The 72,089-nt window shown below is 40.1% G+C and overlaps 2 protein-coding genes and 1 long non-coding RNA gene across 3 annotated transcripts in view; all 3 read left to right on the top strand.

Annotated features, from left to right (window-relative positions):
• LOC118119117 overlaps positions 1 to 11,573 on the top strand; it is an 18,351-nt gene extending 6,778 nt beyond the window's left edge. The window contains exons 3-14 of the mRNA XM_047342381.1: positions 3,718 to 3,859; positions 4,146 to 4,297; positions 5,072 to 5,209; positions 6,312 to 6,434; positions 7,464 to 7,631; positions 7,728 to 7,868; positions 8,147 to 8,254; positions 8,737 to 8,892; positions 9,069 to 9,224; positions 9,332 to 9,401; positions 9,927 to 9,999; positions 11,167 to 11,573. Of these exons, the coding sequence (XP_047198337.1) occupies positions 3,718 to 3,859; positions 4,146 to 4,297; positions 5,072 to 5,209; positions 6,312 to 6,434; positions 7,464 to 7,631; positions 7,728 to 7,868; positions 8,147 to 8,254; positions 8,737 to 8,892; positions 9,069 to 9,224; positions 9,332 to 9,401; positions 9,927 to 9,999; positions 11,167 to 11,493 (1,754 nt within the window). The 3' untranslated portion in view covers positions 11,494 to 11,573. The remainder of the gene's footprint in view (positions 1 to 3,717; positions 3,860 to 4,145; positions 4,298 to 5,071; positions 5,210 to 6,311; positions 6,435 to 7,463; positions 7,632 to 7,727; positions 7,869 to 8,146; positions 8,255 to 8,736; positions 8,893 to 9,068; positions 9,225 to 9,331; positions 9,402 to 9,926; positions 10,000 to 11,166) is intronic.
• A 26,732-nt stretch (positions 11,574 to 38,305) lies between these two features.
• LOC118119242 lies at positions 38,306 to 40,532 on the top strand. The gene is made up of 2 exons (XM_047342192.1): positions 38,306 to 38,469; positions 38,804 to 40,532. The coding sequence occupies exon 2, from the start codon at positions 39,552 to 39,554 to the stop codon at positions 40,299 to 40,301; it is 750 nt and encodes a 249-aa protein (XP_047198148.1). The 5' UTR covers positions 38,306 to 38,469; positions 38,804 to 39,551; the 3' UTR covers positions 40,302 to 40,532.
• Positions 40,533 to 43,460: 2,928 nt separating this feature from the next.
• Positions 43,461 to 44,473, top strand: LOC118118618. The gene is made up of 2 exons (XR_004697981.2): positions 43,461 to 44,076; positions 44,401 to 44,473. It is a non-coding gene; the product is annotated as an uncharacterized LOC118118618 (long non-coding RNA).
• The last annotated feature ends 27,616 nt before the right edge of the window (positions 44,474 to 72,089 follow it).

The raw sequence follows: 72,089 nt of genomic DNA, 5'->3' as shown, positions 1-72,089 counted from the left end.
TTGTTATAATGCAATCCTTCCATTCAGGTGAGAGTGGTGAGTCACCAAAATTAAAACAAGTCTTTGTGGTTTCAAAGTCTGATGCAGAGGCTGGAACTGAAGGAGTAACACTTGGTTCCTTTGAGATGATAGTTTGAATTAAATTCAACTCTGCAACAGCAGATCTAGCGGGAATGACAATATCATGTGTTGATTCATTGGTTATAATAACAGGTAACTGGCATGGCTGAATTTTTGGTATGTTAATGAGACATGCTTTGACAGTCAAGCCACCAGGCAATGGAAAAGAGGATGGATGCTCGACGATGACTGATTTCTCTGACTGTAAAGAGTGATTAATGGCAATTCCTTCCAAGACAACAGTTTTCCCTGCTGGAATCGTTTGTGGGTTTACTTCATGCATTCTGACAATGCCATAAGCAGGTGCGGCGAAGGTTCATCCTTCGCCAAAGGACACGATGTTGTCATAACTCCAGTGTGCATAGTCCTATCACTACCAAACTTCTGTCTCATGATCAGAGACCAAGCCTGAACAGCTCTATGTGTCAATATTTCCTCAGTGTCATAGCACCACCTACTGATTCGCCATGAAACAGGAAGTACTTTGTAAATCCACTCTGCATTATCCAACCGGCTCCGAACTACTGACCTATGATCACAATCCTGACCTGAACACATCCATATATTAATATTAGTTCAGGGTCATAGCGCCACGTACTGATCAGTGTGAAAATTAAGTTGTTGTAACATTGTCCAATTGACACAAAATTGCTCACGCTACATCAGAGCCCCTACTTGAAGAGATATATTAGTCTGTAGGTAATAATAGTGATGGCGCCACCTACTGGCAACAGGAAGTAAGCTTTTTTTACAACTATCATTCGATTTACATAAAATTTTCACAGTGTGATGTGCAATTGACGGCGTGGATCGCAATGAGCAATTAGCAGGCAAGGATCGACGTCGCTCGACGGACGCAGGAAGTGAAGCGTTTGTCCTTGCCGCAGTGCGCAAAACGCGTGCAACGCGGAGACGTGCGCTTGGTCGTTGATCGCTCTCTCCACCGACCGCAACAGGCTTCAACGTGCGGGTGCTCGGGCCCGTCAGTGCTACAACGTAGCCCTAGTTATTATTATTATTGTATTATTTATTGTTTCCTTTATATTATTTATCATTTCCTTTACAGAGAGAGCTCACTTAGACACTTCAAGAGACACACACACACACACACGCACACACGCACACGCACACGCACATGCACGCACACACACACACACACACACACACACACACACACACAGACATCCTGCATTAATATCAATACAACATTCAGCCAAAAAAAGCTGTACTGCACTTTTCTCTGTGCTGATGCAGTAAATATGATGGAACCAAATGAAAGAGCGCCATCTCGAGGCCTCCAAGTGAAGCGTCAAGGAATAGACATGTGCTTATGTAACTTAAAGGCTTGAGTCAGAAAAAATGAGGAGCTGACTTTTACAAAAGATAAAAGTAATTGTAATAACATGAAACCAAGGCCATCAGTCACAGTAATATTTTATTCAGCACAGTATTACTATAATACAAATATAGTATTTCGACAGTGGAGTCTTTCCACAGCCTGTGTATATCCCTGGCTGACGATGCTGGGTCCAAATGACCTGGATCAGTTGAAAACATTTAATCCTATTAGATAGCTGCACCAACCAACAGGTAACACGATGAAATTAAATACTTTGTTAGATTTTATTATCGTGATGACATTATTTGAATTATGAATTATACAAGCGGACACCTGTATGAAGACGGCCACTTGTTAATGTCCATCAGAAACATGAGTATATTTCTAAAAGACTCGTTTTTCTAAGCTCTAGTTTTCTAGAAGCTGCGATGTGATAATTCTGAGTCAGAAACTCTGAAGTCAAGATTCCCAGTGGCTCTGTACTGCCATCTGTTGGACAAACTGTGGTACAATATCTAACAGAGTGAACCACAGAAACATTACAGGCTTTTAAATTAAAGACCAAAAAATAGATTTAGAAAAGTGGAAAAACAAGATGCTGTTCCTATTTATTTACCTGCACAGCTATAACATACATTAAAGGCGACATTGACCACCTTGCTATTGAGAAGTGAAGATAAAATCAAATTAATAGCTTCATAAAAGTTCACAAAATATATCTTTCTGTTTGTTTTCCATTTTACTTTTATATTTTGTACTTCTACAATATACTGCTTAGAAAAACTGCCCTCTACTTTCATTTGATGATGAGGAGTTGCACCACGACAAGAAGCTCGTGAATAATTATGTTGAGAAATGAAATAGCTTAAAGTGTGGAAAGTGTACCGATAACAAAAATCAGTTTTTGAATTATTTTTAAATAACCAATGAAAATCAGTTCTTGAACAAATTCAAGTAAGTCTAGGCTTAAAAAATGCAGATGTAAGAGCATCTTACTGGGTCAGTTTTGTTATACGTAAATTCTAGTAAGTGTGAACAGGAGCCACCTTTACAAAATGAAAGTGCAAGTGATTTTAGTATGAAACTGTCACTTGCATAAATGGGAATTGGGGTACAATAAATGAGGATGTAAGATGAAGTTGATGAAGACCACAGCACACGCCGGGGCGGTGGGTGGCTTTTAGACATCACAGTTCAGTAGTGTTGTTGAATAGTTTGACATCACGATATGCAACAGATTAAAAGCATTTATCGTACATTTGTATAGAGCAACACAAAATGTGAGATTATGGGATCATCGCATGCAGAAATACCCGAATTAACAGTTCCATGAAAATCTCTAATCTATCTGTTACATCCGTTGTTATCCATGGTACAGGATGGTTTGTTTCGACATTATTCTTTAGGCTGGAATACACGACAGTAATGCTACAATCAAATAAGAATCTGGATCGAGTGGATTTAAAGGTGGTTTCTTAGGACTTTTTACCGACTGCTTTTCTGGTCTTGATGACCACTCAAAGCAATTGTAGGGGGGAAAAAAACATTAAAAATAAATGAGAGAGGGACTTCAAAGCTCAGTCACTTTCAGAACGGTTGTTGTGTCTGTGCCGAAAGCATCCCCCATCCCCCACTTTTTCACTACTTATGTGTTATTAATCTGGTTTATAATTCACTTTTAATATCAAACACATGTTAAACATATGTCAATAGATGATGCATGAAATTAGGCTTCCGCAGTTAAACTAGTACATCAGCCACAAAATGTTGGCCTATCGACATCATGTAGTTTGGTTTGGTGCAGCTTTTCTCAGGTGTCTGCCTGTAGTTTCCACTAACTGCTACTTTACACATTGTCAAATTATTCCTTTATAGATGCATTTGTATTTCACTATGTAACTTTACCCTCTTCAGAATGGCAAGACTGATTGAATATATAATGCATTTTTAAGTGCTTTGCAGTAAAACAACAAATTGAAAAGGAGAGGTAAATTTAAAAGCAGAATAACAATAAAACAAAAAGTTATATAAAATGAGAACCATGCTGCTGCTGGTTGGTTATTTGTGCTTGTTTAGCTCTAAAGAAAACACTTCTTTATTTATTCAGTAAAAATAGGTAAAAAAGTAGTTAGGGCCCGAGCACCGACGGTGGGAGGCCCTATTGAAATTGTAAGGATTATTCTTATTCTTATTATTGTAACCCAAATGAATTGGCTTTTTGAGGGCTTTCATTTTATATGAATTTGATCATTTTAAAGACACGTGTTTCTCTGAAGGGTCTGCATGTGAAGCTCCTACAAGTCCTGAGTGCTTCAAGAAAAATGCTAGCGAATCGGTTTACACGTGTGAATGGAGCATGAGCCCGACTGATGGCAATGTGACGTTCGACCTTTACTTTAAGTGAGTATTCTTTAAGTGTAAAAATGAACTCAACTAACAATGAACTCATGGTGATTTCCCCTTTAAGTCTTACTTTAAAATCTAACTTGACCTTAAAATCTTTATCGCAAAGTTTCCAAAGACACTGCATATGTCTGACTAGATTTTAGGTTAATGTGTCAAATATATAAATTTAGAAATAGAAGTGTAGGAGTGTCAAGTCTGCTAATTATAAACCTCCAGTCTAATGATGATGTCTTTCAGTTGCTGCCACTTTTACAACTCAAACCTAAATATGTATCCGTAGTAAAACAAAGTTTAAGGGCATTTACCAGACCTGGCGCACGATCTGTGGGAAAGCGTTGATCCAACGCCGAGAGGTTTACATTTGGGTGGAAGCTCATGTAGGAAACTCCAGCTGCTCATCGCCCAGGAGGTCTGTGGTGCTCAAAGACATAGGTAATTGATGATTCTCTGATTTCAGCTTGCAGAATGGGAGAGTTATACCTTTGGCCTCATTCTCCAATATCCTCTGAAACTGTAAATTTCTACATCAGATCCGTGACATGTTCTCAAACTGCAGAATTGTTGACATGTGTTAAGATGGAAGTCATTGTTCTTGTAAATTGAAAGTTCCTAGTTCCCAGCATTGGTAGACGGCCTGCCAGTCCCCATAAAATGGCAGGCGACTGCAGGAGACGTGCAACCACAGACATCACACACACAGAAAAGAGAAGTCCTAACAAACAATCTACAGCCAGAGGAAGACCAGACTCCGAATGAAGGAAAAGCTTCAGGAGTTCTGACATTTAATCGCATCAGCAGCGGACATAAAATAACAAGATGCATCGGATACTATTGCTCATTCAGTGAAAACTGTATCCAGAAAAAAGATGTCATCTCAAATTTGTGGTTTGGCCAAACAGAAAAAAACTTGCTGAACACTAGAAGGGGGTTAGGCTTCCCCTAAATTATCTGATCTGGACCAGAACATTGGACCTGGAATAGACCTTTATTTTGGATTTATTAGTAGCGTGATCAATCAATGATTATAGGATGTTATGGCTTCCAAATAATGGATATGAATTGATGTGTTAAGGTAGTGCTCATTTATTTTGAGATTTCATAATACTTTGTACAATAAGGAGGAAAAAATTGTAAATAATACAAAATATATTGTGTTTTAAATCCTATGACATATAAAACGTTTTTTTTTGTGCTTATCCTCAACAGTTAAGTATGATGCACCACAAAATATTTCACTGGTCAAAAAACAGCCTCAGCTTAATGTGGGAGGCTCCAGAGAAGCATCCAGCTTTAGCCGAGGTCTGGTTTCGACGAGATGGACACCCCGCAGAATCGTGGGAAAAAGTAAGGCACATTTGTGTTTAGTCACCAAATTTATCGTGTCTGAAGCTCATTTAGATTTTTACTTTTCTACACAACCATTTTTCCTTCAATGTTGTTACAGATATTTACCAAAACCAACACGGGTAAGTGCCCTCATGTCCTTTTAATCAACATCTTCTGAATGAAATGTTAGATCAGTGTTATTTCATGTTTTCTGTGGGTGATATATTTATTTACCAGATGTGGATAAACCTCTAGAAATACACTGAAGTGCCACGCTGCTGTTTTTGTCCATTTTATCCCACTAACTGAAATTTTGTTCAATTTGATTTCTCCTTTCCTCAGTGACTGCACACAGTTTGGGAAAGATCCCAACTTCACACTGTACAACTCGGAAAAAAACGGGAACTTCTGAATGTACGTTCTGTTTTCAAACTATCCAAGAACACACAAAATTTGGAACTCCCTGGAATCACATTTCTCCTGTTTTGGTTGAGGCGACCATCTACTACTAAAGACCCCTGGCTGAAAGTATTTGAAGCAACTCTATGTAACTTTTACTGAGTAATAACAGCGTCAGACTCCTATCACATGACCACCCTCTGGAAGAAAGCAACTAGAAAACGACATGGATGATCAATTAAAAGCACAAAGTTGTTTTCATGTTGAAAAAACAAGCCTAGAACAACTGCAATGGTGGATATTACCATTATCCCTGGCTTCCCAAACCAGAACGGCTGCCGCTGTAACAAATACAACAATTGGAGATAAAAAGTATTGAAGAATGAAGTCTTTACAGTTCAACATTCCTCTTGAACTTGCTGAGCCTCATTCTGGCAATTGAAGCTGCGACTCTGTCAGTTCCACACTTCTCACAGGAGATCGTACCCACTCGCCAAAGTAACATAGAGCGAGAACAGACGCTCAGGGTGAAAAGTGGGAATAGAAGAGGAAACATTCTCCTTATTCCAAGTCAATCTAATTTTGAAGGTTCTATTTTGAAGTAAAAAAATTGCATAGTGTTGCTTTAACACACGCAGATCAGAGTCGTTTTGTCATTTATTAGATATGAGGACTTTATATTAGGAAACTTAAATGCCTCCTTTGTTTTTTATCTGCACAGACCAGGTGACGGTGGAGAATCTCTCGCAGCATTCAGCTCACTGGGTTCAGATCAGACAACGGTCCACTCAGGTCAAAGACCCGCTGTGGAGCCACTGGTCTCCAGTGGTGATTGTTCCTGCAGGTGAACCCATGTTATCTCCTCACATTAGTGCATGGATCTCAGGTTTTTATAGTTGTCGCACATTGGTCATGTTTTGGATTGAAATGCATTATCCTGCTTTGAAATTATTTGTTGGCGATAGTTCGACACAAAAAAACAACTGATCAGTCATCATGAAGCGGAGTCAAATCAATTCACATACATGAATCACAAAGGGACACAGTGGGGAGCATGAAAATCTCCAGACTGTTTGAGGTGCGATTAAATGTGTCACCACCCCAACACCTTCCATCATTTTACATCTCTTCGGGTTTAATTCCTTGAAGTTCACGCAGGGGCCTCTTCTCTACCTGTGGAGATTGAAAACTATGAACTGATGGATTGCTGAGATGTTTAAACATATAAGATGTAACACTTCTTCAGTAAAATGTCTGAAAATGACTCAACCTCATTTTGTTGACTTGTGCATTTATATTGTCCAAAATGTTTCCTCAATTTTTTCATTCAAGGTAGTGGGATGTTTAGTTTTGATCACCTTTCAAACGACGTGAGACGAAGGAGAAACACACTGCTGGCCAGTCCGCTTTTTTTCCTTCCACTGTTTGTTTTTCTCACAATTATTTAGCGTTTTGTTGCGTAACATTATTACAACTTCAATACATTGGAGTCGGGTCAGGTAGATTTTCATCCGCAATTCCCATAATCCCACGCTGCTTCACATCACCATCAAACTGGGTCTTTTATTATGTTTTGATTCCGAGACCCTCGTGGCTGAAGTTATATTGCACGTTTAAAACAGTTTTTAGTTGTAAAAATGAAACTGAATTTCTGGTTTCTTTTTTTCTTTTTATTGCAGAGCTTGCACACCAGCCTGAAGTCAACGTGACAACCAAACGTTTGAATGGCACTAGAGAGGTGACGCTGACTTGGAAGGTGAACCAGTTACAGAAAACCGACACCAGAGCATCCACTTATCCGACCATTTTAAAATGACTACTTGCAGTGTCGGCCATTCGGGGGTTTTGTCTTCACTTTGGGTTTCACCTTAAGACATTTCATTTGACTCATTGACCTGTTGCCCCCACCTCAAAACAAATAACTTCACCATTTATGTGTCATACTCTCCCGTCGACATCTCTGTCATCGCCAGAAATGCAGCAGGGTGTTCTCCTTCAGCCACCGTTCATGTGCCAGCCGATCCTACTGCGGATTTAAAAAGTAGGCCCAAGTGTGTGTGTTTCAAATATCAAAAGTATTAATCATTAAGCAGAATTTCACTGAAGGATGTTCTTTCTGTCATTCTTTCCCCGACAGCTTGTGACAAAACGGTGGATAATAAATCGAATAAGAAAACTTGCAAGCAATGGTACGAGCTTCAAGATGGAGGTTTGAAGCCAGAACGTGTGATAACTTTAGAAAGTAAGAAAAAACAAGTAAGGGAGCAAGAAAGAAAGAGTGAGTACTTTAAATCACACAACTTTGACACACAAATGCAGAGGGTTCTGTTTAGTTTTTATTGTCAAATCCTCCAACTAATGAAAATTTAAAAACACACATTTTAAAGAACATTTCACTGACAAATAGGTCACAATGCAAAAACATTTTTTTAAACTCAGGGGACTTTCCACTGTGTAGAAATACCACTTTAACTTTTCTCTTGTTGTGTCACACTTTCACTGGAAACATTTTCTGTACCTTACACCTGATCCACACACTTCCTGTTTCACTTCCAGGCGTAGCTCTGTTACAGGATTACGTTGGCTACCTTTACTTTGAACACATGTGTGACGTTGGGAAGCTGCGGACAGTTAAGACGTGCCTCTACTACCAAAAAGAGGGAGGTATGTGTCTTTGAATTAGATTTCCCTGCATGATGTGTGCACTGGATGCACACTCCAGACCGGAATGCGTCCGTCTAAAACGCTTGTGCCAGGCGTGGGAACCCAGATGTAATCTTGATTGCCCTCTAGGCTGGCTGCAGTGTCAGTCATAAGCCACGCCTCCTGCATGTTAGTAGATGGGACATGGACCAAACAAAAAAAGTCAAAGTGCACAAAATAACATTCTGATGCCAATTCTCAGGTAAATTAGGTTTTAATTAGTTAGTTGATGCTATGAAAAAGGTAAATGCTATAAAAGCACACTTATAAAAATGTGTCTTTTAGAGAGATTCGAAAAAGGTTTAAGATGAGAAAGATTTCCTGTGGAACCCAGTAACGAGATGATTGTTGAGGAGATGGCACTAATCGGTGCATCTCAGTGAGAGATGCCGCAAGACGAAAGAGAAGTCATTTAACCCTACTTTCTTTCTTTTCCCCATCAGCACCGCGCAGAGAACCTCAGGATATCACTGTTTTTGGTCAAACGCACAATTCTGCTAACCTCTCCTGGAAAGCGATCACCTCTGAGGACCAGCGAGGTTTCCTCACACACTACAGCCTGTGCAGTGTGAAAATGGGTTCGCGGGATGAGATGAGAGGTGTGAAAGCCACTTTTCTACATCATCTGTAGCAGTTTGTTTGAAGGGTTTTTCACAGATGAATTATTTGTGTACATCTTTTGAACTTTTAAATGACAAAGTTTCACCGAAATTCTCCAATGACACCAGCTATATGAATTTAACTGTGATATTTTTCAACATCTTGTGTTCATCAGAGTGCCATAACATATCAGCCTCATTGAGAAAATACAGTCTGGAAAACTTGACACTGGGAACAAAATACAATATCAGCCTGGCCGTAGTGACCCGAGCGGGAGCAGGACCCGCAGCCCGAGTCACTATCAACACGCTGCAGGAGAAACATGTGAATGGTATCAGACCTATAGAGCCAGCTCTCATGTTGAAGCAGCTTTGCAGTTTTTCCACATGCGGACGCAAACTCATTGTCCCTGTCTTCCTTTTTCTCCACCCAAATTAGTGTGGTTGAGTTTGGGCCTGCTGATTGGGTTCTTCTTCACCTCGACAATGTGCACCGTCGTCTTGAAGAGGTAGGTGACCTCCATACTTTAAAGCCTCCACACTTTGGTGTGTAATATGAACAATCACATAAACTACAGTATGAACTCGCTTTGTAGGGAAGGCGTGGAGAATTTATGTTTTTTTTTTTATCAAACCACGTGACTTTTATTAACGGCTAAATCATCAGCAACAGGATAAAGTGAAAATGTCTGGGATTATCTAAGACGTTCTCCATTTCTTAGTTTTTAACTTTTGTGGTGAAACTGTTGAAACTCTTCAGATTCACATCACAGTAACATTAACAATAAATACAGGATTTTGTTTTCCCCTTTATTAAAAATTGTGATAGTTCAACATTTTTTTGTTGTTTTCCCAGGGAACAATTCATGGATGTTGATATATTTAGGGGGCTGATGAGTGTGTGAAATTTGGTGCAGCTCGAATGACTTTAATAGAACTGTTGGGCCTTGGAGGAGGTAGATGCTCTACTGACTGTTCTAGTTCCCCCTGGATTGATCTATTTTTAACAGTTTCTACTCTGTTCTGATGCTCAGAATCCAAAACAAAATCTTTCCTCCTGTGCCGACGCCTGTTATTCCAGATTTCTCACCCAATCAACATGGTCAGGTAAATCCCACACACAGGCTGCAGAACTGTTTATATCAAAGTTTTTGCTCTTTCTAAAGACATGACAGCTTAGTTTTCTCATTTAAAAACTATAACTTAATCAAACAGCAGAACTAATTCCCTCAGACATAGTTAACAGTGTGTACAGTAAATCAGTGCAGTCTATATACAGTACACTGTATAACTACTGTAATGGCAGATTTGCATTTGTGTAATGTTTAATAGAAGAACAGATATGTATTTAGAAGAAGTAGATAACAAATGTGTTTCTGTGACTTACAAAAGTTGCAGAGGGGACTATAAGTGTTTATGGCCCCCACATGTGTGTCTTAGCAAATGCTTCACTGCAGGGGTTACTTAGTGTGTCTGATAGAGATGGGTGAGGGGAACTCTGCATTGTATACAGGACTGGGGTCTTTTGATGTTGTAGATCTAGATAGGGGATCTCGGAGACAGATTGTCTCACACCAGAAAGGCACACCAGGGGTCTGAGACGGAGATGTGAGACAGGAACTCTGCCCAACCTGGTCAGACATCAAGAGGCTGAAGAATACCTTTTGGCTCCTCGCGGGGAGGGGCTTCTGATTGTATAAGTGAAGTGATTCTCCTGTGCTCTGTGCTCATTCTATACACGTCACACTAGGTGGCTGTGTGGGGTGAGCCCACCTGCAGGTGTTAGAATTGAACTTTCCTAGAGACAATGTTATGTGTGTATTATTATACAATAGAGTATCATTATTAAACAGAAACTGCCACCACACTACTCAAAGGAAGTGTCAGCAGAGATTGTAACAAAAAAAAAACTCACCTCATTGAAGACAATGTAATTCCACTTTTCTATGATACGGCTGATGAAAACCTAACTCAAGCGTATCTTGATCTTTAAATGTTGATATGTTACAATCAATCACAGGCACAAGTTGAGTAAAGTGAACTTTTAAGTGGCTCCATATGTTAACTTTAAATTTACTGAAATACTTTCCCTCCTGCATTCTGCTTCTTCTATGCTTTATTTGATTTTCTGAGACATTAACGTGATTCCTGAGCAAGAAACCAAAACAGTGACCTGTTCCATTGATTACAAGTTTAGAATTCAATAGCACAGCAAAGTATGTTGAGTTTTCACCACTGAGTCTCACTCTCATGTTTTTACGTGACCTACATCAGGAGATGCTGGAGGGGAAAGAGGAGGTGGACGAGCTGATACTGCTGCAGCTGCACCCAGAGCGGAAGACTGTCCCTCAGGAAGCAGAGGAAACCACCACCCTCCGAGGAGAGTGGGACGCTGGGAGCGACGAGGACGTGGAGAATGAGAGTGAGGGGGATTCGAGGATGTCAGAGGGGAGCGGTGATGAGAGTCCTGGCTCCACAGATCAGGAGCAGAAGAGCTCCAGAGTCAAAAAACTAACAGATCTGGAGCAGGTGGAAAGTGAGATCGCCATGCTGATATACAGGAATGGTTTGGTCTTTGATCTAAAGACAGATTCACCTTAAAGACAAAATCTTTTACATATTTGTTCACCTATACTGGATTAATGAATTCTGTTTTGAAAGTTGTATCTTTTTAAGCAACAATATTTAAAATATTTAATCTTTTCCTGGAGCAAGTATTGGTTTTCCTGTTTCACGTTTGTGTATTTTTGAATAGTATTTTGTCAGTGATATTTTTCATAAGGAGATCAGCACAATGATATAAGCAGAGTTGACCACACACAGACTTTGTCACTGCAGGTTGTCAATAAACAATTTTTGTGGGAAGGTCTTGTTCAGACCTTAGACTGTATTTACAGATGGCCGACACATCTCACCTTCATCCCACTATCCAGAAGCCAAAGCGTCTTGGATACGAATGCTATCATCTTGTGCCAATGACATTATTTGGAGCCAGAGACCAGTCATGAGCGAGTCTCAGCTGTCAAACATAAGATTTCACTCTGTTGTTTTGTAGGATCAAATAACTAATTAAAACCAAACAAAAATGCACATTTGAGCATACATCAGCTACAATGACTCTTTGTTTGTTCTGTTTTCATCTCTGCCCTGTAAGGTGACCATGAGTGGTGTGAAAGGCGCATATAAACAAAATGTTTTATTATTATTATATACTGTAAAGACTGTGTCCCATTGTCAGTGTAAAACGAAACAAAAGGTGAAGAAGCACTGCGTGTGAAGGCTGAGCAACGCAAAAAGTGATTCTGTGAAGAGGTAATCCTGTGACAGGAAGTGGTCAGGACAGAGAGACCATGGCCTTTCCAAAAAGTGTCTTATGCAAGGTGAATAAACTTAGATTAGTCATAACCAGTGAGAGCTCTGTGGGTTTCAAACTAGAGCATGTCAGGCTGATTTATTATAAGTGACGACCGACTTACATGTTCACAGCAGAAAAACTGGTTCCTGTGTTTGGTTAAGAGTTAAATCAGCAAGTATGTATCTTTGTAGTGTCACACACTTTATCTCTCACCACAGGGAGATCAATATCATGTGTCCCGACCACAGACAGCAGATTAACATCTGATGAATGCAATTTTTGGTTAGAATACTATCTAGCGACACCACATTGCTTTGTCTGTGTGTATAAATACAGTACACACATGTTCCTTCCGCACATTTGGACTAGAGCTTATTTTGACAACAGTGCTAGAACTCATGGGTGTGTAGGTCTGGTTTGGATGGGACATTTTTGTAAGATCACACACATAAACACTCAGTTGCATCTGCAGACGAAAGACAATGAATTAGGGCAATTATGACATCTTTCAATATACAATGTGCACAACTGCAGATGAATTGTACTTCATGCACATACCGATCTGCCCCCTGATCTTGATCTGCACCAATATTTAATGGGTTGTTCCCTGACCCATATAACATGCAGGTTTTGTGGAAATCCTGCCCACAAACAAAACGGATTGTGCAGAGAATTTGGGTCCGGACTTTCTGCAGAAGTTGCCTTTCAGACGCGTTCACGACACAGAAAGTGTTCAGGTGAGGGTGCTGCAGCAGCCACAGTCAGGACGTCACATATGAATTCTGCTGCGGAGATCCAATGTTTTTGTTTTTATCCTGGGGAGTATCTCCTGCTGTGTTCAAAAAGTCAGGAGACTCTCACTCGGACATTTGCATTTGCACATACAGCCCCTCTGGAGAAAGTCAGGAGATTATCCATAGTTCAGCGCATGACTGAAAACCAGTGTTGACAGATGTACGATAATTATCGTATTTGTATGATTATTTTGGCCTCTATACGATTAATAATGCATGATGTATGATAACTTGATCATTTTGTGACACTTAGTATTATCAATTGTAATCTGGATAGTAAAATATGGACCAGGTCTCTGTTAACGCATCTCTTCTCAAGTGACATCTTTTCAGCCATTCATGCTTGAGATGATGATCGTGACCATCACGTAGTGACGCCGTTACTCGCAAGCTTAACACAAGTCCTTCCTGTCTCATATTTCATCATACGAGCCTTGTGCCTTGAAAAGGTGTCTGGTTTCTGTACATTAAATCGCATCGGAATCTCGACACAGCTTACAAACATCCCACTCCTGTGGATACTGTGGTCGCGTGCATTCCTCAAAATAAGAAGATTTTAAGCTTCTGGTACGATACTTCAACATTTCCCATCTGGCAACGCTGCTGAAAACAGATGAACAAACGGACACACACAGGTTTCACCCTGTCTATGGAGCTTCACGTTGTTTTGAGCCCCATTTCTGTTTGGGGGACCCATTGTTCAACTTCTAGCGGTTTGTTTGGGAACCAATACATCCGTGATGGGAACTAGTACAGGCCTAGTCGTGTGTTTATGGAACAGTGGCGCCTCACAGTGGGGAGAAGCGCTCAGTACAGGGGGAGGACAGGTAGACAGGAGAGGTCATCTCCGGACCTCAGGCTGCTGCTCTCCCTCGGTGCCTGAAACAACAGGCGCTCTCCACACTTTCCAAACACTATGGTCGGATCAGCCAAGCTGCTGACCTCGTCTCCCCGCTCATGAAGATGCTCTGTGCTAGAACATGGCGGAGTCGGACGGTGGGGACTTTGCTTCGAAACATGCGCAGAGCAGGTGAGTGGCGCGGGGGCAGGACGTGTTGTGTCCGCGCAACAAACTCTGTGTGTTGTGTTGTAACAGCTGAATTTAACTTCATCATTTATTATGTAGTAAAATATTTTCCTTTTATTCACGCTCTTGTTTACTTTGGCTTCATGTATGACGAGTGGGTTAAATGTACACGTGTGTTTATACACATGCGGAAGTTATTTATGTAAAGGTATAGTGTTTCTTCACTGTGAAAACAAACATGAACAAATAAACAGTATCATGAGTAAAACAATACTAAAAGTATTTGTTGGCAGTGTTGCAACCAAGCTGCTGTACTTGTTACTGTAAAGATTAATTATCCTTAAATGCAACAATAAACCAAGTAAGACTACAACTAATGATTATTAATATTGATTAATCAATTATCCCAAACAGCTATCATTCTCAGTTTCTCAGATCATCTTAAAACTGCCCTTTTGTCAAATCCAAACATTTCCAGTTGACATTCAAGTTTTTTTTAGGTTTTTGCTGTAATATTTGACTCAAATGCTTCATGCGATTGTCAAAGTAGAAGCTAATTGCTCTTTTGATTAACTGTTGATTAATTGTTGCCGCTAAAACTACTAAACCAAGCAAATTTGGTTTCAGAAAACAGTATAATAATATTACAAGTTGCAAGTTAAATCTGGACAGTTTGTTTACTTGCTTTTACTGATGCCATTTAGATTAAAATCCAACACATTGACTGGTGTCAGTCCTGTATAGAGCCGGGCCATGTCTGGATTTTTCAGACTGATAACACTGCTTCAGATTATTGTCACAGTCTCACTATCTTATTTTACTTTCTCAACATGCATACAGCGCATAAACTTTTTCATTTTTTCCCCCACGGGACATATGTCACAGTAAGAGAAGCACAGCTGTATCAGCAAAATGAACTTGGCATCATTTAGCTGGTTTAGTTTCAAGGTCCTGGTGTAGTTCTTGCTCCCTCGCTGACACAGTGTTGTGGCCACTCTTATCGACATCAAACACCAAGTGTCTGCTGTGAAAAAGGGGCACTGTGACCAAGACATACAGCAGAGAGGGGCACATGCTACAGTTAAAAAAATAACTTTTTAATTATACTACCACAATTCTGTCTGGTTTAACCGATTTTCACGAAATTCGAAAAAAAGTCCCCGGCACCAATTTGATTAATATAGCAGAAAGTCGGCCATTTTGGATTTTGGCCATTATACAGGTTGTGTATTTTAACGAACTCCTCCTAGAGCTTTCATCAGAACAACTTCAAATTCGGTGAGTGTCAGCTTGACTCCTTGGAGATTACAACTAACTCAAATTGTGAGTTTTCGTTACACAGTGTGACCGTGGCGTGGCTTAAAATTTTGATGAATCACCATTAAAGCACAAGGTTGTTGTATCTCGGACATACATGGTCCAATTGACTCCAAACTGGACATGTATGACAAGAGTCCTGGCCTGATGACATCTAAGCAGAAATCATGACTTTAAATCACAGAACCCCCTCGAAACGATTCATTAAGCAAATAATTCCTTATTGTTAGTTTGCTTTAATGTCCCAGTGTCCGTGGTGATAGATTTCTTTGATGGCCTAAGACATGTTGCAAAGGTGAAAGATTTATACGATCTGAAGAGAGAAAAGAGTGTGTTTTTGACCTGAACAGATCTATCAGTCTGTATGTAGTGGTAGTGATGGCACCACCTACTATCGAAAGGAGGTAAGCCTCGTTTTACAACTTTAATTCAATTTACGTTAAATTTTCACTGTGTGGTCTACACTTGATGGCATGGAATGTAATGTGTGATTAGTGGGCGTCTTCCAGCGCCGCGTAATGGACGCAGGATGTGGTGTGTTTATCCTTCCCGTGATGCACAAAACGCACGCAACACGGAGCCGTTTAGCCCGGTCCCTGTTTATGTTTATGCTTGCCTGCTTATGTCTGAGTTCAAGGATCTTCAGTACTGCTCTGTATCTATAGGGAAGTGGATAATTAATTGGCAGCTTATCTTCCAAGTATTTCTCATACAGTATGTCAAGTGTGTTGGTGCCAATAAGCAAAAGTGATAAAGACGTTTTGACATCAGGAACTACCAAGGCGAGCGTATTTATGTTGACTGCTGTACCCAGGAATTCAGGGGGAAAATGTACATCAAGCTCAATGTAGCCCATGTATGGTACAGCTTGACCATTAGCTCCCTCCACTTCAAGAATGTCAGTTAAGGGTTTAATTTCTTGGTAACAGCAGTAGAATGAATGGGGGACTGTAGTCACCTGGGAACCTGTATCCAGTAGGCAATTGAATCTTGTTCCTTTTATAGTCACATAGGCTGTGCTTTTGGTACCAATGAGTCCTTTTGGTAACCAGCGGGAACTTGGCTGTGGTGCTGGCAAAGTGTGAGGCCATTTCGTGGGACACTGATTTACTGCAGCCCCCGCTTGTCATTTAAGTGAATTTCTCTGCAAATTTTACTCCAAAATTGTTTATAATGTAGTGTATTTTTCAGTATTTATGACAAGACTTTACAGTATAAACAACATCTAAATACTGCAATTACATTTTCTGTAAAATGTACAAATTACGATTTTATGGCAAAAAATCCTGTTCTATGACTCCTATATATATCCATCTCAAATATAAACTGTAAAAGTATTCTTCACCACCTGTTAGGATTATTGCTCTCTGAAAAAAAGAAAGCTTCTATACGTCATTTACACTGCCTTGCCTTCTTTTAGATGTTTGACCAGAAATGTGAAAAATGTAACCCAGTGTACACAGATTAAGCATTTAAAAATTGTAAAGCAAAGCTAGATATACCTTAAGTGTTACTGTACTAAAAAAAAAAATGTTTTAATTAAACAAAACAATAACTTGATAACCAAGGATTTATTAATCTAAAAAAAGTGCAAAAACATGTAATTTCTCGATGGAGAAAAAAGGTTGATGGAGAAAAAACACCTTGGGAAATAGAAGAAAAACAGATGACTGTATTAATAATTAAATACCTAAATTTACAACAAAACACTTCACATCAATCAATATTTTTTTATTCAAGCTACTATTTTAAAGCCATTTATAATAGTAAAAAGGTAAAATGACAAGTCCCCTAATCTCCAAGTCACTGCAGCAGTGACTTTAGATAATATAAAGAATAAAGTGAAAGTGTTGGATCCAAAAATACACACCTCTGCAGAAACTCCAGGGTTGAGGCCAGCTCTGATTGGTAATGGATGTTGAAACAATAATAGCTCCCAAACATCATGCACAGGGCAGAAACGAAGGAGGGGATGTTGTCGTGTACAATGTTTCGATCCACACTCAGCATGAACCGTCTCGAAGAATAACAGGATCGTCCTAACAAACAAAACAAAAAGCACAATACAAAATTAAAACAAGACTTGTCTCCCTGAAACATCACAAAACTATTTGAGCATATATGGTTTGAAATTATCACTATCAGTTAAATTGCTTAACATGAAAATAGAAAACAGTGCATGTGCAGGTTGGGGGAAAATAAATAATTCAATAGGCAGAAAAGAGAGAGAAAGAAAAAGAAGAAAGAATAGATAAATACAAAATTTAAATAAAATAAAAATAGTAAACTTACCACACACAACAATGGTAGGAGTCAGGTGAACTTGGTCCATCTGTACTTCCTCTGCCAGGCATGTGTCCTCCACATGGCAGAGCATCGAGTCTTTCTTCTCATCAAAGTAGGAAAGCAGAAGCAGCAGCATCTCTTTGACGTCTTCAGAGCAACCACTCAGCTCTCCCCTCATCACTTTAGACTTTGTAACAGCCTGTAAGAACTTTTTGTTCTTGTTCAAACAAACAGTATTCATGTAGTTCAGGAGCCGTTCCCCCTTCAGATCCAAATTCCGTGTGAAAGTTTCTTTGAGCCCAATTCCGGTGAGTTCCTTGAAGTGGACTGCCATGCCGAGTTCGTCGAACCAAAACGGCCACTCTTCCAGGAGGAATTGTATATTTTTCCCCTGGTTGACTTGTTCACGCTGTGTGTAGAAAGTCAACTTCATTAGAAGTTTGACCTCCTCTGGATTAGCATCAGTTTGTTGAGACATGATCTTCAGTTTTTCTTTCTTTTCCTGCTGGCTCTCATGAGTCTCTCCACGGGGCAGGAATTTTAAATCCCAGTTAACGCAACCATAAGTGTCCTGGATTGTTGCTCTCTGTTATGGAGGAACTTTGTCTGTGTCGGACTCATCAGTGCGCTGCTTTCGCTTTCTCACTTTTGGGCTTGTAGTTCGCGTCACATTCTCGATCCTGTTTTGCAGTTGCTTTACAAGAGAGTGATACCCTGGCCCAATCACTCCCTCACTGCATGTTTAATTGCATCACTGTAAAGGTTGGGGTAAAAAGTACAACTGTCTTTGACTTGCAGAAGCTGACTGCATCCTGGCCCAGCTGAAAGATATGCCTGAAACATCTGATGTCTCTCGGATAAAGTTAGGCAGATGTTTTTAAACTTTTTCAAGTGCCTGGCACATCTCTTAAAGTAGCTGTGTTTACTTTCAAAACGCATCGTCCATACTCTGATCAAGGGGCCAAATTTCAACGTTAGTTCTGGATAGTGCCGCATGAAATGATGTTTTGGTTTTAGTGGACTCTCAGGAAATAAACACTTTCTTGATTCCAAGTATTCTTGGATTACAATGTCAAGATATGCTACCTGTGATAACGAAATCTTTTGCGCACAAATCATATCAACGATATCTTTAAGCTGGAGAGTTAACTGCCAGACATCATCTTCTGGATTTTGCACTTTGTCACCAATTAATACAGGCAGCAACCTTAACAAATTCCAATTTTGAATGGCTTGACCAGAAAGCTTGCCAACCTCAGAGTTGACAGCACATGGCTTTGTGAGAGCATCAGATCCTTTATACTTGAACTGCTTGATGCGCCGGTTCAAAAGTGAATATGTAAGCCATTTTTTTTTCTTAATGAAATACTTCAAGTACAGTGCAACATCATAGGATAAGACACCCTCAAATATGTCATGGCCTAAACAAGGTGGGAGACCAGGCTGGCAAACATGAAAAGATTTCAGAACATTGAAAACAGAGTTTACCTTTATGCCTTTGACGTGTTGACTGTCTTCAGCTTGTAGATCATCAACAGCAGAATTGTAGCTTTCAGGGGTGCGCTGTGGACCACATACATTTGGATCATCACCATGAAACATTCTTTGCGTAATTTCACAGTACCTGCAAAAGTGAGAACGACTAAAGTTTTCAGTGAACCCACCAATGCTGTGTGAACCCAAATTATCACCAGCAATACAATACAGAGCCCCTTTGACCGTTTCACGACCTATTTTTATTCCATTTTCCTCCAAATCTTTTAAATCCACTAACATCTCTGAGAAAACCTTAGAATTTCCAAAAATGTTTAGGTCATTCTCTCCACACAATAATACAAGGGACATGTGATCAGTATTGGACCGCACATGAGCAGGTAAATTTGCCACAGAAAGATAGACTGCAACAACTTTGTGTTTTTTCTTAGCAGAGCCGAGGGGATTGACCATTTCAAAAGCATCCTGGTACAGAATAAGCTTTAGACATCCTGGATTTTCAATGAAGTACTGGTTGGACTTAAAGATGTGACCATCACTTATGTCACCAAAATCATCTGAGTCTGTTTCACAAGACTGTTGTGACACAGAATTCTTCCATAATTATGATTCTAATAAGCTATTTGCGGTTTGTTTGACGGGTATGTAGTAAGCAAACCTTTCTGTCATATTTTCATCATTTCCTAATGTTAGTTTTTTAGGTTCTATGTATTTGAACATCTTTTTGTATGTCTGAGTTCTTGAATATGTTGTTCTCAGTGGTCCCTGATGACAGACAGAGAACAGATCTGAATCCTTCACACAATCACAGATTTTAGCAATAACATCATCTGTTAGACACATGTCATCTTTTAAAAGTGAATGTAGTTTACTTAAAGTGTAATCCTGTCCCAACTCATGCACATTTTGCATCTCTTCGACAATCGTCTGTATTGTTGAAGCTGGAAGAAGGAGCTGCCCTTGCAATTTTAGGTAGAATAGACATAGATTCCTAAGAAAGGTCTCATGGAAATTCTGTGCCAATTCAATGCTTTCATTTATTGTTGCATCATTTGAGCTCTGGGAAGCATCTTCACATGCAATGACAAAAGAAGACTGAGAAATAGTTTCCCTGTACATGTCACTTATGCTATCCACTGAACATGCTCTATGTTTCCTGGACATATGAGCAGTAAAGGATGATTTCACACTGAACGTATTTTTACAACCAGTTACTGGACATACCACGGGTCGCCCCTCCACTAAATGCTCCTTTAAAGGGGACATTGTATGCCCATTTTACCACAAGTTGATATGGTTCCTTGGGGTCTTAATGAAATGTCTGGTCACGGGCTTACCAGCGCGGAGAAATGCGCGTCCCGTGTGAACAGCCAGGCGGCTCCGCGCTTGGGAACGGCGCTGCGCTGCCTCGCAGCCTCGCTGCGTCCGGTGTAAACCTGGCGTAATGAGTGTGGGGGGGCGGGGGGGATGAGGTGGGGGGTGGGCCAAGGCCATGTAGGGAGACTTCCAGTGTATTGTGACGACACAATACACAGGAAGCTCATTCGAGTCACTCAAGCATGACGTTTCTGACTTAGAGGAACCATAACAAAACGCGCGAGTGTTTTTTTCCCAGAGTTTTTGGGTTGGTAGACATGCCAGATACCCACATTAACGTGTAGAAGCACTAACAAAGTGGAATTTGCATGATATGTCCCCTTTAAGTGGGATATAAGTTCTGTCACTGTGTGACATTGGCGCTCACACAGCGCAATGGCACATTTGAAATATGTAACAACGGCTTTAGAAGTAACAGAGGATGCCGGCTCATTGTGAACCCGATAGAAATGAGCTTTAAAAGCTGCGTAAGTACAAAATGTCCGCTTGCAGTCGGTGCCAAAACATTTGAATAGAACGGGGTGCGTTCCTATGAACTCTACAATGCAGCACATAACCCCTCAACGTCTCTAATACTTTGCTGCAAAAACGGCAGATAATCATTTTTAGCAAACAAACAAAACCGCCCGATTTTTTTAGCTTAGCTTTAGAAGTGTTTCCCCTCCTCCGGTGACGCTGTAAAACCACCCACACAACAGCATGAAACAACGAACTGAAAGAGTTCAACGCTAAGCATGAAACACACCGAGTAATTAACTGTTGGTCAGTCGTTATGACTGTAAAATATCCCCTCGGTCCCAAACAGAAGCTCGTAGTAAAGTGACAACACACGTATTTCAAGTTTGAAGAAGATGAACGTTAGCTTACGAGTGCTACCGACCGTAACCCCCGCCGTCCTCAGTTAAACTCAGCTCGGCTCAGCTCCAGACGCTAGCCGACCGGGCGGAGTGGGGGGCTGTGGCGGAGTGGGCGAGGAGTGGGGGCGCGTACCAGGGTGCGCATTCAGGCACGAGCGGTAAACTTCGCCGATCTGGCTGCTCTAGTCCAATCAGAATGAATCTCTACTAGTCAGTGAGTGTTTGAAATTCAAACACAGCCGTTTATTTGAGCGGGAATGTAAAATTAACATTGAAATTCATTACTATTACAAAATGTAATGTGATGTCCATGCTCATACCATGACCGCCTAGATCTAAATAGCATCTGTTCAGATTGTTTAGTTGAAAGTAAATTAAATTCTGTTTGTAAATTTAGCCTTTGTTTGTAAAGATCTGGAGAGGGGGTGGCTAAGTGTTGTTGATCCAATTTCATTATGAGGTCCGTTAATTCAGTTAGACGTTTCTGTCTTTGTTTATTAGTGAACGAACAGTATGAAATTATATGGCCCCGTAAGAATGCCTTTTAACTTTCCCAAATGATACTATAAGTTACATCAGTAGTTATATTTGTTTATATAATAATGTATATAATGTTTTTCAGAAAAATGTCAATCTGTTTGGAAATGTACTGGATAAATCCTTCATCAGATAACAAGAGAGCATATAGCCGCCATGAGTAAACTGAATTTTGATTCGGAAAACTGAGCTCTAAAACCAGAGGGCTATGATCGGATATAACAATACTATTATACATGCATACTTTGACATTAGATAATAGCTTTTTGTCAACGAAAAAGTAATTGATATGCGAGTATGTTCTATGCATCAGAGAGAAAAATTAGTATTGTCTGGTTGATGGGAAAAGAAATCGCCATGCATCGACAGCCCGTGAACCCGTGAACCCGCAGGATGAATGGGCGCGGTCGGTCCCCCTCACGAGGTACCTGAGCCGTGGCATGATGAGCCCTGTCCAGAATCGGGGGCTCCTCCAAGCCATTAGGACCCCCAAGAACGTTGTGTAGAACCCCAGTGATGAACTGTGTAGGATTTCCCTTTTCCAAACCCTCTGGCACTCCTATGATATGTAGATTGCATCGTCCTCCTCTATTTTCCAGATCATCAGTCTTCTCCTGTAGTTTTTTGGCTCAAATTTGCGCATCGCGTCTCCATCGCCTCCAAGCGGGTATCTCTCTCTCTCTCTCTCTCTCTCTCTCTCTCTATATATATATATATATATATATATATATATATGTTAAATTATATGTATTATATGTTCAGATCTATTAGCTATGTGACAATCTATACATACAACAGGCCTCTCATGCTACTGTAGCCGGAGGCTACTCCCCCTTGTTACACTCATACCTGTCCTACGTAAAACAAAGGCAGGAGGGAACCAGTTACCTCCTTGGCGAGGGAATATACAGCAGCAACTTAAATGTTACACATGAAAATATTAAAATGCAACACTCATTAAAATGCTCTAAATGAAAATGAAACAATTGTGTATTTATTATTTATTTATTTCTGCAAGTGCACAATAATGCTGTGGAATTGTTCCTATTGAAATATATAATTTCCATTGTAAACTACACAGCTCAATAAGAAACATAAACTTTGCATAATAGCTTTAGTGATTAAAATAACCCAAAACACAATGTGTACAATAAGTTACATGTGTGATTGGACAGATGTCCCTCATAGTGACAAACACAAACATTGTTTTGGTTTAAACACTAGATGACTAGATGGTGAACAAAGTGGAGCAACTTGTTCTGAGGCTCTGTGAACTAATAAAATCAAAAGGTCCAATGCTTTGGACTCCTGCATTTTTTCAATTTCAAAGATCATAGGAAATGTGGCTTTGAAGTTGCTACAATGTAACCATAAGTTATCAGATCACGTAATCAGTTGTCCTCCCAAAATCAACAGAGCTAGACACACGTTTCGATTATTCAAACATATTAAACATTGCGTTTGGATATTTTTCAACCTACATCTCTGTTGATCTGGATTATTGTACGACATGGAAGATACAACCTTGTCCAATTATCTGAAGAATTTTCCAGGTGGGTTACAGCTACTTCTCCAGATGTGTCAAGTCTTTTTGTGTGGAGCTCAGTGCAAGGCATGCATAATATTTCAACCTATTTCCAACACAAATCATTTTATTAGGGCCCGAGCACTGACGGTGCTGTTTTGCATGTCTTACACTAGTACTTCTCCTCCTCCATTGACCACAACCATGTAAAACTTTGTGAGAAGGGCCTCAAGACATTGATGATGAAGTCTTTTGAAAACTGTGAGCTTTCTTCTAACACCTTGTTCGTTCAACAGACTTGATCACCTGGATTTCATTTGCAGGCTCTTGATAATATGTCTTTGCTCGAACACTGTGCAGGATAGTAGCCAGAGTCATTGTGAATAAAAAACAGTACTTTCACTAACCTTAACCAAACAGTAGTTGCCATGTTCACATAATGTAATAAAACCTGATGTCGTTTAAAATTACAAAACAATGTTGAATGTGATACAGAACTTTGCGGAGCCATCCAATGTCATCATTCTTATGTGGCGAGTAATTGGTCTGTGACTAAGGCCACTAAGAGGAAGGCCACCACTGAAGATGAGCCCCCACTGAAGAGGCAGAGGGGTGGAAAGGGCACTGATGCCAACACCAACCCTGGTCAATCAACCCTGGAGTCAGTAATCATGGTCAAAAGCTCCAGTGACAAGAGCACGGTGTTATCAGGCCACACCAGCAGAGGTGACTTACTTGGGGATTGGTGTTGACTCCAGTTGGGAGGTATTTCAGTTTTCTTTTTGTGATGTTCACGGTTTTTGAAAAACTGGCTTGTCCAACTTAAAGGAATAATTCTACATTTTGAGAAATATAATTATTTACTTTCTTCCTGAGAATTAGATGTAAATATTGACACAGATTAAACAAACCAGATATGATATGTAAATGAAATGATTCAAACAAATACTTATCTTTCAGAGCTTTCAGCTGACTGTCAGGCAGATGGATTTTACTTAGTTGTCATGAAGCTATCTGATGGTTTCACTCCACTGAGCTATTTCCACAACATCTGAAAAGACACCATATGTTGAAATGTGGTGGTTGAAAGCCTTAGAAATATGAAAAAGTGGATCATGAGTTAATATATCAAAATGTCAGTCCTGGAAAAAGAATATTAAGTTAGAGGTAGTGATGCCATCTTTTTTTCACAACTATATTAAACCATGTGTCTGTGTCTGTGTTCATTGGTGCAGCTGACTTCGAGGCCAAGTACTTGGAGCTTAAAAAACTTGGTCAAGGAGGCTATGGCTCAGTTTATGCCGGCCACAGAAGGTCTGATGATTTACCAGTAAGTACATAATATGATGTGATAAAATAATTGAATGTAATATTCTCACATCAAACATAAATACTATGACTTCATCCCTTGGAATAACCAAAGTGCTCATGATCTGTCCTGTAGGTGGCGATAAAACACATCCCCAACTTGGCTGTGCGCTGTCAAAAAGTGGTGAGTGATCTGTTGTCTCATCACCAACTGTTGGTGAAATCATTCTTTTACTTTTATGTTTTTGTTGTTTACTTGTTGTTGATGAGATAAACACACATATTTTTCCGTTAGATGTTAAATGGGAGGGCATGCAGGATTCACAAGGAGGTGCTGCTCATGCACAAAGCCGCAGGCGAACCAGTGACTGTGGGAAAATCTGCAGCCGTGTCGATACTGGACTGGTACGATCTGGACTAAGAGGTTCTTCTTGTCATGGAGAGGCCAGTCCCCTCTATGGAACTGCTGCGCTTCATGAATGAGAACTGTGGTCCGATGGCCGAGGACGTTGCAAAGGAACTGGAGCTTTATTCTTTGTGTGAGCTGTTTCCCAGACTACTACTGAAAAGGTCATTCATTTGAATATCATCAGTTTCAGTGGAGAGTGTTTGGCTGCTATCACACCCATATTTCATTTGGGTCCAATCACAACTAACATTTTAAATTTCAAAATTAAATTATTTGAGATTCAGTCTTTAGAAACCTTCCCTTTATCGAGGGCTCTTGAGTTTTAATTAATGGATATATTATTGGCTGAAACATTGAGAAAACTATTTCAGCACAAATTCCTTTTTGAAGTTTTCTGCAGATCACATACTATGATTACATAGTTAATTACAAAAGCTACACAACAGCCATTAAATAGACCTTGTGTCAGGTCGTTTTTACAATTGCTCGTCCCAGAAATAAGAAAGGCCTTTGGACCTCAGCTTAGTCCTCAAAGTGCTCAGAAGAAGATGGAAATTTGAACTCCTACAAGTTCATGTGAAGTGTGCTCTGGTTGAAAGATCCAGAGCAGCTACAACATAGACTGTGTTTTTCAGTCCCACCCAGAGTCCCTTCTTCACCACTCTAACTCATTTCGGACTCTTTATCTCTTTCTCAGATCATCATGAAGCAGCTGGTGGATGCTGCCATCGATATACAAGCCAAGGGGCGTCTTCCACCGAGATATTAAAGCAGAGAACATCCTCATTGAGTTCAGCTCCGATGGCCTTCGAGTTCGGCTCATTGATTTTGGATGTGGCTGCATTTGGAAGAAAAACATTTACAGCCAATTCACTGGTACGGCCGGCCTGTCTTGTATTCCTGCTTTTCATTCATCTGACTGTTAAATCTCTGCCTGTTCCTCATATTTTGCTTTTTTCTGTCTCCTTCTATCTGACATATTGTAGGAACACTAGCATACGTTCCTCCAGAGTTTCAAATCAACTGGCAATACATGGCCGGCCCCACGACAGTCTGGCAGTTGGCACCATTGCTATTTGAAATGCTGGATGGATTCAGGCGGTTCCACACCACAGGGTTCCTCAGAAATGAACTCCGAATCAGCTCTGTGTGGTCCAAAGGTGAGACAACGCTGGTTTCAATGTGCAGTTATTATGTTGCCAGGCGGCTGCGCGCTTGAGAACGGCGCTGCGCTGCCTCGCAGCGGCGCTTCCGCGTCCGGTGTAAACACGAGTGGGGGGGCTCGGTGTCTTTGTGCCGGTGTTACAGTAGAGCTGAACACTGCGGAAAGTCTTCCACACTGCTGGCTGTGTGGCGTTGACACAAATTCCAGCTCACGCATGGGAGAGCGAGCGGTCGCACCCGAGCAACTGCTGCAGCCTCCCAGTCCCAACGATCCAGACGATCCAGGGTGAGGTGGGGGGTGGGCCAAGGCCATGTAGGGAGACTTCCAGTGCCTTGTTACGACACAAAACACTGGGAGCTCAATCGAGTCACTCAAGCATGACATTTCTGACTTAGAGGAACCATAACAAAACACGCAAGTGTTTTTTCCCCAGAGTTTTTGGGTTGGTAGACATGTCAGATACCCACATTAACCTGTAGAAGCACTAACAAAGTGGAATTTGCATGATAGAAGTGTCTGGCTTATTCTAAGTGACCTGGACATTTGTAGGCATTTCGCTGTAATGTTAAATGCCTACAAGTGTCCAGCTCATTCCAACTGACCTGGACATTTGTAGGCATTTTGCTATGATGTTAAATGCCTACAAGTGTCCGGCTCATTCTAACTGACCTGGACATTTGTAGGCATTTTACTATAATGTTAAATGCCCACAAATATTCCCTCCAATCAGAATTGGCCGGACATTTGTAGGCATTTTTACAGTAATGTTAAATGCCTACAAGTGTCCAGCTCATTCCAACTGACCTGGACATTTGCAGGCATTTTGCTATGATGTTAAATGCCTACAAGTGTCCGGCTCATTCTTAGTGACCTGGACATTTGTAGGCATTTTACTATAATGTTAAGTGCCTACAAGTGTCCCAAGTATTCTCCATCCCTAAGCGCAAGTGTCTGGGACATTTCTAGGCATTTTGCTACAATGATAAGTGCCTACAAGTGTCCGGCTCATTCTAAATGACCTGGACATTTGTAGGCATTTTACTATAATGTTAAGTGCCTACAAGTGTCCCAAGTATTCTCCATCCCTAAGCGCAAGTGTCTGGGACATTTCTAGGCATTTTGCTACAATGATAAGTGCCTACAAGTGTCCGGCTCATTCTAAATGACCTGGACATTTGTAGGCATTTTACTATAATGTTAAATGCCTACAAGTGTCTGGCTCATTCTAAGTGACCTGGACATTTGGTGGCATTTTGCTATAATGTTAAATGCCTACAAGTGTCCGGCTCATTCTAACTGACCTGGGGTCTCATTTATCAAACATTGCGTAGGATTCATACTAAAAGTGTACTTACGCCCAAAAGCCGGAAATGGCGTACGCCAAAGGAAATTCCGATTTATAAAACCGTGCGCACGCACACCTGAACGCAATGTTCGCTTTATAAATCACAGTCCACCTGGAAACGTTCGTACGTGGATCTGCCTCCAAATCCGCCCTCCACACGCCCACTTTCAACCATAAATGGTCAATGCAAAGCACGGAATGAATATTAAATTATGCTGCTGACCAATGGGTTTCCACCGTGAGTCCTGACGGAGTCACGGCATCAAGCGATGAGAAGAGGAAGCGAAACTTTCTGAAACTGACATCGAGGTGTTTGTTAGTGAGGTGGAGGTGAAGAGCGATTTTATTGGCGAGTAGTGATGTCACTAATAAAGAAAATACACTGATACTCTGCCGCTGCTGTTGATAATACAATGTGTGAGAGTGAAGACGATAGAAAGAACGGAGCCTGAAGTAAAAAAAAGATCACAGATCAAAGATCAATAGAATCTATATCAGCTGATCAGACATCGCTGAACCCTCGTTTTCTCCTCATCCTTCCATTCGCATGCACACATCACGCAGAACCCCGCACCAGTGTCACGGCAGTATTTATTTATTTAGAGCATCGGACCGATTCCCTCACATCAGTGGATCCTAACCTCCACTCTGCGATATTATTTGGAAAGTTTCTTCATTTCTTGTAAGTGATCTCCTGTGCGCTCTGAGCGCTCTGTGCCTCTGTACGCCTGATGGCACAGTCACGTTCACTGCAGTGATCTGATAATACACGCACAGTGTTAGAAGATATTATTAAAACCTATTAATGACTCGGCTCCATAATTCCGCTGTTAAATGGAATCTAAACGTAATTTGCTGTAAGTTGTTTTATATATTTTTAAATTAAAACGTTCGTGTGGAACAGAAATGTCGCGCGAGCAAAACTAAGCTGTTGTTTAATGTAAATGATGAATTGGATCAATAATCTGGCTTCAGTTCACCACCTCACGTCTGCGTCACCACTTTCCCGTCTTCAAAACGTTTGTACGCATGGGTCAGAGTTTGCGTGGAAATACGCAAATTTTCCCATCAAGTTTGTTTTTATAAATCCCAACGTTTGCGTGAGAAGTGGCTCAAAAGAAGAAAAAGAAGTGAGAAGTGGCACAAAATGGGGCCTGAAACGTGCGTACGCAACGGTGATAAATGAGACCCCTGGACATTTGTAGTCATTTTGCTTCAATGTTAAGTGCCTAGAAGTGTCCGGCTCATTCTAAGTGACCTGGACATTTGTAGGCATTTTACTATAATGTTAAATGCCTACAAATGTCCAGCCAATCAGAATTGGCCGGACATTTGTAGGCATTTTTACTGTAATGTTAAATGCCTACAAGTGTTCGGCTCATTCTAACTAACCTGGACATTTGTAGTCATTTTGCTTCAATGTTAAGTGCCTAGAAGTGTCCAGCTCATTCTAGGCACTTTAACATTGAAGCAAGGGTGCTTGCGCAGGGGGGGCGCTAGTCAGTTCTTTTGCCACGCCCATTCCTTAAAACCATCTGAATGTCTGCAGGGGGGGGCTGTTGTTACACAAATGTAGTTTGAGGGAGGTTGAACCTACAACACCGAAGTTATAGTAATTTCGTGTGTCACGGCGAGTTAATGAACTTTGACGCCACGCCACTATTATGGCGTTTGACGAAAAGTCACAGTAATGTTATGCCTACATTATCAATGTCTTGAGACCCATTTGATACAGTTTGACATGGCTGCGAGCAGTGGGTGAGGAGGAATGCCTCCAAGTGTAAGATGTTCCAAAAACAAGACATTTATTGTTTCCACCAGGGGGCGCTGTGATTTTAAGTCAAGATTTCTGTGTAGATGTCATCAGGCCGGGACTTTTGTTTTACATGTCTAGTTTGGAGTTGATTGGACCTTGTATGTCTGAGATACAGAACCTCGTGTTTTGATGGCGTGTAATCAAACTTTGATGCCACGCCACGGTCACACCGTGTGACGAAAAATCAATCTTTTAGTTAGTTTTTATCTCCATCTTGTTGTGATGACACTACTTGAAATGTTACACACCGTCTCGTTCTCCATTGTTGTGCAATAATAGGTAGACTTGATGTTGGCTAATTATTAATAATCATAAAATATGATTGTTAAAATAATACAATTATTTATTAAAATAATAAATAAATTAAATAATAATGAAATAATGAATGAGAAACAATACAATTATCAATTAAGAATAATACAATTTGTAATTATAATTTATCAAAGACGGGGCACCACCCTGGTATCAGGGACCAACAATCAATCTGTAAAGATCAGTCTCATAAAATCTCAATATTTACTATTAATGATTGTAAAATGAACAGTGAAGGTTTAAGTTCAAGCACTGGCTATCATGTTCCAGCTGTAGTCACATACATATGCACAAATAATCACAAAATACCGGTACTTTAAATACAATAGATTTTATTAAAGATAATAACATCAATGTTAATTAATGACTATTATCCTAACAAGAATCCACTATATCAAAGATCACAACACTAGCACTTAACACGATTTATAACACACATGTAATACCTATGTGTAGGTCTATGTGTGTGTGTGTGTGTGTGTGTGTGTGTGTGTGTGTGTGTGTGTGTGTGTGTGTGAGAGAGAGAGAAGGGGGAGTCAAGATGGCGTACGAAGTCACGGGGGATGACGTCGTATTACTGAATTTAAGATGGCGGTCTAACCGCGTGGTGTCGTGTTACTGAATTCAAGATGGCGGTCTAACCACGTGATTTGACGTAGGATCGAATTCAAGATGGCGGTCTAACCGCGTTGTTTGACCAACAGGAAATGGAGAACAAAGGGATGCTTTTGTCTATCTCGTGGTTCAAAGCGCCGAATGGCGTCGAGATGCGATCGCACTCTCTAAGTCCCCGGACAGGTATAACACGTGAATTATGTGGATGCAGGTCGGAACGTGTGTGCAGGTGGGTTTAGGAGAAAAGAGAGAGAGAGAGAAAAGGAAACATGCAAAGAATGATCAGAGGAGATCTCAAACACCGCCAGAGACAATTTTGCGGGGACTATACCACTCGGTACCCAAGCGGACGAACTAAGATCCGTCCAGCTGGGTACCGATCTTTTAATGGGTTAAAATCTCCGCAAAATTGGTCTAACGGTAAACAGTGCCGCGATGTGGCCGGAAACGCAGATTCGTCACGACACGCTGGCACAAAACAAAGGGACTCGGCGGTCCTACAGAAATATACACTCAAATAATAACACGCTAATGTTTAAACTAGTCTCTGCCCATACATAAGCCTCTTACTTGTTGCTGGTCCACGGTTCGTTGATGCGCGAGCGGCGCGTTCCGGGAAGACAAGTGAATTTGTGTTCGTGGCCTCGTAGCTGATTCGCGTGGTGGCAGCGGGAAACGAGCGGGCCGGATAGGAGAGAATTCGTCTCGTTCTCCTGGGCAAATGTGTCCTGCCCTTCGTGGCGAATGGTTCTTGCTCTTTGTGGCGAATGGTCTTGCCCTTCTGGCGAATGTTCTTGCTCTTTGTGGCGAATGGTTCTTGCTCTTTGTGGTGAATTTACGTGCCCTTCTGCAGGTATGAACAGCTGAGGAGCAGCTGTAGTTGTGGATCCGGAAAAAGTCTGTGGAACTCGGCCGGCGAGTGAAAGACTTTGCCGCGGTTGTTTCAAAATAGAGCTCAGATAAAAAAAGGGAAGTTCCCAAAAATAAAAGGGAATGAACTTAAGGTAAAAATCAAAATACAAACGTTTGGTGGTTGCTCCCTTAAGTGTCTGGATCATCTGGAGGAACCGGGAAAGGTTCTGGTCCTATCTTCAGTGCACGGGAAAAAGCAATGAATTGAGGGGGTTCTCGGTATTTATTACCTGAGAAGTGTCCGGCCTCCCTCCAGGGGGGGCCGTGGGGTCTGTTGGCTCTCAGCCAATGGAAGGCCCGAGTTTAAACTCGGGCGGCGGTTAAAAAAACATGGATGCCCCAGAAGGATTCTGGGTGCTCTCCGGCCTCACAGCAGGAAACAACTCGAGGCAGGCTGTTAAAGGCCCATGTAGGCCTCATCCTTCCTTTGTCTGGACCCGATCCCCAACACCATTTACAAAGCAGAAGTTTTTTAGATTAGAAGTAGAATCCATTGTTTCACCTACATGTGCTGATCTATCCAAGGAGCGAGAGCCCTTTAATACTCCTCGCACCTTTAACTTTACATTGAAGTTCTTAAACCATCATCAGCAATACAACTTTTCATCACTGTGTTGGGATAGAGTCGTGATTGCCATTTTGTCTGTGATTCAAAGTTTGAAAATGGTCTGTTCATGTTTGTTTACACCCTCCATGTCTTTTCCTCGTGTGTTTTTTTTTTTATGTGCCTTTTACCAAATAGAATTTTCCTTAATCTTGTTGATAATTTGCAACAAGAATTTGATCTTTCTGAAAAAGATCTAAAACTTATAAAATGTTATGTTTCCATGTAAATAAACGATGTATTTCATAACCAGTGTCTGCCTGTGGAATTACAGGATTTAATCTGAATTTGTTTGTTCTCTAAAGCTAATGTCCGATTTTTCCTCTTCACATTTGCAGTATGTTGTCCAACATCAGAGTTTAAAGGTTAACACTGCATCAAATGATAACATGAAGTCAGCTTAGAATCATGTTGAAAACTAAAGAATGTTAAAAGTTAAATTTGTTCAGTTTGATATCTTTTATTTCAGACTGTCAGTTGTTGTATGGTCTACGGTTGTAAAATAATCAGATCATTTAAGTCAGATCAGTTTCACTCGAGTCATTTTGTGTCATGAATGGATTCATATAGAGACAACTAACTAACATTACGCTAGGGTCAGGCACATCCTCACTGGTTGTAAAATAAGTATCTCCTAAGGTAGGTATACGTTGATACACAACCAGATAATGCCTTGCAGCAACACTAGAAACTAAGTGAACTGCTACCAATGCCTTGCCATCCAAAACATCGAATGCAGTTTAAAGGACAACATTTATCCGCGAGAGGGAACAGGGAAAGAGAGGGCCTCCTCCACTGGCCAGTAGTGGTCAGTTGGAGCAAGTCCGAGACTGGGAGATGCTGGTGGATGTGGGCCAGCGACTTACAGTCCCATCACATATTGTCACCACCACCCTAAGACGTGATAATCTGGTCTAATACCCTGTGCATCGTCTACTTTTTAGAATTGACAGTACCCTAGGTGGATAATGTTGATGAAGCAAATGAGAGGAAAAGGCTGTGGTATGCAGACCTTGCATTTGAGGCACAGCAATGTGGCTGGAAAGCAATAGCTTGCCCTGTGGAGGTTGGCTGCACCATTAGGTTGCACAAAGATCTGAGATCCATCGACAAGCCCTGCGCCGACCATAAAAAACATCACACACTGCAGAACGCTGCAGCCAATGGCTCTGGATCAGGAGGAAAGATCCCAACTGGGCCCCAATATGCTAGGGACATGCACCCAGGTCTGATCAACCTGTGGTGGGCCTGCCTTAAAAGAGGATGTCTTGTGATTAAAAGGTCTAAACACCTGATGACGCTAAGGTACACAACTGAAGATATGTCCCTAACATCCGCTGGTGGTCACTAACATCCGCTAACATCAACTGGCAATAGGCATTAATTGCTGCGGTCGAACGTACAAGGAATATTCTCCATCTTGTCCTATGTTCTAAAATGCTACAGAGTTTACTTTAAAAAGGCTAAAGAGGTAATGATGTCTGATCTACTGAGCAGCCACATGGCTTTCATAGTACTGCCATAATACCCAGCAGCCAGTCAGATTTACCTTTATCCTCAGCGTACCTTCAAGTTCGGCCTGTATCATTGATCAGAAGGTCAAAACACTTGATGACGCTAAGGTGCACAACTGAAGTTATGTCCCTAACATCCGCTGGTGGCCCCTAACACCTAATGTTTTTTTTGTGGTAATTTGTGCAGAAGACCTTCAGACGTACAAGGGATATTCTACATCTTATCCTATATATTAAATCATATAAACTCTTGTTGCTTTTTACATAAGTGAGATATAAAAAATATGTTGCAGTTGTAATATTTCCATCTTCCTGCAGAAATTTAACTCCAAAATTGAATTAGTTGAGATCTCAAATTTCCTTCAAAATTAAGACAAACACAATCAAGTAACACTGTATCGATTTACGGTGATAGTCAGCAGCAACTGTGTCTTATTCTGAAAATATCTGACAGTTAGATGCTTACTATCGCTATTTGATCACCAGCCATAATGAGGTCACTCTACTCTGCCTTATACAGCTTGTTGGAGCTAAGTTCAGGTGAAGGTGCTGATGGCTGATGAATTAAAGGAAGAAACTAAACTTGCACCTGTGAAACAGTGAATTTTCAGCTTGTAAAACAGCAAAACTTTAGTCTCAGTGGAATAAATCCTGAGAACAAATTATTCGATTTTGAATCTTTTAATAATTGTTTTAAATATGGGAGGGAACCGGAGCACCTGGAGAAATGCCACAACAAGACTTAAGTCTGAGTGGAATAAATGCTGAGAGCAAATAATTCCATTTTATACATTTTATTCATTTTTATAAATGTGGGGATAACAGGAGCACCTGGAGAAAAGATATTTATATTTGAAAGTGAAGCTATCGGAATAACATCTTTTAACACCTTTTATCTCCGGAAGAAGGAAGAGAAGCCTGCTCTGAAAGAGGAGAAGACGCCAGGCTTTTTGCACAGGCGTCTTTTAAAAGAGGAGCTAATTGATATCTCAAGTTCTGGATCTCTTAAAAGAAAGGAAACCAATAGCATCTCTGGACAAGGCCACTTCTTACACAACTCCTTGAAAATGACCTCGTCAAGGATTGTGTTGGGGTTGAAAGTTGAGTCAATGTCTTTGACCTCGGCCCATATTCTCTCCAGCAGATGATGACTTGTGTCTGTTATGTCGACATCAGTCCAGGTCACCTTTGCCTTATTATAGATTTGTGTGATGAGCTGGTCCAAGAGAACACTGACATACATTTTACATCTGTCTGCTGCCAGCATCTTTGCAATCTTCTCCCTGGACTTCCTGTCTGATGATGCTGAGTTCTCCTTTTCTTTGCTGACCTCTGATGATGTTGTCTGCTTCGATCTTTTCTCCTCAATGCTGCTGAACACTGCTGGTGTTGACTGCTTCGATCTTTTATTCCCACTGCTGCTGACCTCTGATGATGTTGACTGCTTCGGTCTTTTCTCCTCAATGCTGCTGAACACTGCTGGTGTTGACTGCTTCGATCTTTTATTCCCACTGCTGCTGACCTCTGATGATGACGTCTGCTTCGATCCTTTCTCCTCAATTCTGTTGAACTCTGCTGGTGTTGACTTCTTCGGTCTTTCATTCCCTCCGCTGCTGACCTTTGATGATGTTGACTGCTTCGATGTTTTCTCCTCAATGCTGCTGACCTCTGATGATGATGACTGCTTGTTTGTTTCCAGTGAGTCGATGGCCATAAAAGCCTCTGACACCCTTTTTGTGTGGCAGTTAACTTGGTTGTTCAGCCACCAGCTTATCAAGGACAGAAAACAAAACACCCTGGTCTGAATGTCTGCATATATGCCCCTGTGTGCCTTAGGAACAGCCACCTTTTTCACTGGACCTGAACTAATGTCTGAATTCCTTCCAGGTGCGATGTGCTCATAAATGAGATCTGAAAGCTGTTTTGTAAATACAAGAACCTTTTCAGATGGAGGCTTTTTCAGTGTTTGGAATGCAGAACTTTCATTTCCACCTCCCGGCTTCTCCTTCTCCAGAAGCACAGCGTCAATTCTAGCCATCAATGACTGTATCGTCAGCCTCCTATTGACTTTGGTCTCCTTGAATTTTTTCGCGACCCCTGTCAGTATTTGAAGCGTCCCTGCTGTGGCAAAAGTCTTTATGAAAAGACTATTGATCGTCCTCTCTCTCTTACTGATTGAGAGGTTTGGCTGTGGAGATTCCTTTCCATTTTGCTTTCCTTATTGATTGACTCAATAATTTCATCTAAAGCCATATCAATCTCTGGAGAAAACGATGAATTGAGAAAGAGGCTGTCATTGAACTCATTAAAGAAGTCTGTGATGTCAGTCAAACTATTGTTGATTGTTTCCTGGACAAGCATCTTCCCACTGTCCATACTGCTTGTTGTTGAACCTCCCTCTGAGGAACTACCTGACTTGGAGCTGACTCCTGAAGAGTGGGAGCTTGAAGAGGTCCTACACATCCGAATGGGGTCATCTGAAGCGTCCTGTTCCTCTGAGGAAATGGCCCGACTTCGCCTGCGCGATTGACACTCGAGCAAGAGTTGGATTTTGCATCTGCCTTTAACGTCTCGCAGGCATAACAGATCATCTTCTGGACTTTAGCGGGGTTAATGAGGCGGGTTGGTATAGGCTTCTCAGAGCTCACACAGGTGGAGCTTGCAGACAAGGTGGAGTTGACAGTCTGCGTCACTTCCTCTACAACCAAGTCTGTGAGCTTATCCAAACTCTTAGACTTTGTTGTGCCTGGTGAAAGACTGTCGTTGAGAGTGTCGCCCAGAATGGACCGAACTTCTTCCTCAGACAAGGGTGCATGGGGACATCGCTTGCAATGGCATTTGAAACAGGTCGTCATTAACTTCAGCAGAAGATCTGCCAACATAAATGTTGTAGCTTCATCCGGTTTGCATGACTTCAACAGCTCCCACTGCTCTGCAGTGATCTTCGTAAAAAAGGACTCGAAGTACGGGCGGACAGTCTCTACCTTTATATCCATTTGTTTCACTCTCCGAGTGATCTCCATTGCGACTGTTGTTTGTTTCAATGTGTGTTACGAATTGTTATTTTCGCTGTTCAAAATGTGTTTTCCAAATTCTCATGAAAAATCTCTTATCTTCTTTGTTCTACCAATTCGCTGGTTAGTGCAGACTGATTCTTCACTTCTTATTTTTCTGAGATAAAGAGCATCTTTAAAGAATAGAAAGGGAATTGAAGCAAAGGAGTTTAAAGGAATTGAAGCAAAGGGGGTTAAAGGAATTGAAGCAAAGGAGGTTTAAGAAATTCAAACAAAGGGGGTTAAAGGACTATGATGTGACTAATAGATCAAAGGAAACCATAAACTGTTTTGCCTGCTGCCGTCTGGCCGACGGTACCGCAGCATCCGGGCCGCACCACCAGGCTCAGAGACAGTTTCATCCCCCAGGCCATAAGACTTTTAAACTCCTCCAATCTGCAATAACTCCACTAAACCAGCACCTTAGCATATTTGCACTATTGCACATAATTGCACTATTGTTTTTTTTCTTTAGGTGTATATATATATTTAGATATATATATATTTTTTTCTATTTTAAATTTTTGATATTCTATTTTCTATTATTTTATTCAATATTTTTTTGCTTGTAATATTCGGAGCATTGCTATAAGAGAGCCTGTGACCCAAGCATTTCATTGCCAGCGACTGCTTAATGTAATTGTTGTGCATTTGACAATAAACTCTTGAATCTTGAATCTTGAATCCACTTGGATTGACCTTGTATTGCAGTACCTCTAGGAACGGTGCACCAACTCAGTAGATGGCGGTAATCAGTCCAAAATACTCTGTTTAATCTATGACAATACCATGACACAAAGAAGTTTTTTTACAGTCCCTTTCCCAACATATTTTAAGGCCCTCCAACTTTGGAAATGTATTCCAGTTGTACCTTGAAAATGTATTTATTTGAAATACAGCAATGCCTAATTTAATAACCAATGCCTAGGTACACTGAGTGGAACTAATGCAGTCCCATCCAAAATGCCATATATTATATAAATATTGTACATTTCATGAAGGTAGGACATGTTTTAGGGCTGTTGGTGTTGGATTGTATTAGTTTTAGCTTGGTGTACCTAATAAACTGCTTCACTTAGTTCCTTATGCAATACGTTACCCTTCATGTCCATTGTATAATACTTTGTGCATTGTCAGGGATTTGTTCTGCAGTTGAAAAACAAATGACTTAAGATAAATTGTGAATAAAATTCACATATTTTTCATTTGGAGAAGTGATGAATGTCACTGTCTGATCTGTGTCAGCACCAAAGTTGGGATCTGCGATTTTGTTTTATGGTTTGTATTAAGCATATATTTAACAAGGCACTTTGTCAACTCCAAATACAAATGACTTCTGAGTCCTGTTTTCTATTGCTTTTTTCAAAATGTCAGTTTTTACTATGTATGACTGATCTGTGGAGAAAGGCATTTTCTTCTTCATCATTCCTGTGTATGCTGAGTGAATATTATAGAAGTGACACTAAATCTGATTCTGATTGTGTTGCAAGTTGATTTAGCGCAGCATCACACAAGCCAAGAAGTTAATTTGCCTGAAAAAAAAAAATAACTGGAAAGCAATAGCTTGCCCTGTGGAGGTTGGCTGCACCATTAGGTTGCACAAAGATCTGGAGATCCATCGACAAGCCCTGCGCCGGACCATAAAAGAAACATCACACACTGCAGAACGCTGCAGCCAATGGCTCTGGATCAGGAGGAAATATCCCAACTGGGCCCCAATATGCTAGGGACATGCACCCAGATCTGATCAACCTGTGGTGGGTGTCGAGGCAAAATGATGAACTTTGCCTAAGTAAAACTTCAAGTCCCATAATGCACCACCAGCAGGCCAGTGCAGGCTGCTCATTATGACTTGAGTTGGGACACCTGCGGATGAGGACTCTCAGCAAACGTCTCAGCAGAGAGAGAGAGGCAGGAGAGAGGATTCAGCTCATGGTACACCAAAGAAGCCACTGGTACTGTAGCAAGACTTTTATTTTGATGATTTAATATTGGAAGCGCTGCTATCGTCACGAATGTTAGGATGTCTTGTTTGATGAATTGTGAAATAAGAACCAGCAGCACACAGCACACAGGCACAGCATACAGGCACAGCATACAGGCTGCATGCATATAAGTTTGGCTTTTTGTTTAAGTGTACTTAGTTATTTGTTCAATTTATATAGGTGTTTGAATACTGTTTACATTCATTCATTTACGTACACTGTAAAAACATATTTACTTTATTTATTAGATTGAAGTTATTTGAAAAATATTTGTATAACTTCTTGTTCTTTTTGTGTTTTGAAGGTTTTCAACCTGATGAACCAACCAGCAAACAATGAACAAATAAGGCAAAATAAACATTGAGCTGTGTTGAAAAGAGTTGTCCCGTGCGTCCTTTGGAGGTAATGTACCAGGCCATTGCAAGTTGGGCAGGAGTTGAAGGAAAAAAACCTAGGAACTTGACAGTTGAAAACCACGCGAAGCAGCCTGGACCTGAGGATAAACGGCTTCAGACATCCAGAGACAAGCTGTTGACGCAGAGGGAATCAAAATGGCAGAAGATGCTCTGGGGAAGACGGTCAAGCAGCTCAAAAGAGAGAGGACCACTGCAAAAAGCAACTTCACCAGACAGGCCAACTTCATTACCAGAGGGGTAAGCAGCATGCTTGAAGCAGAGCTAAAGGGGGAGTTCACTAAACTCTCAGACTGATTGAGACAACTGCTTGATGCCAATGATGACTACAGGATGGGACTGCTGGCTGAGATTAAAAAGCCAGAGGAGGAGGAAGAAGAAGCAGTGCTTGAAAAGCAGCAATAGGGCGACATTGAGAGGACAGAAAATGAAGCTGAAACAAAGTTTGAAGAAGTAAAAGATACTGTCCGGACGAACCTGTGGTCAAGATACGGCAAAAATGAACTCAAAACTGCAATCATAGAAGCTGAAAATGCCTGTGATCAAGCAAATAATGTAGTTATTGAAAGTACTAATTTGGAGTGCTATGAAGTGCACCTGACCCTCTTGGAGAAGTGGATAAAGGAGCTCACCACAGTGATGTCAGCTTGGGAGCGATGGATCCCTGCGTTATTAAAGGATGAGCTAGATAACAGAATCAAGGATCTGAGAACAGCTAGCAACAGGCTTGAACATAAAAGAGCTGAATTCGTCACTGCACGGAGGATTGCGGAACAAATGCAAGCCACAGAAGTTTCAGGAGGTTGGAGGGGGAGGGCACTGCCCACACCAGCAACACCAATCGTGAAGATCAAGCCAACCACTCTGCCCATCTTCAATGGCTGCAAAAGGGAATATCACAGATGGAGGAAAGACTGGGAGAGCCTACAATGGCAAGGAGAGCCAACTGGATCAGCTGAAGTCAAGAAAATTCAGCTCCTGGACAGTGTGGAGGACAAGATTTCAAAGGACCTCAGACTTTCAACATACAACACTGCTGAAGATATATTCAGAGTCATGGAGAACAGGTATGGCAACAAGTCAACTATCGCCATAGAAATCCTTGAGGAGCTGGAGAAGATACCACATGTGAGGGGGAACCAGCCAAGGAGAGTCATTGACCACATACAGTCTGTGGAGAAGACCCTAGCAGATCTCACAGAGCTGGGAAACTCTGGAGCCATAAAGAACCCATTGGTAATTAAATCTATTGAGAGCAAGTTACCTGACTTTATTAAAAGAGACTGGATAAAGTTTATGGTCAACCCTGCAAATGATGTCACTTCAGACAACCACTTTGACATGCTCTTAAAATTCCTAAAAAACCAGGAGGAAATCCTTGAGGCTTGAACAGCTAAGGATTGTGGAGAAGACGGAGAAATCAGACCGTCCAGAAAAGAAATATGCTTCAACAAGAACCACAAAGAAAGGAGAGCTGGAAGATGTGTGTGTGGTGTGTGTGGTGATAGTGGACACAATAACAAAATTTTCTTCTGTAGGAAGTTCAAAGGGCTGAAGCTACCGGAAAAGAAATCTGCCTTAAAAAAGCTAGTAGCGTGCAGAAAATGTCTTGGATGCCACGATGATGACGGATATTGCAGAGACACCTTCTTATGCAGGAATAAAGACTGTAAAAAGGGAGGAGACCGCCATTACTTTCTCTGCCCAAAAGGAGAACTGAAAAGGGGTGAGGAAGAAAAGAGTGGAAAAGGCAGCAGAGGTAAAAGCAAGCTAACAGAGGGACAAGAGGAGTTCTTGTCTGAACTCTCCCCAGAACTAGCAGAACGGTGCAAAAAAGCTTTCACCAACAAAACCGCAGTTACAAACAACGCTAAAGACCAGTCAGAGCTTTTGGAGAAAAGGGGGCTGTCTGAACTTCCTGTCATCATGATGCTGATGGAGGTCACCGCAAATGCAGGGCAGAAGATTGGGACTCTGGTTGACCTTGCATCTGACACAAACTACATTACCCATAAGGCTGCTGACAGGCTGAAGTTACGAAGTGAGAAGATAACCTTAGTTGTGCACGGGGTTGGTGGAATGACCATGAAGGTGAACACTGAAAGATATGTCCTCAGAGTCAGAGTCAAAACTCCTCAAGGAACAGAGAGGGCACATGAACTTGTCTGCTACGGCTTGGATGAAATTGCCAAAGTGCACAACGTAATTGAACCTGATAAGTTGCAGGAATTCTTCCCAGAGGTCGAGCTTGAGGAATTGAGAAGGCCAGAAGAAGTTGAACTCCTCATTAGCCACCGAGAGGGAAGGCTCGCTCCGCAGAGGGTGAGAGTTGTAGGAGATCTTGTCTTGTGGGAAAGTCCATTGGGGAAGACAGTTGGCGGAGCACACCCCAACTTGTTTGAGGAAGTAGAACTGACCGCACACGAGTCCAAAACACACTTTGCTCGCTCCATGAGGACAGCTGCTGCCAAGTATGAGGAAATCCTCAGGAGTTCAACAACTGAGGCAGCCCAGTTACAACAGGCTCAGGCCAAGTTTACAGCTGCTGGAAACCGTGACTTCCTGGAGTGGTGGTGGTGGGAAAGCATCGGAGCTGCATGTGAACCAAGATGTGGAGGATGTCGATGTGGAAACTGCCAACCAGGAGGAAAAGAAATGACCTTGGCAGAGGAGAGGGAGCTTGAGATCATAAAAGGAGGCCTCACCTACATCGGAGAGGATGCTCACACAACATCTCCACACTGGGATGCAAAATATCCATGGACTGTAGATCCCACCTCTCCCCCCAACAACAAAGCTGCAGTGCAGGCCACGTTCTTGAGGACCGAGAGGCAACTGAAGAGGGAGCCAGAGTGGCAAGTTGCATATGCAACCCAAGTCCATGAGATGGTTGAACGAGGGGCAGCCATAAAACTCACTGAAGACATCATGAACAAGTGGAAAGGACCAGTGTGGTACGTAAGCCATCTGGTGGCGCCAAACCCTCATTCAGTGACAACTCCAGTGAGAATTGTATGGAATAGCAGCCAGAAATTCAAAGGTGTACGCATGAATGATCTTCTTCTAAAGGGACCAGATGTTCTCAACCCTATCAGAGCTGTTCTGCTGAGGTTCAGAGGGGGTGTGCATGCAGCTTTAGGGGACATCAGGAAAATGTACAACTCAGTATGGTTAGAGGAGCGTGAGATGCATCTGCACAGATTTCTTTGGTGGGACAGTCCAGATGAAGAGATAATTGAATATGCCATCACAAGAGTCAACATCGGGGACAAGCCAGCCGGCTGCATTGCACAGGTAGCTATGCGGTTGACAGCAAGCCTGCCCATGTTTGCTCACTTCGAGGACGAACGGCGAGTCCTTGAAGAGGACAGTTATGTGGATGACCTCTTAACCTCCCACAATGACCTGCAGAAGCTGGAAAAAATCACAGCAGGAGTTGAGGAGATTTTGAGAGCTGGAGGATTCTTTCTCAAACCTTGGGTCCGGTCAGGGCAAAGTGGGAGGCAAGGCACTGAAGCAGAAGTACTGGAAAAGGAAGTGAAACAAAGTAAAACCTTTATTCTTCCAAATCAAATGAGAGATGAAGACAACAAAGCCCTGGGCATTGGGTACCAAGTGGAGGAAGACAAACTCTACATGATGACATCAATTAACTTTTCCAAAAGGAAAAAGAAGATGAGAGGTGGCAAGGATCTTCTCAAACAGGAGGTGAGACCTGAGACACCTAACCCGCTGACTAGGAGGAAACTCCTAAGCCAAGTAGCTGGACTGTACGACCCAGTTGGCTTAGTTACACCTGCCAAACAGAAAGGGGCGATCCTTGTTAGGAAAGCGTTCCAGGAAGGTGGAGGTGGTAAACTGACCCACACCAGCTGATTGGGAAGGTAAACCATGGGGGATCACATTCTCAGACGGAAGTGACAAAACCTATGGAGCTGTGATGTATGTGAGGTGGGAGACAAGTCAAGGAACTGAAGTCTGATTTGTTGAATCAAAAGCCAAGCTTACACCGCTGGATCAAAAGGGAGAAGCAGTCAAAGCCCAGATCTGTGGAGCTGTCTTCGCGGCCAGGATAAGGAAATATTTTGAAAAGCATGGAAGAATGGAGATCGAGAGATGGTTTCATCTAGTTGACAGTCAAACAGTTCTGGGGGCCATTCAAAGAGAAAGCTATGGTTACCAGACCTTCTTCGCAAATAGAGTGGGCGAGATCCAGAAGGCTGGACTGGTGCAAGACTGGTGGTGGATACCGGGAGATCTGAACATTGCTGACATCATTACCAGAGGCGGCACTCCTGAAGATCTAAAGGAGAATTCCACATGGCAGAATGGACCGGACTTCCTGAAGTGGCCAATGGAGGAAATAGGCCAGAAAAAGGAAAACCTGCAGGCCCGCAGGAGAGCCAAAAAAGTGAAATGCAAGAGGAAAAAACTGCATCAAACCCAACTCTTCTTCTTCCAAGAAGGAAACCTGCTGGCTGGGTAATCAAAAATCTTGTGGAAGTGAGGAAGTTCAGTAGCTTGTCCAAACTGGTCAAGGTCATCGGCTGGGTGTGGCGAGCTGCACATAAGTGGCTGGAGAAGAAGGGCCAGCCCAGAGGTCAGTCAAAGTGGCACACCAAGGAGCGAAATGTTGCAGTAGGAGATTTGGTATGGCTGGCTGACCAAAATGCCCTGAGAGGTCAATACAAGTTGGCTAGAGTGGTCAGTGTCAACGCTGATAGGAAAGGCATCGTAAGGGATGTACATGTGAGAACCTTTCCCAGCTACCCCGTCCCAGTCACGAAGCCAACCAGAGGAGAGATCACAAAAACAAACAAGGAAGCAACGAAGAGGCTCTTAACAAAAATCCCTGCAACAATTCTGCATAGGGATGTCAGACGCCTAGTCATCCTACTACCAATAGAAGAACAACCAGAGGCTTGAAGGACTGGTGTGACCTCCCTGGGTTTAAAAAACCAGGAGCTCAAGTGTCGAGGCAAAATGATGAACTTTGCCTAAGAAAAACTTCAAGTCCCATAATGCACCACCAGCAGGCCAGTGCAGGCTGCTCATTATGACTTGAGTTGGGACACCTGCGGATGAGGACTCTCAGCAAACGTCTCAGCAGAGAGAGAGAGGCAGGAGAGAGGATTCAGCTCATGGTACACCAAAGAAGCCACTGGTACTGTAGCAAGACTTTTATTTTGATGATTTAATATTGGAAGCGCTGCTATCGTCATGAATGTTAGGATGTCTTGTTTGACGAATTGTGAAATAAGAACCAACAGCACACAGGCACAGCATACAGGCACAGCATACAGGCTTCATGCATATAAGTTTGGCTTTTTGTTTAAGTGTACTTAGTTATTTGTTCAATTTATATAGGTGTTTGAATACTGTTTACATTCATTCATTTACGTACACTGTAAAAACATATTTACTTTTATTGGATTGAAGTTGTTTGAAAAATATTTGTATAACTTCTTGTTCTTTTTGTGTTTTGAAGGTTTTCAACCTGATGAACCAACCAGCAAACAATGAACAAATAAGGCAAAATAAACATTGAGCTGTGTTGAAAAGAGTTGTCCCGTGCGTCCTTTGGGGGTAATGTACCAGGCCATTGCAAGTTGGGCAGGAGTTGAAGGGAAAAAACATAGGAACTTGACAGTGTTAAAAATGTCAAAATGTCGCTAGAAAGCACCTAAAAACTCAGTTTTGTATATCTTCCAAAATATGAGAAAAAAAAATGAAAAAAAGTCATACTTTGGTATGTCGTCCAAAATATGTTAAAAACGTCAAAATGTCGCTAGAAAGCACCTAAAAACTCAGTTTTATATTTCGTCCAAAATATGAGAAAAAAAATGAAAAAAAGTCTTTGGTATGTCGTCCAAAATATGTTAAAAATGTCAAAAAGTCTCTAGAAAGCACCTAAAAACACAGTTTTGTACTTCGTGCAAAATATGAGAAGAAAAAAAGTCATACTTTGGTATGTCGTCCAAAATATGTTAAAAACGTCAAAAAGTCTCTAGAAAGCACCTAAAAACTGTTTTGTATTTCGTCCAAAATATGAGAAAAAAAAAGAAAAAAAGTACTACTTTGGTATGTCGTCCAAAATATGTTAAAAACGTCAAAAAGTTGCTAGAAAGCACCTAAAAACACAATTTTGTATTTCGTCCAAAATATGAGAAAAAAAAATGAAAAAAAGTCATACTTTGGTATGTCGTCCAAAATATGTTAAAAACGTCAAAAAGTCGCTAGAAAGCACCTAAAAACACAGTTTTGTATTTCGTCCAAAATATGAGAAAAAAAAAAGAAAAAAAGTCTTTGGTATGTCGTCCAAAATATGTTAAAAACGTCAAAAAGTTGCTAGAAAGCACCTAAAAACACAATTTTGTATTTCGTCCAAAATATGAGAATTTTTTTTTGAAAATAGTCATACTTTGGGATGTCGTCCAAAATATGTTAAAAATGTCAAAATGTCGCTAGAAAGCACCTAAAAACTCAGTTTTATATTTCGTCCAAAATATGAGAAAAAAAAATGAAAAAGTCATACTTTGGTATGTCGTCCAAAATATGTTAAAAACGTCAAAAGTCGCTAGAAAGCACCAAAAAACACAGTTTTGTATTTCGTCAAAAATAAGAAAAAAAAAAAAAGTCTTTGGTATGTCGTCCAAAATATGTTAAAACGTCAAAAAGTTGCTAGAAAGCACCTAAAAACACAGTTTTGTATTTCTCAAAATATGAAAAAATGAAAAAGTCATACTTTGGTGTGTCGTCAAAATATGTTAAAACGTCAAAATGTCGCTGAAAGCACCTAAAAACAGTTTTGTATTTCGTCAAAATATGAGAAAAAAAGAAAAAGTCTTTGGTATGTCGTCAAAATATGTTAAAACCTCAAAAGTTGCTAGAAAGCACCTAAAAACAGTTTTGTATTTCGTCCAAAATATGAAAAAAAAATGAAAAAAAGTCATACTTTGGTGTCGTCCAAAATATGTTAAAAACGTCAAAATGTCGCTAGAAAGCACCTAAAAACAGTTTTGTATTTCGTCCAAAATATGAGAAAAAAAAATTAATACTTTGGTATGTCGTCCAAAATATGTTAAAAACGTCAAAATGTCGCTACCTAAAAACACAGTTTACATTTACAAAGCTGACAACCAGCTGATCAGCTGTACTTTGATAGTGGAAGTACATTCTACGACGAGTACCACTGAAACACGGCTGTGTTGTTACGGTACCACGTTAAACACAAAGAGACGAGTCACAGTTTACTGACGATTGATCTTGAAGCCACCTATTGAAAAGATTATCTAGAACATAGTCCAAAATATGTTAAAAACGTCAAAATGTCGCTAGAAATCACCTAAAAACACAGTTTTATATTTCGTCCAAAATATGAGAATTTTTTTTTTTTAAAAGTCATACTTTGGTATGTCGTCCAAAATATGTTAAAAACGTCAAAATGTCGCTAGAAATCACCTAAAAACTCAGTTTTATATTTATTCCAAAATATGAGAAAAAAAAATGAAAAAAAGTCATACTTTGGTATGTCGTCCAAAATATGTTAAAAACGTCAAAATGTCGCTAGAAAGCACCTAAAACACAGTTTTGTACTTTGTCCAAAATATGAGGAAAAAAAAGAAAAAAAGTACTACTTTGGTATGTCGTCCAAAATATGTTAAAAACGTCAAAATGTCGCTAGAAAGCACATAAAAACTCAGTTTTATATTTCGTCTAACATATGAGAAAAAAAATGAAAAAAAGTCATACTTTGGTATGTCGTCCAAAATATGTTAAAAACGTCAAAAAGTTGCTAGAAAGCACCTAAAAACACAATTTTGTATTTCGTCCAAAATATGAGAATTTTTTTTTAAAAATAGGCATACTTTGGGATGTCGTCCAAAATATGTTAAAAATGTCAAAATGTCGCTAGAAAGCACCTAAAAACTCAGTTTTATATTTCGTCCAAAATATGAGAAAAAAAAATGAAAAAAAGTCATACATTGTTATGTCGTCCAAAATATGTTAAAAACGTCAAAAAGTCGCTAGAAAGCACCTAAAAACACAGTTTTGTATTTCGTCCAAAATATGAGAAAAAAAAAAGAAAATAAGTCTTTGGTATGTCGTCCAAAATATGTTAAAAACGTCAAAAAGTTGCTAGAAAGCACCTAAAAACAGTTTTGTATTTCGTCCAAAATATGAAAAAAAAATGAAAAGTCATACTTTGGTGTGTCGTCCAAAATATGTTAAAAACGTCAAAATGTCGCTAGAAAGCACCTAAAAACAGTTTTGTATTTCGTCCAAAATATGAGAAAAAAAAATTAATACTTTGGTATGTCGTCCAAAATATGTTAAAAACGTCAAAATGTCGCTACCTAAAAACACAGTTTACATTTACAAAGCTGACAACCAGCTGATCAGCTGTACTTTGATAGTGGAAGTACATTCTACGACGAGTACCACTGAAACACGGCTGTGTTGTTACGGTACCACGTTAAACACAAAGAGACGAGTCACAGTTTACTGACGATTGATCTTGAAGCCACCTATTGAAAAGATTATCTAGAACATAGTCCAAAATATGTTAAAAACGTCAAAATGTCGCTACCTAAAAACACAGTTTACATTTACAAAGCTGACAACCAGCTGATCAGCTTACTTTGATAGTGGAAGTACATTCTACGACGAGTACCACTGAAACACGGCTGTGTTGTTACGGTACCACGTTAAACACAAAGAGACGAGTCACAGTTTACTGACGATTGATCTTGAAGCCACCTATTGAAAAGATTATCTAGAACATAGTCCAAAATATGTTAAAAACGTCAAAATGTCGCTAGAAAGCACCTAAAAACACAGTTTTATATTTCGTCCAAAATATGAGAATTTTTTTTTTTAAAAAGTCATACTTTGGTATGTCGTCCAAAATATGTTAAAAACGTCAAAATGTCGCTAGAAATCACCTAAAAACTCAGTTTTATATTTATTCCAAAATATGAGAAAAAAAAATGAAAAAAAGTCATACTTTGGGATGTCGTCCAAAATATGTTAAAAACGTCAAAAAGTCGCTAGAAAGCACCTAAAACACAGTTTTGTACTTTGTCCAAAATATGAGAAAAAAAAGAAAAAAAGTACTACTTTGGTATGTCGTCCAAAATGTTAAAAACGTCAAAATGTCGCTAGAAAGCATCTAAAAACTCAGTTTTATATTTCGTCCAAAATATGAGAAAAAAAAATGAAAAAAAGTCATACTTTGGTATGTCGTCCAAAATATGTTAAAAACGTCAAAATGTCGCTACCTAAAAACACAGTTTACATTTACAAAGCTGACAACCAGCTGATCAGCTGTACTTTGATAGTGGAAGTACATTCTACGACGAGTACCACTGAAACACGGCTGTGTTGTTACGTTACCACGTTAAACACAAAGAGACGAGTCACAGTTTACTGACGATTGATCTTGAAGCCACCTATTGAAAAGATTATCTAGAACATAGTCCAAAATATGTTAAAAACGTCAAAATGTCGCTAGAAATCACCTAAAAACTCAGTTTTATATTTATTCCAAAATATGAGAAAAAAATGAAAAAAAGTCATACTTTGGGATGTCGTCCAAAATATGTTCAAAACGTCAAAAGTTGCTAGAAAGCACCTAAAAACACAATTTTGTATTTCATTCAAAATATGAGAATTTTTAAAAATAGTCATACTTTGGGATGTCGTCCAAAATATGTTAAAAATGTCAAAATGTCGCTAGAAAGCACCTAAAAACTCAGTTTTATATTTCGTCCAAAATATGAGAAAAAAAAATGAAAAAAAGTCATACATTGGTATGTCGTCCAAAATATGTTAAAAACGTCAAAAAGTCGCTAGAAAGCACCTAAAAACACAGTTTTGTATTTCGTCCAAAATATGAGAAAAAAAAGAAAATAAGTCTTTGGTATGTCGTCCAAAATATGTTAAAAACGTCAAAAAGTCGCTAGAAAGCACCTAAAAACAGTTTTGTATTTCGTCCAAAATATGAGAAAAAAAAATTAATACTTTGGTATGTCGTCCAAAATATGTTAAAAACGTCAAAATGTCGCTAGAAATCACCTAAAAACTCAGTTTTATATTTATTCCAAAATATGAGAAAAAAAAATGAAAAAAAGTCATACTTTGGGATGTCGTCCAAAATATGTTAAAAACGTCAAAAAGTCGCTAGAAAGCACCTAAAACACAGTTTTGTACTTTGTCCAAAATATGAGAAAAAAAAAAAAAAGTACTACTTTGGTATGTCGTCCAAAATGTTAAAAACGTCAAAATGTCGCTAGAAATCACCTAAAAACTCAGTTTTATATTTATTCCAAAATATGAGAAAAAAAATTAAAAAAAGTCATACTTTGGGATGTCGTCCAAAATATGTTCAAAATGTTGCTAGAAAGCACCTAAAAACTCAGTTTTATATTTATTCCAAAATATGAGAAAAAAAAAGGAAAAAAAGTCATACTTTGGTATGTCGTCCAAAATATGTTAAAAACGTCAAAAAGTCGCTAGAAAGCACCTAAAAACACAGTTTTGTACTTTGTCCAAAATATGAGAAAAAAAAGAAAAAAAGTACTACTTTGGTATGTCGTCCAAAATATGTTAAAAACGTCAAAATGTCGCTAGAAAGCACCTAAAAACACAGTTTTGTATATTGTCCAAAATATGAGAAAGAAAATGAAAAAAGTCATATGTCGTCCAAAATATGTTAAAAACGTCAAAAAGTCGCTAGAAAGCACCAAAAATCACAGTTTTGTATTTTGTCTAAAATATGAGAAAAAAAAATGAAAAAAAGTCATACTTTGGTATGTCGTCCAAAATATGTTAAAACGTCAAAAAGTCTCTAGAAATCACCTAAAAACGCAGTTTTGTATTTCGTCCAAAATATGAAAAAAAAATGAAAAAAAGTCATACTTTGGTGTGTCGTCCAAAATATGTTAAAAACATCAAAATGTCGCTAGAAAGCACCTAAAAACTGTTTTGTATTTCGTCCAAAATATGAGAAAAAAAAATGAGAAAAAATTAATACTTTGGTATGTCGTTCAAAATATGTTAAAAACGTCAAAATGTCGCTAGAAAGCACCTAAAACACAGTTTTGTACTTTGTCCAAAATATGAGAAAAAAAATGAAAAAAAGTCATACTTTGGTATGTCGTCCAAAATATGTTAAAAACGTCAAAAAGTTGCAAGAAAGCACCTAAAAACACAATTTTGTATTTCGTCCAAAATATGAGAATTTTTGTAAAAATAGTCATACTTTGGGATGTCGTCCAAAATATGTTAAAAACGTCAAAATGTCGCTAGAAAGCACCTAAAAACTCAGTTTTATATTTCGTCCAAAATATGAGAAAAAAAAATGAAAAAGTCATACTTTGGTATGTCTTCCAAAATATGTTAAACGTCAAAAGTCGCTAGAAAGCACCTAAAAACACAGTTTTGTATTTCGTCAAAATTTGAGAAAAAAAAGAAAAAGTCTTTGGTATGTCGTCCAAAATATGTTAAAAACGTCAAAAAGTTGCTAGAAAGCACCTAAAAACTCAGTTTTATATTTCGTCCAAAATATGAGAAAAAAAAATGAAAAAAAAGTCATACTTTGGGATGTCGTCCAAAATATGTTAAAAATGTCAAAATGTCACTAGAAAGCACCTAAACACTCAGTTTTATATTTATTCCAAAATATGAGGAAAAAAAATGAAAAAAAGTCATACTTTGGGATGTCGTCCAAAATATGTTAAAAACGTCAAAAAGTCGCTAGAAAGCACCTAAAACACAGTTTTGTACTTTGTCCAAAATATGAGAAAAAAAAAGAAAAAAGTACTACTTTGGTATGTCGTCCAAAATATGTTAAAAACGTCAAAAAGTCGCTAGAAAGCACCTAAAACACAGTTTTGTACTTTGTCCAAAATATGAGAAAAAAAAAGAAAAAAGTACTACTTTGGTATGTCGTCCAAAATATGTTAAAAACGTCAAAAAGTTGCTAGAAAGCACCTAAAAACACCGTTTTGTATTTCGTCCAAAATATGAAAAAAAAATGAAAAAAAGTCATACTTTGGTGTGTCGTCCAAAATATGTTAAAAACATCAAAATGTCGCTAGAAAGCACCTAAAAACTGTTTTGTATTTCGTCCAAAATATGAGAAAAAAAAATGAGAAAAAATTAATACTTTGGTATGTCGTCCAAAATATGTTAAAAACGTCAAAAAGTCGCTAGAAAGCACCTAAAAACACAATTTTGTATTTCGTCCAAAATATGAGAATTTTTTTTTTAAAATAGTCATACTTTGGGATGTCGTCCAAAATATGTTAAAAATGTCAAAATGTCGCTAGAAAGCACCTAAAAACTCAGTTTTATATTTCGTCCAAAATATGAGAAAAAAAAATGAAAAAAAGTCATACTTTGGTATGTCGTCCAAAATATGTTAAAAACGTCAAAAAGTCGCTAGAAAGCACCTAAAAACACAGTTTTGTATTTCGTCCAAAATATGAGAAAAAAAAAAGAAAAAAAGTCTTTGGTATGTCGTCCAAAATATGTTAAAAACCTCAAAAAGTTGCTAGAAAGCACCTAAAAACTCAGTTTTATATTTCGTCCAAAATATGAGAAAAAAAAATGAAAAAAAGTCATACTTTGGTGTGTCGTCCAAAATATGTTAAAAACGTCAAAATGTCGCTAGAAAGCACCTAAAAACAGTTTTGTATTTCGTCCAAAATATGAGAAAAAAAAATGAAAAAAAATGAATACTTTGGTATGTCGTCCAAAATATGTTAAAAACGTCAAAATGTCGCTACCTAAAAACACAGTTTACATTTACAAAGCTGACAACCAGCTGATCAGCTGTACTTTGATAGTGGAAGTACATTCTACGACGAGTACCACTGAAACACGGCTGTGTTGTTACGGTACCACGTTAAACACAAAGAGACGAGTCACAGTTTACTGACGATTGATCTTGAAGCCACCTATTGAAAAGATTATCTAGAACATAGTCCAAAATATGTTAAAAACGTCAAAATGTCGCTAGAAATCACCTAAAAACACAGTTTTATATTTCGTCCAAAATATGAGAATTTTTTTTTTTTAAAAGTCATACTTTGGTATGTCGTCCAAAATATGTTAAAAACGTCAAAAATTCTCTAGAAATCACCTAAAAACGCAGTTTTGTATTTCGTCCAAAATATGAAAAAAAAATGAAAAAAAGTCATACTTTGGTGTGTCGTCCAAAATATGTTAAAAACGTCAAAATGTCGCTAGAAAGCACATAAAAACTCAGTTTTATATTTCGTCCAAAATATGAGGAAAAAAAGAAAAAGTACTACTTTGGTATGTCGTCCAAAATATGTTAAAAACGTCAAAATGTCGCTAGAAAGCACATAAAACTCAGTTTTATATTTCGTCTAACATATGAGAAAAAAAATGAAAAAAAGTCATACTTTGGTATGTCGTCCAAAATATGTTAAAAACGTCAAAAAGTTGCTAGAAAGCACCTAAAAACACAATTTTGTATTTCATCCAAAATATGAGAATTTTTTTTTAAAAATAGGCATACTTTGGGATGTCGTCCAAAATATGTTAAAAATGTCAAAATGTCGCTAGAAAGCACCTAAAAACTCAGTTTTATATTTCGTCCAAAATATGAGAAAAAAATGAAAAAAGTCATACATTGTTATGTCGTCCAAAATATGTTAAAAACGTCAAAAGTCGCTAGAAAGCACCTAAAAACACAGTTTTGTATTTCGTCCAAAATATGAGAAAAAAAAAAGAAAATAAGTCTTTGGTATGTCGTCCAAAATATGTTAAAAACGTCAAAAAGTTGCTAGAAAGCACCTAAAAACAGTTTTGTATTTCGTCCAAAATATGAAAAAAAAATGAAAAGTCATACTTTGGTGTGTCGTCCAAAATATGTTAAAAACGTCAAAATGTCGCTAGAAAGCACCTAAAAACAGTTTTGTATTTCGTCCAAAATATGAGAAAAAAAAATTAATACTTTGGTATGTCGTCCAAAATATGTTAAAAACGTCAAAATGTCGCTACCTAAAAACACAGTTTACATTTACAAAGCTGACAACCAGCTGATCAGCTGTACTTTGATAGTGGAAGTACATTCTACACGAGTACCACTGAAACACGGCTGTGTTGTTACGGTACCACGTTAAACACAAAGAGACGAGTCACAGTTTACTGACGATTGATCTTGAAGCCACCTATTGAAAAGATTATCTAGAACATAGTCCAAAATATGTTAAAAACGTCAAAATGTCGCTACCTAAAAACACAGTTTACATTTACAAAGCTGACAACCAGCTGATCAGCTTACTTTGATAGTGGAAGTACATTCTACGACGAGTACCACTGAAACACGGCTGTGTTGTTACGGTACCACGTTAAACACAAAGAGACGAGTCACAGTTTACTGACGATTGATCTTGAAGCCACCTATTGAAAAGATTATCTAGAACATAGTCCAAAATATGTTAAAAACGTCAAAATGTCGCTAGAAAGCACCTAAAAACACAGTTTTATATTTCGTCCAAAATATGAGAATTTTTTTTTTTAAAAAGTCATACTTTGGTATGTCGTCCAAAATATGTTAAAAACGTCAAAATGTCGCTAGAAATCACCTAAAAACTCAGTTTTATATTTATTCCAAAATATGAGAAAAAAAAATGAAAAAAAGTCATACTTTGGGATGTCGTCCAAAATATGTTAAAAACGTCAAAAAGTCGCTAGAAAGCACCTAAAACACAGTTTTGTACTTTGTCCAAAATATGAGAAAAAAAAAGAAAAAAAGTACTACTTTGGTATGTCGTCCAAAATGTTAAAAACGTCAAAATGTCGCTAGAAAGCATCTAAAAACTCAGTTTTATATTTCGTCCAAAATATGAGAAAAAAAAATGAAAAAAAGTCATACTTTGGTATGTCGTCCAAAATATGTTAAAAACGTCAAAATGTCGCTACCTAAAAACACAGTTTACATTTACAAAGCTGACAACCAGCTGATCAGCTGTACTTTGATAGTGGAAGTACATTCTACGACGAGTACCACTGAAACACGGCTGTGTTGTTACGTTACCACGTTAAACACAAAGAGACGAGTCACAGTTTACTGACGATTGATCTTGAAGCCACCTATTGAAAAGATTATCTAGAACATAGTCCAAAATATGTTAAAAACGTCAAAATGTCGCTAGAAATCACCTAAAAACTCAGTTTTATATTTATTCCAAAATATGAGAAAAAAAATGAAAAAAAGTCATACTTTGGGATGTCGTCCAAAATATGTTCAAAATGTCGCTAGAAAGCACCTAAAAACTCAGTTTTATATTTATTCCAAAATATGAGAAAAAAAAAGGAAAAAAAGTACTACTTTGGTGTGTCGTCCAAAATATGTTAAAAACATCAAAAAGTCGCTAGAAAGCACCTAAAAACACAGTTTTGTACTTTGTCCAAAATATGAGAAAAAAAAGAAAAAAAGTACTACTTTGGTATGTCGTCCAAAATATGTTAAAAACGTCAAAATGTCGCTAGAAAGCACCTAAAAACACAGTTTTGTATATTGTCCAAAATATGAGAAAGAAAATGAAAAAAGTCATATGTCGTCCAAAATATGTTAAAAACGTCAAAAAGTCGCTAGAAAGCACCAAAAATCACAGTTTTGTATTTTGTCTAAAATATGAGAAAAAAAAATGAAAAAAAGTCATACTTTGGTATGTCGTCCAAAATATGTTAAAACGTCAAAAAGTCTCTAGAAATCACCTAAAAACGCAGTTTTGTATTTCGTCCAAAATATGAAAAAAATGAAAAAAAGTCATACTTTGGTATGTCGTCCAAAATATGTTAAAACGTCAAAAAGTCTCTAGAAATCACCTAAAAACGCAGTTTTGTATTTCGTCCAAAATATGAAAAAAAAATGAAAAAAAGTCATACTTTGGTGTGTCGTCCAAAATATGTTAAAAACATCAAAATGTCGCTAGAAAGCACCTAAAAACTGTTTTGTATTTCGTCCAAAATATGAGAAAAAAAAATGAGAAAAAATTAATACTTTGGTATGTCGTTCAAAATATGTTAAAAACGTCAAAATGTCGCTAGAAAGCACCTAAAACACAGTTTTGTACTTTGTCCAAAATATGAGAAAAAAAAAGAAAAAAAGTACTACTTTGGTATGTCGTCCAAAATATGTTAAAAACGTCAAAATGTCGCTAGAAAGCACCTAAAAACTCAGTTTTATATTTCGTCCAACATATGAGAAAAAAAATGAAAAAAAGTCATACTTTGGTATGTCGTCCAAAATATGTTAAAAATGTCGCTAGAAAGCACATAAAAACTCAGTTTTATATTTCGTCCAACATATGAGAAAAAAAATGAAAAAAAGTCATACTTTGGTATGTCGTCCAAAATATGTTAAAAACGTCAAAAAGTTGCTAGAAAGCACCTAAAAACACAATTTTGTATTTCGTCCAAAATATGAGAATTTTTTTTTAAAAATAGTCATACTTTGGGATGTCGTCCAAAATATGTTAAAAATGTCAAAATGTCGCTAGAAAGCACCTAAAAACTCAGTTTTATATTTCGTCCAAAATATGAGAAAAAAATAGAAAAAGTCATACATTGGTATGTCGTCCAAAATATGTTAAAAACGTCAGCCGCTAGAAAGCACCTAAAAACACAGTTTTGTATTTCGTCCAAAATATGAGAAAAAAAGAAAATAAGTCTTTGGTATGTCGTCCAAAATATGTTAAAACGTCAAAAGTCGAGAAAGCACCTAAAAACAGTTTTATATTTCGTCCAAAATATGAGAAAAAAATTAATACTTTGGTATGTCGTCCAAAATATGTTAAAAACGTCAAAATGTCGCTAGAAATCACCTAAAAACTCAGTTTTATATTTATTCCAAAATATGAGAAAAAAAAATGAAAAAAAGTCATACTTTGGGATGTCGTCCAAAATATGTTAAACGTTCAAGTCGCTAGAAAGCACCTAAAACACAGTTTTGTACTTTGTCCAAAATATGAGAAAAAAAAAGAAAAAAAGTACTACTTTGGTATGTCGTCCAAAATGTTAAAAACGTCAAAATGTCGCTAGAAATCACCTAAAAACTCAGTTTTATATTTATTCCAAAATATGAGAAAAAAATAAAAAAAGTCATACTTTGGGATGTCGTCCAAAATATGTTCAAAATGTTGCTAGAAAGCACCTAAAAACTCAGTTTTATATTTATTCCAAAATATGAGAAAAAAAAAGGAAAAAAAGTCATACTTTGGTATGTCGTCCAAAATATGTTAAAAACGTCAAAAAGTCGCTAGAAAGCACCTAAAAACACAGTTTTGTACTTTGTCCAAAATATGAGAAAAAAAAGAAAAAAAGTACTACTTTGGTATGTCGTCCAAAATATGTTAAAAATCAAAATGTCGCTAGAAAGCACCTAAAAACACAGTTTTGTATATTGTCCAAAATATGAGAAAGAAAATGAAAAAAGTCATATGTCGTCCAAAATATGTTAAAAACGTCAAAAAGTCGCTAGAAAGCACCAAAAATCACAGTTTTGTATTTTGTCTAAAATATGAGAAAAAAAAATGAAAAAAAGTCATACTTTGGTATGTCGTCCAAAATATGTTAAAACGTCAAAAAGTCTCTAGAAATCACCTAAAAACGCAGTTTTGTATTTCGTCCAAAATATGAAAAAAAAATGAAAAAAAGTCATACTTTGGTGTGTCGTCCAAAATATGTTAAAAACATCAAAATGTCGCTAGAAAGCACCTAAAAACTGTTTTGTATTTCGTCCAAAATATGAGAAAAAAAAATGAGAAAAAATTAATACTTTGGTATGTCGTTCAAAATATGTTAAAAACGTCAAAATGTCGCTAGAAAGCACCTAAAACACAGTTTTGTACTTTGTCCAAAATATGAGAAAAAAAATGAAAAAAAGTCATACTTTGGTATGTCGTCCAAAATATGTTAAAAACGTCAAAAAGTTGCAAGAAAGCACCTAAAAACACAATTTTGTATTTCGTCCAAAATATGAGAATTTTTTTGTAAAAATAGTCATACTTTGGGATGTCGTCCAAAATATGTTAAAAATGTCAAAATGTCGCTAGAAAGCACCTAAAAACTCAGTTTTATATTTCGTCCAAAATATGAGAAAAAATGAAAAAGTCATACTTTGGTATGTCTTCAAATATGTTAAAACGTCAAAAGTCGCTAGAAAGCACCTAAAAACACAGTTTTGTATTTCGTCCAAAATTTGAGAAAAAAAAAAGAAAAAAAGTCTTTGGTATGTCGTCCAAAATATGTTAAAAACGTCAAAAAGTTGCTAGAAAGCACCTAAAAACTCAGTTTTATATTTCGTCCAAAATATGAGAAAAAAAAATGAAAAAAAAGTCATACTTTGGGATGTCGTCCAAAATATGTTAAAAATGTCAAAATGTCACTAGAAAGCACCTAAACACTCAGTTTTATATTTATTCCAAAATATGAGGAAAAAATGAAAAAAAGTCATACTTTGGGATGTCGTCCAAAATATGTTAAAAACGTCAAAAAGTCGCTAGAAAGCACCTAAAACACAGTTTTGTACTTTGTCCAAAATATGAGAAAAAAAGAAAAAGTACTACTTTGGTATGTCGTCCAAAATATGTTAAAAACGTCAAAAGTCGCTAGAAAGCACCTAAAACACAGTTTTGTACTTTGTCCAAAATATGAGAAAAAAAGAAAAAGTACTACTTTGGTATGTCGTCAAAATATGTTAAAAACGTCAAAAGTTGCTAGAAAGCACCTAAAAACACCGTTTTGTATTTCATCAAAATATGAAAAAAAAATGAAAAAAAGTCATACTTTGGTGTGTCGTCCAAAATATGTTAAAAACATCAAAATGTCGCTAGAAAGCACCTAAAAACTGTTTTGTATTTCGTCCAAATATGAGAAAAAAATGAAAAAAATTAATACTTTGGTATGTCGTCCAAATATGTTAAAAACGCCAAAAAGTCGCTAGAAAGCACCTAAAAACACAATTTTGTATTTCATTCAAAATATGAGAATTTTTTAAAATAGTCATACTTTGGGATGTCGTCCAAAATATGTTAAAAATGTCAAAATGTCAAGAAAGCACCTAAAAACTCAGTTTTATATTTCATCCAAAATATGAGAAAAAAATGAAAAAAGTCATACTTTGGTATGTCGTCCAAAATATGTTAAAAACGTCAAAAAGTCGCTAGAAAGCACCTAAAAACACAGTTTTGTATTTCGTCCAAAATATGAGAAAAAAAAAAAAGTCTTTGGTATGTCGTCCAAAATATGTTAAAAACCTCAAAAAGTTGCTAGAAAGCACCTAAAAACTCAGTTTTATATTTCATTCAAAATATGAGAAAAAAAAATGAAAAAAAGTCATATTGGTGTGTCGTCCAAAATATGTTAAAACGCCAAAATGTCGCTAGAAAGCACCTAAAAACAGTTTTGTATTCAAAATATGAGAAAAAAATGAAAAAAATGAATACTTTGGTATGTCGTCCAAAATATGTTAAAAACGCCAAAATGTCGCTACCTAAAAACACAGTTTACATTTACAAAGCTGACAACCAGCTGATCAGCTGTACTTTGATAGTGGAAGTACATTCTGCATAGTACCACTGAAACACGGCTGTGTTGTTACGGTACCAATGCTAAACACAAAGAGACGAGTCACAGTTTACTGACGATTGATCTTGAAGCCACCTATTGAAAAGATTATCTAGAACATAGTCCAAAATATGTTAAAAACGTCAAAATGTCGCTAGAAATCACCTAAAAACACAGTTTTATATTTCGTCCAAAATATGAGAATTTTTTTTTTTTAAAAGTCATACTTTGGTATGTCGTCCAAAATATGTTAAAAACGTCAAAAATTCTCTAGAAATCACCTAAAAACGCAGTTTTGTATTTCGTCCAAAATATGAAAAAAAAATGAAAAAAAGTCATACTTTGGTGTGTCGTCCAAAATATGTTAAAAACGTCAAAATGTCGCTAGAAAGCACATAAAAACTCAGTTTTATATTTCGTCCAAAATATGAGAATTTTTTTAAAATCATACTTTGGTATGTCGTCCAAAATATGTTAAAAACGTCAAAAAGTCGCTAAAAAGCACCTAAAAACACAGTTTTGTATTTCATCCAAAATATGAGAAAAAAGAAAAAAGTCATACCTTGGTATGTCGTCCAAAATATGTTAAAAACGTCAAAATGTCGCTAGAAAGCACCTAAAAACTCAGTTTTATATTTCGTCCAAAATATGAGAAAAAAAAAAGAAAAAAAGTCTTTGGTATGTCGTCCAAAATATGTTAAAAACGTCAAAAAGTTGCTAGAAAGCACCTAAAAACACAGTTTTGTATTTCGTCCAAAATATGAAAAAAAAATGAAAAAAAGTCATACTTTGGTGTGTCGTCCAAAATATGTTAAAAACGTCAAAATGTCGCTAGAAAGCACCTAAAAACAGTTTTGTATTTCGTCCAAAATATGAGAAAAAAAAATGAAAAAAAATTAATACTTTGGTATGTCGTCCAAAATATGTTAAAAACGTGAAAATGTCGCTAGAAAGCACCTAAAAACTCAGTTTTATATTTCGTCCAAAATATGAGAAAAAAAAATGAAAAAAAGTCATACTTTGGTGTGTCGTCCAAAATATGTTAAAAACGTCAAAATGTCGCTAGAAAGCACCTAAAAACACAGTTTTATATTTCGTCCAAAATATGAGAAAAAAAAAGAAAAAAAGTACTACTTTGGTATGTCGTCCAAAATATGTTAAAAACGTCAAAATGTCGCTAGAAAGCACCTAAAAACACAGTTTTGTATATTGTCCAAAATATGAGAAAAAAAAATGAAAAAAGTCATATGTCGTCCAAAATATGTTAAAAACGTCAAAAAGTCGCTAGAAAGCACCAAAATCACAGTTTTGTATTTTGTCCAAAATATGAGAAAAAAATATGAAAAAAAGTCATACTTTGGTATGTCGTCCAAAATATGTTAAAAACGTCAAAAATTTTCTAGAAATCACCTAAAAACGCAGTTTTGTATTTCGTCCAAAATATGAAAAAAAAATGAAAAAAAGTCATACTTTGGTGTGTCGTCCAAAATATGTTAAAAACGTCAAAATGTCGCGAGAAAGCACCTAAAAACAGTTTTGTATTTCGTCCAAAATATGAGAAAAAAAAATGAAAAAAAGTCATACTTTGGTATGTCGTCCAAAATACGTTAAAAACGTCAAAAAGTTGCTAGAAAGCACCTAAAAACACAGTTTTGTATTTCGTCCAAAATATGAGATTTTTTTTTAAAAAACAGTCATACTTTGGTATGTCGTCCAAAATATGTTAAAAACGTCAAAAAGTCGCTAAAAAGCACCTAAAAACACAGTTTTGTATTTCGTCCAAAATATGAGAAAAAAAGAAAATAAGTCATACTTTGGTATGTCGTCCAAAATATGTTAAAAACGTCAAAAAGTTGCTAGAAAGCACCTAAAAACACAGTTTTGTATTTTGTCCAAAATATGAGAAAAAAAAGTCATACTTTGGTATGTCGTCCAAAATATGTTAAAAACGTCAAAAAGTCGCTAGAAAGCACCTAAAAACACAGTTTTGTATATTGTCCAAAATATGTGAAAAAAAAATGAAAAAAAGTCATACTTTGGTATGTCGTCCAAAATATGATAAAGCTCTCCCCTGCGGCCCTTGGTGGCTCAGCCCGGTTTTCAATGTTCTGCCAGTTACAGGTCCAAAGATGATCCCAGAGGCCAGTTGATCCTGAAATCCACACAGGTGCAGATTGGGCCCCGAGCCACGCAGGGGCCCCAGATTCCCCCAGATTCGCAGCAGAGCTTAACCTCGGTCCCTGAACCACCCAGGGACGCTATATTCGCAGCAGAGCTTAAGGCCGGCACCCAGGAGGTGCATGAAAAATCTGGTGGCTCTACCTCAACCAGAAGTTTAAAAAAACTCTAACTGTTGTGTCAGCTGCTGACTGCACAGACGGCCTGTTCTGAATGGACAATGAAAAGGGCCCTGTATGGGCCCCTTAGCAGCGAGAGGTCTGAAATTTTGGATGAGCTCTCCCTGTGGCCTTTGGTGGCTCAGCCCGGTTTTCAAAGTTCTGCCAGTTACAGGTCCAAAGATGTTGCCATCAAGCTGTCTGAAATCCACACAGGTACAGTTCGGTCCCGAACCACCCAGGGACGCTATATTCGCAGCAGAGCTGAAGCCCGGCACCCAGGAGGTGCATGGAAAATCTGGTGGCTGTAGCTCAACCGGAAGTAAAAAAAACACCTCTAACTTTTGTCTCAGCTGCTGACTGCACAGACGGCCTGTACTGAATGGACACTGAAAAGGGCCACTGTCTGGGCCCCTTAGCAGCGAGAGGTCTGAAATTTTGGATGAGCTCTCCCCTACAGCCCTTGGTGGCTCAGCCCGGTTTTCAAAGTTCTGCCAGTTACAGGTCCAAAGATGATGCCAGAGGCCAGTTGATCCTGAAATCCACACAGATGCAGTTCGGTCCCTGAACCACCCAGGGACGCTATATTCGCAGCAGAGCTTAAGGCCGGCACCCGGGAGGTGCATGAAAAATCTGGTGGCTCTACCTCAACCAGAAGTAAAAAAAACTCTAACTGTTGTGTCAGCTGCTGACTGCACAGACGGCCTGTTCTGAATGGACAATGAAAAGGGCCACTGTATGGGCCCCTTAGCAGCGAGAGGTCTGAAATTTTGGATGAGCTCTCCCCTACGGCCCTTGGTGGCTCAGCCTGGTTTTCAAAGTTCTGCCAGTTACAGGTCCAAAGATGATCCCAGAGGCCAGTTGATCCTGAAATCCACAAAGGTGCAGTTCGGTCCCCGTACCACCCAGGGACCCCATATTCGCAGCACAGCTTTAGCTTGGCACACAGGAGGTGCATGGAAAATCTGGTGGCTCTACCTCAACCAGAAGTAAAACAAAACCTCTAACTGTTGTCTCAGCTGCTGACTGCACAGATGGCCTGTACTGAATGGACACTGAAAAGGGCCACTGTCTGGGCCCCTTAGCAGCGAGAGGTCTGAAATTTTGGATGAGCTCTCCCCTATGGCCCTTGGTGGCTCATCCCGGTTTTCAAAGTTCTGCCAGTTACAGGTCCAAAGATGATGCCAGAGGCCAGTTGATCCTGAAATCCACACAGGTGCAGTTCGGTCCCCGAACCACCCAGGGATACCAATTCAGCACAGCTTAAGCTTGGAACACAGGAGGTGCATGGAAAATCTGGTGGCTCTACCTCAACCAGAAGTAAAAAAATACCTCTAACTTTTGTCTCAGCTGCTGACTGCACAGACGGCCTGTACTGAATGGACACTGAAAAGGGCCACTGTCTGGCCCTTAGCAGCGAGAGGTCTGAAATTTTGGATGAGCTCTCCCCCTCTTGTCTCTAGCCCGGTTTTCAAAGTTCTGCCAGTTACAGGTCCAAAGATGATTCCAGAGGCCAGTTGATCCTGAAATCCACACAGGTGCAGTTCGGTCCCTGAACCACCCAGGGACGTATATTCACAGCAGAGCTTAAGGCTGGCACCCAGGAGGTGCATGAAAATCTGGTGGCTCTAGCTCAACCAGAAGTAAAAAAACACCTCTAACCTTTGTCTCAGCTGCTGACTGCACAGACGGCCTGTACTGAATGGACAATGAAAAGGGCCACTGTCTGGGCCCCTTGGCAGAGGTCTGAAATTTTGGATGAGCTCCCCTACGGCCCTTGGTGGCTCAGCCCGGTTTTCAAAGTTCTGCCAGTTACAGGTCCAAAGATGATCACAGAGGCCAGTTGATCCTGAAATCCACACAGGTGCAGTTCGGTCCCGAATCACCCAGGGATCCCAAATTCGCAGCACAGCTTAAGCTTGGCACACAGGAGGTGCATGGAAAATCTGGTGGCTCTACCTCAACCAGAAGTAAAAAAAAAACCTCTAACTTTTGTCTCAGCTGCTGACTGCACAGATGGCCTGTACTGAATGGACACTGAAAAGGGCCACTGTCTGGGCCCCTTAGCAGCGAGAGGTCTGAAATTTTGGATGAGCTCTCCCCTATGGCCCTTGGTGGCTCAGCCCGGTTTCAAAGTTCTGCCAGTTACAGGTCCAAAGATGATGCCAGAGGCCAGTTGATCCTGAAATCCACACAGGTGCAGTTCGGTCCCCGAACCACCCAGGGATACCAAATTCGCAGCACAGCTTAAGCTTTCAGGAGGAGTGCATGGAAAATCTGGTGGCTCTACCTCCAAAAAAAAAAAATACCTCTACTTTTGTCTCAGCTGCTGACTGCACAGACGGCCTGTACTGAATGGACACTGAAAGGGACCACTTCTCTCGGCCCTTAGCAGCGAGAGGTCTGAAATTTTGGATGAGCTCTCCCCTGCATTTGGCTGCTCAGCCCGGTTTTCAAAGTTCTGCCAGTTACAGGTCCAAAGATGATCCCAGAGGCCAGTTGATCCTGAAATCCACACAGGTGCAGTTCGGTCCCTGAACCACCCAGGGACGCTATATTCGCAGCAGAGCTTAAGCTCGGCACCCAGGAGGTGCATGAAAAATCTGATGGCTCTAGCTCAACCAGAAGTAAAAAAAACACCTCTAACTTTTGTCTCAGCTGCTGACTGCACAGACGGCCTGTACTGAATGGACACTGAAAAGGGCCACTGTCTGGGCCCCTTAGCAGCGAGAGTTCTGAAATTTTGGATGAGCTCTCCCTGCGGCCTTGGCTGCTCAGCCCGGTTTTCAAAGTTCTGCCAGTTACAGGTCCAAAGATGAGTCCAGAGGCCAGTTGATCCTGAAATCCACACAGGTGCAGTTCGGTCCCTGAACCACCCAGGGACGCTATATTAGCATGACTTAAGGCCGGCACCCAGGAGGTGCAAAAAATCTGGTGGCTCTACCTCAACCAGAAAAAAAAAAACCTCTAACGCTTGTCTCAGCTGCTGACTGCTCAGGCCTGTACTGAATGGACACTGAAAAGGGCCACTGTCTGGGCCCCTTGCAGCGAGAGGTCTGAAATTTTGGATGAGCTCTCCCTACGGCCCTTGGTGGCTCAGCCCGGTTTTCAAAGTTCTGCCAGTTAGAGGTCCAAAGATGATGCCAGAGTCAGTTGATCCTGAAATCCACACAGGTGCAGTTCGGTTCCAGAACCACCCAGGGACCCCATATTCGCAGCACAGTTTAAGCTTACACAGGAGGTGCATGAAAAATCTGGTGGCTCTAGCTCAACCAGAAGTAAAAAAACCTCTAACTTTTGTCTCAGCTGCTGACTGCACAGACGGCCTGTACTGAATGGACACTGAAAAGGGCCACTGTCTGGGCCCCTTAGCAGCGAGAGGTCTGAAATTTTGGATGAGCTCTCCCCTGCGGCCCTTGGCTGCTCAGCCCGGTTTTCAAAGTTCTGCCAGTTACAGGTCCAAAGATGATCCCAGAGGCCAGTTGATCCTGAAATCCACACAGGTGCAGTTCGGGCCCGAGCCACGCAGGGGCCCCAGATTCGCAGCAGAGCTTAAGCTTGCAGGAGGTGCATGAAAACCTGGTGGCTCTACCTCAACCAGAAGCAAAAAACCCCTCTAACTTTTGTCTCAGCTGCTGACTGCACAGACGGCCTGTACTGAATGGACACTGAAAAGGGCCACTGTCTGGGCCCTTAGCAGCGAGAGGTCTGACATTTTGGATGAGCTCTCCCCTACAGCCCTCGTGGCTCAGCCCGGTTTTCAAAGTTCTGCCAGTTACAGGTCCAAAGATGATGCCAGAGGCCAGTTAATCCTGAAATCCACACAGGTGCAGTTCGGTCCCCAGACACCCAGGGATCCCATATTCGCAGCACAGCTTAGGCTTGGCACACAGGAGGTGCATGAAAAATCTGGTGGCTCACTCAACCAGAAGTAAAAACACCTCTAACTTTGTCTCAGCTGCTGACTGCACAGAGGCCTGTACTGAATGGAAACTGAAAAGACTGCTCTCTGGGCCGCTTAGCAGCGAGAGGTCTGAAATTTGGGATGAGCTCTCCCTGCGGCCTTGGTGGCTGCTCAGCCCGGTTTTCAAAGTTCTGCCAGTTACAGGTCCAAAGATGATGCCAGAGGCCAGTTGATCCTGAAATCCACACAGGTGCAGTTCGGCCCGAGCCATGAAGCCGGTTAGATACAGAGCTTAAGCTCGGCACCCAGGAGGTGCATGAAAAATCTGTGGCTCTAGCTCAACCGGAAGTAAAAAAAATAATTCTTACTTTTGTCTAATTTGCTGATTGCACAGACGGCCTGTACTGAATGGACACTGAAAATGGCCACTGTCTGGGCCCCTTAGCATCGAGAGGTCTGAAATTTTGGATGAGCTCTCCCCCTTGGCCCTTGGTGGCTCAGCCCGGTTTTCAAAGTTCTGCCAGTTACAGGTCCAAAGATGATGCCAGAGGCCAATTGACCCTGAAATCCACACAGGTGCAGTTCGGTCCCTGAACCACCCAGGGATCCCATATTCGCAGCACAGCTTAAGCTTGGCACACAGGAGGTGCATGAAAAACCTGGTGGCTCTACCTCAACCAGAAGCAAAAAAAAAACCTCTAACTTTTGTCTCAGCTGCTGACTGCACAGACGGCCTGTACTGAATGGACACTGAAAAGGGCCACTGTCTGGGCCCCTTAGCAGCGAGAGGTCTGAAATTTTGGATGAGCTCTCCCCTACAGCCCTTGGTGGCTCAGCCCGGTTTTCAAAGTTCTGCCAGTTACAGGTCCAAAGATGATGCCAGAGGCCAGTTGATCCTGAAATCCACACAGGTGCAGTTCGGTCCCCGAACCACCCAGGGATCCCATATTCGCAGCACAGCTTAAGCTTGGCACACAGGAGGTGCATGAAAATCTGGTGGCTCTACCTCAACCAGAAGTAAAAACACCTCTAACCTTTGTCTCAGCTGCTGACTGCACAGACGGCCTGTACTGAATGGAAACTGAAAAGGGCCACTGTCTGGGCCCCTTAGCAGCGAGAGGTCTGAAATTTTGGATGAGCTCTCCCCTTGGCCCTTGGTGGCTCAGCCCGGTTTTCAAAGTTCTGCCAGTTACAGGTCCAAAGATGATGCCAGAGGTCAGTTGATCCTGAAATCCACACAGGTGCAGTTCGGTTCCCAAGCGACCCAGGGACCCCATATTCGCAGCACAGTTTAAACCATGTTTTGGCTAAGTGGGAGTGGGTTCGCGCCTCCTGTGTGCTGGCAAACGTGCTGCGAGGTCGGCGAACACGCGTGTGGTTTCGTCACAGACGGACCTGTAACTGGCAGAACTGAGGCGAACAACACCTGGTATAGAGGAGGCTCATCAAAATTTCAGACCTCGTATAATTCGAGACAGTGGCCCTTTCGATTTCAGTACAGGCCATCTGGCAGCGGACAAAAGTTGGAAGTGTTTACTTCTGGTTGGTACAAATCATGCACCTCATGATAGCAAGCAACAACTGCAACCGGAAACTGCCACCTGTATTGGTTTCGGGATGCAGCGTCATCTTTGGACTGGCTGGCAGAACTGAAGCGGGCCCGAGAGCTGTGAAGGAGGCTCAAGAATTTCGGACCTCTGCATGCTAAGGGGGCAGTGGTATGACCGACCGTCTGTTGATCGGCAACTGGTGAGTTTCCTTCTGGTGGGCCACCGGGTTTCATTGCCTCCTGGCTGATATGGCGCAAGCTGCCTTTCTGAAGATCCCTGGGCCAGGCCTGTGTGGATTTCAAGATCGAGCAACTCAATCTGGACCTCAACTGGCGAGCGACAGGCTGAGCAGAGGCTCATCGGACCTCTCCGATAACTGCGGCCATTTTCAGTGTCCATTCGGCTGGCTCTGTGCAATCGGCTGGGGCTAAGTAGGTATTTTTTACTTTCAGTGAAACTAGAGCCGCCGATTTTCATGCCTCACGGAATGTAAACAATATACTCAGTGCTCCGAACATTCGGCCTCTAACATCTTGATTTGCTGGCGGGGCACTGAAAACGGCTGAACAACCAAGGAGCCGCAGGGAAGAGCTGCAAATTTCAGACCTCTACAGCACTAGCGAGAGTGGCCCTTTCATTTCCACGTCCGGCTTTGAGCCGTCTGTGCAGTCAGCAGCGCTGGGACAGGACAAGTGTTTACTTCTGGTTGACTTAATGCAGATCTCATGCTCCTGATATGGCTAAGCTGTCTGAAATATGGATCCTGAGTCGAGGGGACATTTCTGTGAACTCAGTCGCTACTCATCATCTTGGATATGGCTAGCAGCTGGCTGGGCTGGCCTGAGGCTGAGAGGCTCATCAAAATGTCGAGACCTCTCGCTGCTGAGAGACCCAGACAGTGGCCCTTTCAGTGTCCATTCAGTACAGGCCGTCTGTCTATAATCAGCTGAACAAAGGATAGAGGAGACAGTAAATGCACCTCCTGATAACCAGCTAAGCTGTGCTGCGAATCAGAGGCCCCCTGTGTGGCTCGAGGACTAATTTTGCCTGTGAATTTCAGAGATCAACAGCCTCTGTGATCATCTTTGAACCTGTAACTGAAGCACGAGGCAGGCTGGCAACCAAACTCGTCAGCCTCAGACCTCAACGCTGAGGCAGACGACTTTGAGTCATTCGGTACAGGCTTCCGTCTTCCGGACAAGGTGGAGGTGTTTTTGCTACTGGTTGGTGAAGCCACCGGAGTATGGCAAACTGTGAACAACGTAATAGTCCCATGTTCGAGGAACGAGAGCAGTTTCAGGATAGTATTCCTTTGGACACAATTCGGCTGAGCCCTGAAGCCGTGAGAGCTCGTAGAATTTCAGACCTCTGCGGGGAACGGACGTCGGCCCTCGGTGTCCCTCGGTACAGACCGTCTGGCTGTGCAGCTATTGGGGTTTTTTGCTTCTGAGGCAGTGAGTGCCCGATCATATCGAGGGCAGGCAGTTTCATGGCTCTGGGGTAACTGTGAAGGCTGGCTCCGAGCTGAAGAACCGCGAAAGAAGCTCATCCAAATTTCAGGAACTCTGTGCCAAGAACTGAATGGCCCTTTCCATTGTCGAGCCGTCTCTTGTAGCTAATAAAATTGAAAGTGTTTTTCTCTGGTTGAGCTAAACCTCCAATTTTCATGCGCCTCCTGAGTGCCGACTTAAATACTGCTGCGATATAGGTGATTCGGGCAGCTACGCGTTCCGGATCGGCTGACTCTGGAAGTCATCTTTGAACCTGGCTGGCGGGCCTGACGAGCCCTGGCTCAAAGACGCCGTCATCCAGTAGACCTCGCTCTGGGATAATCAGCCCGAAATGTCCATTCAATACAAAGACGATCTCCTGATCGGCAGCTGAAACAAAAATTCAAGTATGCACACCACTTCAGTGATGAAACACAGTCCTCATGCACCTATAATGCAAACCAGCTGAACAAGATAGTATCAGTGGTTAGGGACTATATCTGATTCAGAATCAACAACCTCTGTATCATCTGGTTAACAACAGGCACGAAACCGGGATGAACCACCAAGCAGAGGCACCATCAGCTAGATATCTCTCTTCTAAGAACAGGCAAACCACTGCCTCAATCATCATCTGAAACAATCAAATCATCGTGAATCGCATGAGGTGCCACCTTCTGGTTGAGGTAAATACAAATTCACCATGCTCATGTAAACTCAAGCTGTAAGTGAGACCTAGTGAGGAGACGGAAACACTGATGGTTTCTGGTCAAGCTGGCATGGGTGTGCCGGTTTATATTTGACGAACAAAATCAGGGCTGACACCGAGCGTGAAATATCAGCTGAATCTCGTGAGGCCGCCGTCGGCCTCGTGTCGTCGTCCCCAATTAACTGGCAGACAAAGAGTTCAAGTGTTTGGGTGAAGCTAAGACCACACAGTCTCATACTCTGGTCATGCCAAGCTCTGCTGGTATCCTCAGTCCCTGATGTTCCAGAGGTGAAACATGTGGATCAACTGAAGGCACTAAATCATCTTGGATAATGAGGCATACAAGAAAAGCAGGCTGGCTGCTCAAGGCTGTGAAATCCATCAAAAGCCTGGAACCTCATCCTAAGAGCAGACAAGCTGTAATCTCATTCAGTACAGGCCGTGTGCAGTCGTAGCTAAGTGTTTTTTGTCTGGTTAGTCCCTCGGAAATTTAATGCTCCTGAATGATTGGGGACCGTTCTGCCTGTGGACCTGGATCAACTGACGTCATCATGATTACAGCTGTTGAACAAAGCCAGGATGGCTCTGAAATAGGAAGCTATCCTTCAGACCTATGTGCTAAGGCCAGACAATGTTTCGAAATGTCAGTACAGGCCATCGGAGCTAGTAAAGTTAGAAGGATTTCTATCGTTGGTGACCACCCAATTTTCCATGCGCACCTCACTTGGCTTAGCTGTGTTCAGTGAGATCTGAGTGATTCAGACAGTCAGCAGAGGCTGAGCAGGCTGTTTCAAACCCCGTGAGAAGAGCTCATCCATTTCGGGCACTGAAGGCCATAGTGACGCTGTGTATTCAAGCTCAGGCAGTCTCTCTGCAGATCAACTTCTTCTGGCTGGGTGAAGTTGCACACTCTGGTTGAGTGAAACACCATTCCACTGTACTCTAGAACATGACCATGTCTGCTGCAGAAATATATTATCCTGGTGATTGAGGCCGACTTCACTGCAATCAGATCTCAAGGATCCGGCTGATAAATATCTTTGGACCTGTAACTGACAGGCACAGCCAGGCTGGCATTACAAAATATGAAACTCATCAAATTCCAGCCTCTAAAAGCTTTCGAAAGGAGCAAGATGACACCTAGTGTCCCAGCTAATCTCCTGAGCCAAATCTGTGAATCAAGCATCAGACAAGTTAAGATCATTTTGCCACTTGGGTAAACTACAATACCGTTTTCATCCTCCTCTAGTGCCGACCTCAGCTCTGCTCCCAGTCTCCCAGATCCTGATACTGTGTCTTGATTTAAGATCGTGGCAGTCATCTTATCACTGAATATGTGTGAGAGCACGAAAAACGAGCTGAGCAAAACACGAAGAGAGCTCATCAGGCCTACCGCCTTTAAGGAGCCTTTCATTGTCCATTCAGGGCCGTCTGTGCAGTCTGGCTTATTTTAACAGTTGGGTTTTTAGGCTTCTGGTTGAGTAGAGCCACCAGGCTGCGCCTCTGGTGGCCTGCTCGCTGCGAGTGATTTCGAGGACAGTTGCTGGGTCTGGGAGGCTCTTCAGGGGCCTCAGCAAACAGACTGTCTGCGCACTGTGTGGTTCAGTGACACTCTGGGTTGGACTTCGTGATGTGGCTCAGGCTGTTCTAAGGCTGCAGAGAAGGCTTGTCATATTTTGAACATTTCTGAAACTAACCGGCTTTTTCATTTTCACCTGCGACTTTACAAACTGTGTTTCAAGTCTAACTCTAGGCGTTTTAACATGACACAGACGACATACAATTTCTCATATTTTGAATAAAAATAAAACTATGTTTTAATCTTTCTGCTGTGGAGCCACTTTGCTGTTTACAGGCGATACCAAGTATGACTTATTTTTCTTTTTCTCTGTTCTGACATCTAAGCATGTTTTTAGAGTCTTCTGGCACAACATTTCTTTTGCTATTTTGGGCGACATACCAAGCTGTAACTGCGTCTCGTACCAGACGGCTTCACAAAATGTGTTTTAGGTGCTGGCGTTTAATGTTGGGCGACCTCTGTCGACTTTCTTACATATTTTGGGCGAAATCTGAAACCGCGACATTGGCGTTTTGCTATTTTGGGCGACACACACCAAGTATGACTTTCATGTTTGAATGAAAATCTAACTAAGTTTTAGGTGATTTCTAGAAAATACGGCGTTCTATATTTTGGACGACATGCAGTAGCTTTCATGTTTTTCTCATATTTTGGACAAAATACAAAACGCTCTACAGGCACAACGTTTCTTTATTTTGGGCGACATATGACTTTCATTTTCTCATATTTTAGACAATATACAAGCTGTGTTTCATGACTAGCATATTTTGGGCGACATACCAAAGCGTACTTTTTCTTTTTCTCATATTTTGGAGCGAGCTCCAAAACTGTGTTTTTAAATTGCTCTTTGGTAGCTGCTATTTTTAACATATTTTAGACGACACACCAAAGCCATGACTTTCTCGGGCGAAGCAGATTAACTTTCTAGACAGCTCCGTTTATATATATTGCAGGCGACGTAATTTTTTCATTTTTCTTCAGTATCTTTGGAGCGAAATACTCTTTGTTTGTTTCGTTTTAACAAAGTATGACTTTTTCATTTCTGTTACTCAGACGAAACGGCTATTTCGTGCTTTCTAGCACTTTTTGACGTTTCTTTAGACGTTGCCTAGACTCCTCTCATGACGAAATATAAAGCTGAGTTTGCCCCCTGACGTTCTTGCAGGTATGACTTTTTTCTTTCTCGCTATTTGGGCGAAATACAAAACTGTGTTTCGATAACTGAAGCACGTGTTTTCGCTATTTTGGGCGACATACAAGTATGACTTTAAAAAAATTCTCATATTTTGAACGAAAATATAAACTGATTTTATGTGCTCTAGCGACGCTGTTGTTTTGGGCGACACAAAGTATTGACTTTTCGGCCCATATTACAGACGAAATAAAACTGCGTTTTGCGTGTTTGAAATTTTGACGTTTTCTAACATATTTTGGACGACAAAATGTGACTTTGAAGTTTATATTTAGGCGAAATAAAACTGTGTTCCCTAGCGACATTTGACCGTTTTAACACTGGTTATGTTGAATGTCTTTTTCAGTAGGTGGCTTCCGGAGCTCGGTAAACTTTGTGACAATCTACTGATTAACGTGTATGGCTGGCAGTCTCCGTGTTGCGGCAACAATCTCGCCGCTATCAAGCGCAACTGATCGCTGATTGTCAGCTTTAAATGTAAACTGTGTTTTTGAAACAACGTGCCGCAACGTTTTAACATATTTTGGGCGAACTATGGCATTTTTCATTTTTTCTTTATTTTGAACCGTCTATGACTTCTTTTAGGTGCTCATGACGACTGGCGTTCTTACAGACGACACCAAATATGACTTTCATTTTTTTCTCAGTAAAACCGAGGATTTTAGGTGCTTTCTAGCAACTTTGAGTTTTAACATGACGACGCCTGCTTTTTCTTTCTCATATTTTAGACAATCTAAGCTGTGTTTTCAAGTGCTCTAGCGACTTTGTGCGTTTTTAACATATTTTGGGCGACATCTCAAGAAATAAAC

Source organism: Hippoglossus stenolepis, chromosome 12 (genome assembly GCF_022539355.2).
Source record: "Hippoglossus stenolepis isolate QCI-W04-F060 chromosome 12, HSTE1.2, whole genome shotgun sequence".
Taxonomy (NCBI): domain Eukaryota; kingdom Metazoa; phylum Chordata; class Actinopteri; order Pleuronectiformes; family Pleuronectidae; genus Hippoglossus; species Hippoglossus stenolepis.
This window is presented reverse-complemented; position numbering and strand designations above follow the sequence as displayed.

What these genes read in the sequence shown, in the direction of transcription:
- LOC118119242 (XM_047342192.1), top strand. Translation starts at nt 39,552, where the DNA reads ATGTCAGCTTGGGAGCGATGGATCCCTGCGTTATTAAAGGATGAGCTA.